We start from the raw sequence: 72,089 nt of genomic DNA on the forward strand, positions 1-72,089 counted from the left end.
AGATGGATCTTGACTGCCACATAAAACCATGGGTGTTCTCTGAAGGAAGGTATCTTTCTTGGATATTTCCAATTATTTTTTTTATGTGTTTGGGGAACAAGATTGCTTCACCTTTGTGCAGGTAGTATCCTGTATGCAAGGAGCTGGGTGGAGCAGCAAGAACAAGTTGTGTGACCCTTTCAGGAGGCAGAGATGCAGACAGAGCTCAATGGAGGGATGTGCCTCAGGGTTTCTTAGCAAAGAGACTCCCTGAGGGCCCTCATAGAAGTAACAGGAAAGAGAGGTGTAATTGCATTCTCACTTACCCCTGAAAAAATGGTTTAGCAGTGGAATGTTTTCCTGTTCATGTTCTCTAAAATGCACGTGAAAAAGCCTCACTGGTACATAATATGCTGCTTGAATAACTGCAGGATCGTGTTGCTGAACTTGAAGATGTGCTATATCAGATGTGACAAATGAGCTAGTCTGGTTTTTGTTGGACTTCTGTGAAAGAGAGAAAATCCATATTTTATATCCAATTGGACTATAATGAAAAAAATGTGGTAGTGCCCACACTTGTGTCCAAAAGCATTAAATGCCTGTCTAATCAGAAGGGCTGTGGTTAGAAGGCACTGCTGGAGGTGGTTCAGTCCAACCACCCTGCTTGGAGCAGGTCAGCTGGAGCAGGTGGTTCAGTGCTGTGTCCGGTTGGGATTTGAACGTCTCCAGGGTTTGGGACTTTGTCACTCACATGCTGATGGAGGGGGTTGTTCTTTCTCTGGTGCAGTGCTTTGTATTTCCACATCTCTCAGTTCACAGGGTTCCTGTCTGCCCATTCCTCCAGCCTGCAAAAGTGGCTTTGAAGGGCAGCACAGCCATCAGATCTATCCACTGCTCCTTCTACTCTGGTGTTTCCAGACTGGCTAAGATATTCCTGATCCTACCATCAGGCCTTTGGTAAAGGTGAACCATATTGGCTGCAGAGCAGCCCCCTTGGCTGCTCCACTGACTGACCTTTGTGCAACCCTTTGAATCCAGAAGTTCTGCCAGTTTTCAATCCAACTTACCCACTCTGAACTTCAGCAATTTATTTGTGATCTTTACACATTTTACCTTTTTGTTGTGTAACCTCACAGTCAGCATTAGATTATAGAGGTTGAAATCCATCCCCTACTTTTAGCAAGTCAGGGGTAGGTGCCATTGTATAACAACGTTTCTTCAACCCCTCTGGAAAGGAATTTTAATTAGTGCTTTAGGTGACATTTGAGGAGTGTGAACTTTGGCAACTTCTCGAGTGTTTTCAAGTGGTTTAAACACATCTGTACTGACTTGTGTTTTCAGAACTCACACTTCAAATGTACTAAAATATAACAGTCTGAGAAGTGAAAGTTGAGGATCGATAGTGATGAAATAATTTTAATAGGCAGGAGTATTTATTTAGCAGCAAACCTAGGGGCTGAGCAGTTACACTAATGTATACTGAAAAACCTCAGTTCTTAAAATATCACATGATGTCCAGAAGTTGACTGTCCTGAAATCTTTTCTTAGAGGCAGAAGGGGAGATATCTAATAGACTCTTGTTTATAGAAGATACAGTCTTTAAAATTTAAATTAGTCACATGCTATGTGCTATAGCACTTTGTTTTGTTCATACTTTGCAACAAATAGTTTATCTTGGATGGAATGGCTTTAAAATGCAACTGGAGAGCAAAACACTTGTAGTGAGAAATTAGGAGGCTGGGAAATAGAGGCACAAATTTTCAAGTCTTTAATTTTTTGTTTTGTTTTTGTTGTTGTTGTTGTTTTTTTGGGGGGGTCTTGCTTTTAATGTTTTTTTTAAGCATTGGTCAATAGCTCCATAGCCAGTCTACACACTGAAATGCAGAGTCTTCCCATTGAATGTAGCAGCAATATTTCCTAGGCCGAGAGAAAAGTTAGAGAAAGATGGAGTTTTCTGCCAGAGGGCTGGAGTTGGGCAGGTGAAAGAACAGGTCATTCATGTCTGAGTTGGGAATGAAAAACAGATCGAGGAAGGCTTGCAGTGTATTGAATTTCCATGGAGGAGTGAAGGCTGGAAAGGCCTATAAAACAAGGACAACCAGGCACAGAAGGGAAGGGGATAAAGCAAGGAAATTAAATTGCTGCTCCAGTGTTGGGTGTATTCTGTGTTTGTGCCACGTTACCAGGTGCACAAGTGGGTTTTCTGTTTGCCTTGCTTTGACTGTCTGTGAGCCATCACACTGTGGCTCAGTCACACAGTTGATAAAAGACGTGTCTTTCCTTGTTCCTTCCAAAGAGAACTTGAAGTGTTGCTCTTAAGTGAATGTTGTCACTTACCTATAACTCGTTTTTACATGTTTTTGCTAGCAGTGAAGAGCAAAAATGGCAAACAGAAGGCTGGTGATGTATTTTCAAGATGTTCAAGAGCTCAGTCTGACACAGATTAGCATTACTTTGGTGTCTGTCCTTTTACTTTGGGCTGATGCTTTTGTTTTACTTCTCTTCTGATCGAGCCAGGAGATGCCATCTCTGCTGGTAAACACTTTTCCCTGTCTCCATTAGACATGTGAGGTGATTTCCAAAGTGCAGTGCTGGAAATTTAAAGGCTTTCTAGAGAAAAAGAACCTATCAGCAATCTACATTCCTGAAAAACTGAGGTAAATAAGAAGTGCAGCTTTTGAAGTCTTGCAAATCACAACAATTAGCCAGAAAACAGAACTTCTTTCTTGTTTTTTTGAATACATTCTTATACTGACTAGAATTTAAATCTCCTTCTTATTTGGGCATAGAAAGGCATGGCAGAGATAGTAAACAGCAGCTGGAATAGTGGAGAGAATACATGCAGATTTATTGTTTCTCTAATTAGAGGTTTCTTTATTAAATTAATCCTAAAATATCTGCTTTCCCATTTAAAAAATGTTGTCTGTAAGGTGTTTACTTGTATTTGGTGTCTAATCATGCTATAATTGCTGTTTTACATTAAAACTTTGGAAATGAAGGCTTAAATCTGACCAAATAAAACTCTTTTAGTTGTGCTTATACAACAGTCACCTAATGATGATCTTAACTTCCAAAGATGGGATCATAAGCCTAATGTGTTGCAGTTTGTTTCCTTAAACAGATCTTTGTCTCTTTTTTTTTCTACATAACATGAGGGCACAGGAACAGTCAAAGGCATGGCAATAAATCCATGAAGTTCTGCTTTGCTGAGCACAGTGATATGCTTATTATTCATAAAGTGGAAGGTCAGGGCAGATGTTGATATCTTGTGTCTGGGTTATTTGTACAATAACTAGAATGGCTTTTAGTGAAGTGCCACCATCACAGTTCTGAGAAATCCAGTACTCCAGTGATAAGACATTTATTTGGTCTCTTAATGCCTGAGTTTAAAAACATCCAAATATTTAATGTAACAACTTAATCAAAGATTTATATATAGGAAATTGAAAGCCATTTGCTGTCAGTATAGGTGGGACAAGACACTTTGATGCTTCTTAATTCCAGTATGGTCACAGTTACTTGCAAACCAGGTAGGGAATGTACAGTAACCCCCTTTTTTTAAAATAAGACTGCTAAGTTTAGGTACTGACATATTCTGGGACAGCATCAAGGAAATGATCTTTAAAAGAGCAATCACTGCCAAGCTCCAGGTGAATATTCAGGAAGTCCTATGCTCCTTTTTTTTTTTTGATACTGCATTTAGTAGACACCATGGTCAAAATTCATTCAACTTTTTTCATCTTGTTTGGGAGGTCTTCCAATTCTCTGAACTTCTAGGGAACTAAAATGTCAACTGTGATGGAAGTTACCTACTGAGAGTTGTATAAGAAGCTGGATATTTTGGACCTTGAGTATGAAACTGAAAACTCTGGGCACCTGCCTTCCCCTTTCTTTACTGTTCTTAAAGCTTCTGTGGGATGTTAGTGTAGGAAGGCTGCAGCTGACCTGGATCCACCATGAACTCAGCAAAGAGCTACAATTCCTTCCTCAGCTGCAGCATCAGGGCAGTGTTGCAGGTGAACATCTCTTGGGAGTAACAGGAATAACAAGATGCACATGTTTTATTGGAGAATCCAGGTTACTGGAGAGAGTGGAAGACTAACAAATTATACTAGTTTAAATTTAAACTTTTAGTAGACAAATTCATTAATTTATATCCTATATGAGCTACGAGTTTACTATAAGTCAGCACTGGTGGCTCTGGTCCTCAATGTTCTTGGTCTCCAGAGTCAAGGCAATGAGACTTGGGAGCTCCTTTACAAGGGAAGTTTGAGATAAAACAGTTCTTTTCAGCTTTGTGCATAAAAAGTTTGTAAAGGAGCTCCCAAGTCTCATTGCCTTGACTCTGGAGACCAAGAACATTGAGGACCAGAGTCACGAGTGCTGACTGTACAGAACAGTAACCTAAAAATGCAGGAAAGATCAGTCTCTTTTATACAGCTGGAAAAAAAATGGAATTGAGCAGTTCCAGACTCAGTTCAAAGATGAATGACTCTTGTATATCTTGCTGTCAACTCATTGAAAAAGGCATTTTGTAGCTTGCAGGGAAGATGGACTTGAGGATCTCATAAGGAGCTGACAGGAAATTCATATCTATTGTTTATAGCAACTGCAATCTCTATGCATGTGTGGCCTGGTGTGCTTATTAATGTTGGGGGATGATGCCCTGTGGTTATTCCCTAGTGGATTCTTCTGCTAAGATTAAAGTTGAAAGAGAATATTCCAGCAGTTTGAAGTCCCCTGCCAGCTTGTTAATTTTGGGAGTGAGCTTCCTGAGCTCTCACTGTAGGAGAAGAGTTTGTCCTGTCCCTTCCAAAACACCCCAAATACCCACCTGCCTGTCGGTCTGTTCATACCTTTGGCAGCTCAGTTTTTAAATTGCAGGCATTTGTTCAGATCCCATTTAAGATGCTCATCAAGAGTGAGGTGATCCTGTTTAGTTTAGCTAATTTAGTCATAGAAGTGATGGCAGATGAGGACTGTCCCAGCTCAAGAACAGATAAAAGCTGCTCAGCAGCAAGAAGTAAAAACAAGACTCAGTGTGCTGAAGTCCCTCATATCAGCAGCAGCTGATAAATTATTAAACAATTTACCTTCTGTAATGTCTCTGGAGAGCTGTTTTGTACCCTGACTGACAACTGGGAAGGCCTCTTGGTACAGCATTCAAAGAATGTGCCAGATTATGTATGCCTTCTGTCTCCTGTAAAGAGAAATCTAATAAGAGTAATGATTTATTTATTATAGTGGAAGTGTCATCTTCCCTCTGACCTCAGTTCATTTTGCATTGAACAGAATGATTTTTCTTTCTTTTTTTTTTTTTTGGGAGAGCTGGAGCTGATTGCTTTGTGTGAGGTTTGGAATAAACCTTTGCCAGTACCACGTGATTGCTTGTTACAGCTACATCTGTGCCCTTGGAAAGGAGGGGAAGTGGCTTTGAATGTATGAAATGCATATTTATTGTTTTTTAAGAAAGAGACCAAGTTGTTAGTGAATGACTGTTAAAGCACTTTGACATATGTGATGTGTGGTTTCTCTGATATGCTGTGTTTTCTGTAGCAGAATAACAATAGTCCTAAGTATATTCAATAATACAATTACATTTACTATAGTGAAAACAAAATTTATACTATGACCCTAGAACCAAAAACCAGGCCTGAGCAAGGGTGTTATTCAAAAAAGACTGCTAAACACAAAGATGAGAATAATTAAATATTTAAGTATTAAACGCATAGATACTTAAAGAAATGCATAAGTGCTTTACCTAGAAGGGGGAAAATATCTATGAGGAACTGTAAAATTGAGGTGAAGGCAATAGCTAAAGCAAAAATCCTTCAAAATTTGAAACTAAATTTAGGAAATAGCACAAGTTATGTACACTAAACCGTCAGAGGAAAATTAAAAGGGCATGTATAGCTATGGCTTCAACTTTGATCATGGTTCAACTTTGCTAATTTTATACAGCTCATAAAAGGAGGGGTTGAATTGACAGACTGCAGAAATAGCTGGTGGGATCAGGGTAGACAACAACCAACAGCACCACACAATACTGATACAGCTTTGCAAGAAACACCTGGATTTTCTGTTTAAATCAGTCACAAACTGATTTGTGTGTCACATTCTGTTTTGTGTCAGGAGGTGAAGAATCTGGTTCTGATCCTCTGGACTGATGCTAAATGGATTTTTTTGATTTGTTTTTTCCTAGCTATCAGTGTAAATGTAAAGCTTTTCAATATTTATGAGCCACTTCTGAAGTCTGTGTTACAGAAGATGCTCTAGGAACTCTATTATTGTTTTATCAATTCATTAAACTGTTTGCAGGCGATGGCAAGGATTAACTAAGGATTAACATATCTCTGTCATACAGATACAGCACCTAATATTTACTTGTTTGGGTTTTTTTTTTTTTTAGTCATGAATTGAAATATGGGGGGAGGGAGGAGTAGAAAAGTAATCCCTGCTTGATCCTTTTGCAGTCAGTAATTATATGTTCATTTTTCAGCTCTGACTTCTTTCCCCCACCCCGTTACTCGGTTCCTTGTTTCAGTGTATCCTTATTGCCTTATATTTTCTCCTCAATGCAAACTGACGTGCTGAAATAATAACTAGGCAAGTAGACTACACAGAAAAAAATATTCTCATTACAAGACCTTGGTTAACTCCCAACCACGGTTCACATCGTGGAAACATTGCCAATAACAGGAACTAATTCAGTTGGGCCTCTGGAAAAGAGCATCCTGCAAAAACGCCGGGGGCTTTTCTCAGCCCAGAAAGTAAAGCAGAAAGAATGCCAAGACAGAAACGATTTGTCTGGAGTGTTCAGAGTGATGGAAAGAGTTCAGGCAGGAGAGCTATCAGGTTGTGGTGGGTTTTGAAGTCGATATTCACATTTTTCTCACAACGACAACATGTGGTTTTTATTTTTGTGCACTAAAGGGGGAGAGTTATATTGCCTTTTCAGCTAAATTCTGTCTTTGCAGTGTTATCATTTACTGATGGTTTGTTAGTAAGTGTCCATAAGTATTTGACTGTGCAAGTGGCCCTATCAAAACTGGCAAAAGTAAGTTGGATTTGGACACAAATAGCCTGAGTTTCACTTGGATACTGCCAGTGTGAACATATTTCCCTTGTCCACTCTCTTCCCCTTTAAATGTTGTGTTCAAAACCCTTTATATGTCCATAGACATCAAGGGTTTGTACAGCACCTTTCATCCATCCCACTGTCATTGTGCTTCAATTCCTGTACCAGCACAAGTGCCTAGTGTGGAATAGATATAAATAAATGCATTTTGGTAAGGGTGGGGAGAGAGGCAAGGGAGGAGAAAGAAAAGCTGGAATGCTCCTGGTATTTGTCCTTGATTTGAGGAGGAAATTAGGGAATAACACAATATGGAGCTTTGGACACAAAGTGTTTTGCAGCTCACATGAGAATGACCTCAGGCATTCCAAGCTTTTCACTTTTTCCTGCGGCTGTTTCTGAGCTTGGCTCAGCTAAACTGAAATCAGGGTTGGAAAAAAAAAAACCACAAACCCCCTTCAACCCCCCAAAAAAGCATCTTTTCTCAGCTGAGACCTGGACTGTAAAAATTCCCCGTGAGAATAGCAGGATTTCATTCATTGTCATGCAAACACGTCAGAATTTACAATCCTGCTGCTATAAGAGCAAAGGATGATTCACTTCAACTTTAAAGGATGCACTGCTGTGTGTGTGGGTAGGAAAATAACGTGGACACTTCAGAGGGAAACTTCTCTGAAAACTTGAACCTCTAAGCTTAGAGAATTTTAAGACTTTTTTTTTTTTTTAATGTCAATTCAGTGGAAACACTGAGTTTTGTGGGCTTTGGGGCTTGGAGAGCTGCCTAGTTCACTTAATTTTTTTAAGTTGTATTTGATATTTGTGTAAGGAACTACACTTGTGATGTCAGGAATAAGGCATAGTTTTTCATTATGCATTGGAAATGTTCTCTGAAGTATAAATATCCGTAGTGAAAATTGTTGCTGAAATCAAGAATGAATAAGCAACTTATTGCATCTGTTTGAAATTAATTCTTGCCAGTTGTGATTATGCAGATTAATAGATATGTTTGAGAGCATTATGAGAACATAATGAACCTAAGATCCCAGTAGTAATAAAACAGTAGTTCTGTTTAAGGAATGATTTTATAGTTTATAGAGATGGCCTGTTAATTTGAAAGATTGCATTTAGCTGTGTTCATTTCCCTGCTGGCTGAATCCAAACTGTGAGCATTAATTAGTCACCAATATTTTGAAAGGGAAGAGTAATACTTAGTTTATTACTAAATGCTTTTGAATATGGAATTAAATCCTAGAGCACAGTGCCAAATTTTCAGTCTAATGTGAAATTGGTACTTTGAAAGCCATACTAATAAAGAAGTTTGAGGAGCTTCATTAACTGTCACAGGCTTCACCTGAGCCCCAGGTTTTCCCAGCTGTACTTTACTGCAGGACTGAGGACTAAATCTCTGGGATTTAGAGATCTGATCAATTTTTTTCATGCACATCCTTGAATGGAGTGTCTGTGAACCAGCCTCTTATTGCACTGTTTTGGAGAATTGGAAAACACACATACTAGTAGGGGAAGTATCAGAGATGAGTGAAATTCAATTTAAATGGCTGCACTAACCCCCTCCAAAAAATCCTTTCCCATTAGTAGCCATTTTAATGTTTTTGTTTTTTTTTCTGGCTTTGCACAATGATAAAACATTTTTCATCTTTTTTGCTCATAGATTCTTTTTTTTCATGTCCCTAAGTACCCTGCCCACAAGCATTTAGACTAATATTCAATTATTGCTTCACTTATCTGGTGTTAGAACATTCAGTGTTCTGTAGCCTACAGGAAAATCTCCTGGAGAACTGGAAAAACACAGAATTAACTTGAAAAATAACACAATGATGACTCATTAAATAGATTAGAGCTGTTTATATTCACAATTATGGAGCGAAATAAAGTAGGAATGGTTGAGATAAAACAAAACAGTGTAAAAGGGTCAAATCAAGATGCAATAACTGTTTTTCATTGATTCAGAAGAGTTTTGTAACTGAGAAAATTTGAAGCACTTTAAAAAGCTGTGGTTTCAGCACGCTGAGCAGCAGTTTACAAACACTCAAAAGTTATTTCCAAAGATTTTGCAGTATTCCTTATAAAGCACTGAGGAAAACTTCTGTAGCCTCAGGGCAGGTCTCAGTCTCCTGTGTCCACGTCAGCAGATGTTTTCAGACTCACATAACATGCCACAGTTTCAGGTGCCTTTAAAACAGGCTGGTACCCACCCCGGTGTGCCAGAATGCATTTTAGTCCTTCCTGTTACAGTGGCAGCTTCTCCTCTGCAGCTCAGGAGAAAATGTTGTTGAATGAAAGATATGTTGGTTCTTTCTTTACTTATTAGCACTGAAAGGCACAAGTGCAAAAGTGTGTGTTGATGAAATGGACCTTAGTGTGGATATTGATATACTAGATCCGTGGAATTTTCGTTCAGTTGTTTATCTGTTTCTCCCTTAAAGTCTGTGAAATGACTGTCCTGTGGTAGAACTTTATTTTCCTTTCCTGCATACAAACCTTACCAGAACAAAATTCAACAGATCTGAGCTTTTTTTTTTTTCCATCCAAAACCAGTTGAATGAGACCTTGAAGGTCTCTGTTGGTCCTGTAGTGCTGTTGTGTTTCAGTTGGAAGTGATGATTAACTGGACACACAATCCCTGCTGCTGTGCCAGCCCCTGGGATCTGCTTCTGTGCCTCACATTGAAGGGGACAGAATTAGTTGGGTGTCAGAAGTTTAGTTTGCATTTCTGATAACAGGTTTGGGGGTTTTTTTGAAATTTAGTGAAATCACCTGGACTTGAATTGTATCAGTGATTTTTAGATCTAAGCAGAGATGACTTGTAGCTACTGGGACCAAGTGCAGTCCTTTTCCTGTCTGCAGCAATTTTTCTTTAATTACACTATTTCATACTCTCTGTAAGTAGTATTTCCTTCTAATGTGTGTTTAGTTTTAAGCTTAAATGATCAAAGTTACACACCAAAAAATACTGATGTGAAAATCATAAGGCACAATGAATGCACCCCTTCTTGTACCAAAAAAAGATAGTGTTGTAATATTAAACTCAAGAGTTGATTGGAAGCCTATCTGATAATATACTAGTTTATATTGCATTTATGTGTGTTTTGTGATGACATGCTGAATATGTAACATGTGGGCCTTTTCTAAATGTTTACCCTTTGCAATGACTCTTCAAAACATTATTCCTATTGCAACATCTGATTATTACATACTATTGATGATGAAAAACTATAAGGATCCAAAGGAGAAAATGTAAAAGCTGCACCTGCAAAAAAGGTTTTCTGCATCCGACAGTTAATGTGATTACAGTGTAATACCCAGACTTGTGCTCCACTTGCCACATACAGCTGCCTGCCTTTGAAAAGGAAATGTTCTCTCAGGTTTTCCTTTTATCTTGACTTAAGCTGCTCTGTGATCTTCTGCACAGAACAATTTTCTTATGAACCTCACTGAAAAGTCCAGTAAATCAGAGAGACCTCTAACTGGATACCTTTTTTGCTCTTGTTCTGTTAATCCCCCTGTGAGCCATTACAGGATTCTAAATGGCCGTGGAAAAATTCCTTATTTAATGGGAGCTATCACCCTGTAGCTGGCAGGCTTTTAACTTGAGCTCCCTTTGATGTTTGTGATTGTCCCAGCACAGTGCTGCAGCTCCTGGTGCTGGCAGCCTGGGACCTACAGGTGGTGGCACAAAGGGGGCTTTCCATAGGTGCCAGTGGGAGTGACAGCCAGGTGCTTCCATGAGGAAGAGACAATATTCTGCTTGTGTTGGAATAACTGATCTTTTTCTCTTTTGTAGCTGTTAATCAGTTTTCTGCAACAGAGAGAGAAAAGCAAAGTTTAGTTCCTCTCTTTCTTGATAACCCTCGTGTCACAAGCCATGTCAGGCATTAGATAGAAATACAATAGAATCATATCTTTGCTCTATTTTTAATAGATTTTAATCATGTTAATCTATGTCTTCAACCAGTGTATGCCAGAAACATGTTATCTATGTGATATAATATTTAAAATCAAATATTTAAAACTGTGGTAGTGGCACCAGGGCTCTGAGTCCAGCTCTGATATCGTGCAAAGCACGTGGGGAGGAGCTCCTCTGAGTGCTCTGTCCCTTGTAATCCCAGTAGCATTTTTGAAGAGTCTTTTTTCCCCTTCTGTAACAGGAGATACCTGTGGAGAGTATTTGTAACTGTCTGATTTTAGGTAGCTAAGTGGAATGCTGGAATTTTCTAGCATTGGTGGAAATGTCTACTTCTTTCTTTAACTTTCTTTAACAATATTAGAAATTATATTGGCTTCCAACTTTATTCAGGCTGAATGATGCCTAAATTAACAAAACAGCTTGGGAGCCTGGGAGCACTGGAATGTAGCATGTTAATGGAGTTGCCAATCATTTCCCCCCCTGAAGTCCACTGAAAACATGGCAGAGTCACACTCTGCTTCTGTCAAATGTGTCAGCTCTCAGTTCTCTGGGATAATGGTTCAGAGTATAACCCATGGACTAGAGGAAAAACATGGGTAAGAGATGTGCTATGAGGATGGGTGCAGATATAGGAATGAGTTCTGACGGTTCTCTTTGCAGGAATAAAGCAGTCCAAAGACCAGCACAGTAATTTTTGCATGATGTCACTCCCATTTGTGCATCACCTTGTGGATCTGCCTGTGCATGTTATCCCAGGGGTCTGCTGGTGTAATTTGGAAGGGTTTGTCCTGTTCCTGGAAATAGCCAACTGATAGAGTGACTAAAGAGCTACCAACCTACAAGAACATGTTGCCTGTTGGGGAATGCTTTCTTTGTGTGTCATTTAAACTTAAATACATTTTAGAATATGTTTCTAAATACTTCTAGAGTACATTTTAGTTCTTTGTTTTAGTAACTGAGGTGCTGGAAAAGAGTTTTCAGAGTGAATTGTTTGAAATAAAAAAAAAAGTTGATTTTTTTTTTGTTTGTTTTGTGTAATCTTAATGAATTCAGTGCAGAAAATCCCTGTAAACAGAAGGCTGTGCTGTCACATGCTCTCATCACTCTGTGCCTTTTGCACAGGGGAAGTTGCTCACAGGGTCTCTAATCAGGCAGCAGGGTGGCTTTTCAAGCTAACTCTTTGAAATCAGTCCTGGTCTACAAACCTGCTGGGTTTTGTAGCCTCAGTTACTACTTTTTCCACGGCAATTTAAGTTCTCTGATGGGTTTGGCTCGTACCTCACCACTCACGTCGCTCTGGCTGTACAAATCCAGTGTCACAATGCTGCTGATCTTCTTTCCAATGTGGTGCCACGGTTCCATCCCCAAGCTGTGTGGAGATGATGGATCCAGCTGGCAGAGCTGACTGTCAGCTGTAGTCAGTAGAAGGGTGGGTTAGTTATTCCTGATTAAATTGTATGGAATGCCTCTGCCAGAGTCAGGTGTCAGAGGCAATAACAGTCCCGTGCTGCTGATGCACTGACTTCTCCAGGTTATTTAGTGCTCTGTCAAAAAAAATTATCATACCCTCCTTTGAAAAGCTGAACAGATCGTTCGAGGTGGGGAGCTGTTCACGTCTGGGGGAATAAATGTTCTTTCAACATGACAGTTCCGTGGAAACTAAATATAAACAGGCCTTCTTCCAGCTAGGAGGAATGTCGCTCTCCATTTTCACACAGTGGCTGATCTTAGGTTGGAAAATAGTTCAGTCCTCTAATATTCAAGGAATGCTGGAAATTCAACCAGATTTTTTGATTTCTCTCGTGCTCGTTTTGAGGGTGAATTGGATGTATCCTAAAATTACCTGTTGGTGGTATGTCCAGGCCAAAGTTGGTGTGACTGGACTGGGCATGAGGCTCTGTGTATAGGTTTTGCACATCTTTATATATATATACCTTTTTAAAGAAGGGGAATATCTCTGGGAGTTGTATTTTCTGTAAATTTATGTGTAAATTCAGAAATCAGGGCTTAATTGATTGCCTAGTTAGCAGAGCTCTATGACTTTTGTGGTTTAGACTTGGTCTGCCATTAACCCCAGAGCTGTGTCCTCTGCTTGCTAAAGGTTTGTCACAGCTCTTCATGCTCCTGATGGCCCTCAGGAGATCAGTAATTTTATATTTTCCACACCCTGCTTATCTGTGCTCAGGGAGCTGCATAGTTTGACTGGTTCAACTGTTTTGCAAGAGTTCATTAAAAGTTGTTTTAATTTCCCATCAGGGTTAAATAAAAAATATTGCCTAATGGTACCTCCAAGTTCTTAATGAAAACTAATATTTGTTATTAATATCTAAATGTTAATATTGGTTTTTTGCATATTTGATTTTGTGGATTTTCTATTTTATTTTTTTACTGTCTTCCACCTTCTGACATTACCAAGATAGAATAAATTTCATTCAAAATTTCTTGTCTGAATTCCTGATATATAGATATTACAAAACCATGAAATATTTCCTTAAAAACAGAGCTGATAATTTCCAGTAGCAACATACCATTAGCAACACTTTTGAAGTCTGCTGTCTTTTAATATTTCCAATTATCCTTTTTCTTGCTTTACTTAGATTTGTTTACTGTTACCCATCTTTCAACAACATTCACACACAATGTTTTCCTTATTTTTGATGCCAGTTTTGTGTTTATTAAGTTACATAGTTAAGCTAAGGGAGACAAATAATGCATATGTTCATGGCTGGCTAAGCTTTTGTTGTACATTTGTAACAATGTATTTGTCACAGTTTTTGCATTTAAAATTCTTTCTCTATGGATTTAAATATTCTTTTAATGTGAGTTTAAAGGGACTAAGTAAGTGGACTAAATTGAGATGACTACACAATTTTGATGTTGAAAATAGTCCTTCTCAGTCTAAATAATATCAGTGTGTGATATAAACTATATGGCTTTAGGAAGTTGTAGAAAATAGCAGATAAATAATTCCCTTTAATGATGGAATTCTTGAAAGCAGAATCTCAAATACTACTGAGTGTGTTCTTTCCTGCAGAGTTCTTCACATGAGATAACAGAAATAGACACTAAGAATCCAAGCTTCTGGAATGCAATTCTATTCAGTGTGCATTGAAATATTTCCTCAAGTGAATTTCTGTCGCCTTGTACGTAATTGGGGACATACAAAAAACATTTACACTTGCTAATGGAAGGTTAAAAAAATACAATGTGAAGTTTTTTAGTTACCCATCTCCACATTTGCCTGAGGTGCAGCAATTTGCAGGAGGACAAAGGAAGGGCAGTATTTGTTTGGCACAGGTTTCATCAGAATGATTTGGGGGGGATACCTGCCAACCTTGGGAGATAAATATATAGATATATATAAACAATTTGTTGTACTTAATTTGTTCTGTCAAAGACAAGGATTATCTTCAGTTGAAAAGTTTCAGATCTGAATACCAGTAGCTTTGTAGCTGATCTGATCCCAACCTGATCTCTGGAGAGAAATGCAATCTTTCAAAAGCATTTCTGTGTTTGATTTGGATAGATTGGACACTTGATCTAACAAACAACTGAAGAAAGTCAAAAAGTCTGCACTGCACAAGCCACTGTCCTGTTGAAATGTCAGTTCAGTGGTGAAATGATCACTGAACACAATTGAACAGCACTTCAGTAATACTGAAGGAGCTGCCTGACAAGTGTTTTGAGCAATCTGTGGATATTAGTGGCTTATATCCATTAGATGAGTGGCTGATCCGTTTGGCAGATCAGCCACTGGAAGGTGTGAAAATTGCAAGTTGATGAATGAGGGAAGGGTCTGACAGTTCCTCCTGCAGGAACCAGTGACACATCCATCCTCTGGAGGCAGATCCGTCCTCTGGAGGCAGATCCGTCCTCTGGAGGCAGATCCGTCCTCTGGAGGCAGATCCGTCCTCTGGAGGCAGATCCGTCCTCTGGAGGCAGATCCGTCCTCTGGAGGCAGATCCGTCCTCTGGAGGCAGATCCGTCCTCTGGAGGCAGATCCGTCCTCTGGAGGCAGATCCGTCCTCTGGAGGCAGATCCGTCCTCTGGAGGCAGATCCGTCCTCTGGAGGCAGATCCGTCCTCTGGAGGCAGATCCGTCCTCTGGAGACACATCCTCAAGCAAATATTGCACAATCCATGGAATTCACTAGTGCACTGTGCCTTGAGCTCCAGGATTTCACAGGAGTTCAGAGGACTACCGTGTCTCTTCAGTGTTTGGGTACAGTGTGTCTGATCCTCAGGAAACACATCTGTGCTTTCCCAGCCTCCTCCTTCCCTGAAGGCAAAGGGGAGAGCTCTGAACCCTTCACTTGTAGGAATTTGCTGTGTGTTTGATTTATGGTGGAAGTCACACTTAAAAACGGGGGAGGGGGCTAAGGGAATTGTGATAAGGAATGTTACCTGCCCCTGGGCAAAATTAATTATGTCTAATTCTTGTTAATATTCAGTGACAGTGTTCACCAGTCAAACTTAAACAGGTTGATGATTGCTTAACATACTTTGTGTTGAAAAGCTGTCAGTGGCCACTCCAGGAGATGGAAATTACATGGTCAAGGACTAATAGAGTTGGAAAAAAGCAGGCTTTTCAATTCTTAAATCCTTCAGACTGAGAGGGGTGAGGATGTACTGTGACTAAATTGTGGAGGTGAATTCCTACTCTAATTATCTGATGTCTTCTGATTCTACTGACTGTGTCAGGAACATCTTTTCAAGGGTTTAGAGAGGAAGTTTCTTCTAAGGATATCATGCTCTTCCAGTGTGATGGGTAGAGGTATCACTAGACATGTGACATAGGCATAGATACTATTAATGACAATTGCTGAAAAATTGAACACAGGATATCATACGTGATAGAGTAATTCTGCCAACACAGAGGGAACCAGTGACTTTGCCAGAGAACAAATGTCAGTGCCATGTTCACTTACATGACAAGGGAAGGGGTAAAAGAAATGGGCATGACCCAGAGTGCCCAGAGCCAAGAGAATGTGTGAGCACCAGTCTGGCTCAAATGACTGCTGCCTGACATTCCCCAGGGAGAGTTTTGAGAAGTCATTGCTGGCTTTTTTAGTATATGAATATCTGTGTGTATGTGTCAGATGTGTCAGGTAACATGTGTTTTCACATACACACATAAGTTAAATTTTAACTTTTTTTTACTCCTTAACTTTTCCATACTTTACAGCTATATATAAAATTCCTAATTTTACAGGTTTTGCTATTCCCATTGTACAGTAAGTTTTCTCAGAGCAGAGGCTGCCATGCTGAAGTACCTTTTTTAAGAGATGTTTGTTTGCCAGATATGCTGAGCATCATGGAAGTTTATTCAGAGCCCTCTCAGTCTTACTTCTTGTAGCTGCTGAGCACTTCAAGGTCCTGGAAGGCCTCACTGAAGCTGACAGAAGTAATTTTCATTGTATTCAGTGGATTTTAAATCAGGCTGAAAACGCTGGTTGGTCTCAAAAGGGATTGGTACTTTCAGGGAGCTTCTCTGTGATTGGTGACCAGTGGTAAATCAAAAAGGAACTGAGAGATTTGTGGGCAAAATGCAGTAACACTTCACTTGCTTTTCAAATTCCAGCTCCTTTAAATTTCACATCAGAAGTTTTGAGGTATAAATCCCTACTATCACCTTAAGACTTATTTGCATCGTCATTGCTCAAGACACTGACTGAATGCACATAGTTTAATTTGAAGTTGACTGCATTGAACAATAGAATTTTTAAAAGCCTTTAGTAATGTCATAATGATGGATAGCATTTAATTCAGTCAAGAATGACCCAATACAGTTATCTGTAATTTACATTAGCAACGTTCAACTGACAGTAAATTCAATTAATTCTTCAATTTTATGCTCTTAACATTTAAAAAGCTAAACTCACTTTAAAATCAGTATCTGTTATTTTGAAGACTGGATCTTTAATGTTAAACCCCTATTAAGTCCTCATTTTCTCTCCTGTAAAGTTTCTTTAGGTTGTTTTTTTTTTTTGCAATGTGTTTGTGCAATGTTAATCAATAAGCAGTTTTTGTGGGTGTGTCTGTGACTTAAGGAACTGTCTATTGGATATTGATGCATGTGTTGAATACAACAGTGGAAAAATGTGATTTATAACAAGCAGTCTTACAGTATAGACCAGGAGGCTGGGTTGATATTTCCTCTTCCATGTTCAGTAATACCAAAAATGACCCATGGCTGTAGGCATTAATTCATAGTAATAATATTGTATTGTCTGGTTTAATTACTCTGGGGTTTGGATCTGGGGTTTTTTTTAAGGAATTCTGAGTATAGATTTATCCCATCTTAAAAGAATCATTTATCACAAATGGTTATTTGGATTGGTTAGTGTGGCTCTCCATCACAGTTGGTGGTGGAAAGCTGGGAGAAGAGGCCAAGAATGAAGGTTAAGGGAAGAAAACCAAACAACTAAAGGGTGGTGACTAAGATGAAAGTCCCCTCTGAGTTCTGAGTGCTCCACCACAGGTTTACTGTGATTCATTTGCTCTATCTATATATATATTCCAATGTATTTAAACAAACTCAGACCCTGGAGGGAACACTTCTGATGAGTAATTTCGGGTCTGACCACTCCAAACAGACTGCTGAGAAGGCTAGCCCTGGCTTTTCATTTGGAGAGCCTGATGGCTCAGTTGGAAAGCTCTTTCAGCCAGGCTGATCAGTGCTGCAGCTGCATTTATTTGGTGATGCTGCAGTGCCTGCCACTTGGCAACCCAATTGGAAAAGGAAGAAATGAATGATACAAACAGAAGGTCAGTTCCCAAAGCTGGATGGAACTCTGATGGCTTGAATTTTGGACACTATGCTGCTAAACCTTTCATGGCATCTGTGTCAGCAGAATGTATCAATCAACGGGGACAGTCCATCCGGGTTGATCCAAACATGTTTCTCCTTGGTGTTGTTCCCTATGGTTTTGAGGGATATCTGAAAAGATGGTGTAGGCAGATATTGAAAGTTTTATTTTTTTACCTGTATTTACCCTGCTTGTCCTCTATTTTCCATTTAAAGTCGGATGTCAGATGGAATCTAACTGCAATAGTGGAAAAACCGTGCCTTCAGACCTGAACTGAATCAGCACATGACCCACCCGGAGGAAAATGGGTTGCATCTCATAATGTGTTTGCTTTCACTGTCTCATTACTTGTGACCTTACCAAGGAAATAGTAAGATTTGGATGGTATTTACTCTTTTCTACGTTGGTAATGCTGCATTTTCCTGCTCTTGTCACTCCATTGCACTGCTGGGGCCGAATGTCAGTTCTGTTGGATTGATGCTGGAATGCAGTTAAATCATCAGCAGGATTAGGTTGTTTAATACAAGGCCACACCTCTGTAGTTACACTGCCCTGCAAGGTCCATGGTAAGAATCCTAAATAAATGTATCACTTTCCAACTTCCTTCTCTTTCAAAAGCAGCCAAACAGAAAATGAAACCTAGGTTGGGTTCTAGTCCTCCTGAAGTGTCAAACCCTCTGTAGTGAGCTTAACTCAGCTTTTTACCTATTTATATATCAATTAAATTAACTTGACTTGTTAGTGAGTTCAAATTCAGTGTTTTAAAAATCTAATCACAAGTAAGGAAGGGAAAAAAGCAGTAAATACTGGGCAATTCACAGAGTCTTGGCTGCTGTAATTGTAGCTTCATGGAACTGAGAAGGGGCACTTCCCCACACTGAAGAATTAAGCCATGGAAATGGCATGAAAATGAAAAAGGATTCTAGAATTATCATCTGAGGAAACAACAAAGGAAAATATCTAAAGCTGGGAACTGCTTCTGTGAAAGGAGAAGTTAAATTGTACACTCATGTACACAGTGTTGTGTTTAAGAAAAGTGTCAATATTCAAGTGGAATGATGTCATAGAAAAGTGAGTTTATTTTTGAAGCATGCAACACTTCTGCCAGTTGAAAGGAGATACAAACAGCAAATTCCCATGTCTCCCTTCTTACCTGCTGCTTTATGAAATGGTTAACATGACTCCTGGCATGGCCCATCTGGACTTCTTGTGGCTGTGATGGTAGAAGGGCCACAGCAACCTCATCCAAGTTCATCAGCTGGAGCACCATTTAGCTCTGAACCTACTGAGGGTTTCAGACTGTTGCCTTTATAATCTAATAGATTGTGTAACTCCATGTACAGTGTAATTTACCCAACATAATTACTTTATTAGATGTTTAGACCAATTAATTTGAAGTAGACTCCACTCCTCTGCTAGGGCAGACTGTAATCATCTTGCAAACCATCAGCGTTTGGAGTATTTAAACTACACTGAGCTACAAACTGCTTTGCATTTACCCTTAGAAAAGGGAGGCTGAATACTTTTGTCATGTTAATTTGTCTTAGGAAACGGGCTTGCAAGGTTCTGAATTATAGTCATTATGTAAGAATGTAAAATATTATGGACTACAAGATTCCTCTGACGGAGTGTGGGTGGATTAATGCTTGTGCACAGACCATTGGAGAACCATGACATTTTGGATCCACCTGGAAATAGATTGACTCTAAAGTGGCAGTGGTTTCCATGTCCTAAGTGTTAAGGCTGTGGTCAAAGTAAAAGCAGCAGAATTATTCAATCTTTTTATTTTAACTTCTCATGCAGTTTGTAGCAAGGCTTTCAGTAGCACTTTATTGTGAAAACTCATTTTCCTTTTCATTTGCTCTTCTCATATGCAGTTTATTACTCTATTAAACTAGAAAGATGCATTTGGTTTTTTTAAGGTGCTTTCAATGAAGCAGTTAGAAAACCTTTTCCCAAAACAAAGAAAAATTGGAGGTTGAACATGTGAGGTTGCATTGAGTTTTGGTTTATGTTGCCTTTTTTTAGAAAATAAAAGTAGGAGAAAGCAAGAGTTTATTGCATGATAAGTATCAGCTATTATCATAAAAAAGGATCACAATTATTGAGTTTTACTTTGATTTTGACCAAAACACTTTTAGACAATAAATGTCACAATCAAATATTGTCTTTTATAGGATGCTGTTAAAACAAAGCTAAGTGCTTTCCATTTGTGGATAACAAACTGGTGCACTAAGTTTAAGAATTACTGTGCCTAAAATTTAGGATTTCTTTGATTTCTTTGCAACCTATAAATGGGCTGTTTCTGGTCACTTCTGGAACCTTTGCATTAAGGGGTGGAATGTCAAAAGAATATACGGGTTCTGATTACCAACAGTAGTCTTTGGTCTGGACAGGTTCTGATTCAGATAATGGCAGCAGGTTCCTGCTTGGAAAGCTGCCTTTTGTGGACTGCTTTATGGATATGTTCACCTTTTCCACTGCATGTTTTTAGAGTTTTGTAGATGTGTGTTTACGAAAAACAGCACCCAAATTTAATTGCATCTTGTGTGTACACGAGAACTACTTTGTGGTGTTTTAAACTGCAAAAAGCAGCGATGGTGTTTGTGGAAAGGGACTTTAACTCATTTGTTGGACTGAAAATATATCCCTAAGCAGTTATTTGCAGTATCTTATCAAATTCACGAGCAAGAAATAAAACTTTTTTTTCCAAATGGAATTTTTATGAACTGTTTTAAGGACTGTTTGCTGGAAAGCTGCCTAATCACTGCATTCCCTGGGTGAATGGCAGGGATGTGTGTGAGCTGAATTAGTACAGGAACATGCTGAACTACACAGTCCATGTTACTGCTCCTGCAGGTAAATCACAAATTTGGAATATTAAGCAAACTTTTAAAAATAACCCTGTTTATAATTGCAGCAGCCTGGGTATGTATGTGGTGTAAGTGATGAGGTCAAGCACCCCTATATATATCAAACAGTTCCTGTGCTAGCTGTTCAGCAGAATTATGGGGCTGCTTGGCTTCAGGGAAAAGTGAACTACTTGGGAAGAAAAGCAGAAGTCTGAGACCCTTTGTCCTAACTAATAACCCTCACAAGTTTCTACTTCATTTGAGGAAGATCTTGTTTTAGTTATTGTTAATAAAATAGTTGAAACAATTTCATTTTTTTTTTCTTTAACAGTGGTAGAAGTAATAATTAACCCTTCTGTTAAAAAGATTTGAAAATACATTTAATTTCAAGGAAGATAAGGCACATCAGGAGAAAACCCCCCACCATACTGGCATATTTCTGTTTGGGTCATTGCAAAGGAACTAAAATGGCTTAAAATCAAACTAGTTGCTCCATGATGTGGTATATGTGGCTTTCTGGTGGACTTTACCTGTGTGGTGAACGTGTCTCTGAACACAATGAAGCTGCAAGGCTGTACTAAATCTAGTTAAGGATATTTCCACTTTATTCTCTTGGCTGTGGAACAGTCCATGATTATGGACCTGGAATGCAAGATCATCCACAGGTCCCCCCAGTGCAATCCCCAGATTGTGAAGAATCTTGGTTTCATTTTTCATCTTCAGTCTGCTGGTTTAGGTTGAGGTTTCCACATTTTTGTATAAAAGACAGTGAAAAATTGCTTGCCATTTCCCTTCCCTGTGCAGTGCCTGCATTCACAGCTGCCTGATTTTTTACCTTTACTTCAGCCACCTCTTCTGCAAATTGAAGTGCCCTCATCTACTTAACCCTTTCTTTTATGGAAGCTGCTCAATAGCTGGAATCAAACTGCTTAGCTGCCTACTCTGAATTTTATCTTGTTTTAATCCCCTGTTTGAGGATGAGCCCATCACATCTGACTTGTCAGTGTGCACTGAAGGGGAGCACTCCTGTGCTTACTTATGTAGCTCTTGTCAGGTCTGAGAGGGACAGAGAAATTAAGGAGAAGAGGTTTTGTTAATAAATATTTTTGCATTAATAACAATTAAAATTTCAATCAATGAATGTAATATAGTAGAAAAGAGATACTGCTTTGCAGACTCCTTAGAAAAATTCCTGTGAAATATTGCAGAATAATCTCTCTGGAATGGTTATTCTGTGAGAAGCAATAGTTCCATTTTAAGACTGACGTGGTGCCAGGGGGTCCCTGAGCATGGGCAAGAATGAGAGATCAAAACTTCTGCCACCTCCAAGTACTTGCATTCCATACTCAGTCTTCCTGAAAATATTTGTGTGCCTTCCTTCATTTGGGCCTTGCAAAAGCACAGCTGCTTTGGAACAGGACTTTTCACCCTTCCCTGGTTTTGTGCCCCTGTTTCACATATAAATCCAAGCCAGTTAAAAATTTTTTGTTTCCTCTTGGAATTTAACTGTGGTGTTACCAAGAAGTTCTGAGAAATATTCGACATAAATTCTTTTCTTCAAAGGTGTTTATCAGAGTGTGAAGCAGGTGCAGGAATCCAGGACACAGGGAAGGCAGGTCCCTCTGTGTCTCTGTGCAGTATTAGTGTGTTCCCTGAATCTCTCGTGGAACTACAACACAAAGGCTTTGCTCCACAAAGCAAGAGACAAATTTATCTATCAGCCCTATGACAGCATGTTTTTTTGTTGGCTTTTATACAAAAAAAGCTTTTACCCAGTAAATAAAAGACCTTTTTCACTTTTGAAATGTATGGATACCGATGTGTTGATCACAGCTGAAAGAGGTTTGTAGTTATGCTTGTGAATTCCTTAGCAAACCTACTGTTTTTCTGATAAAGTGTGTCTTTCAAATGTTTAGGAGAAATATTTTTCTGGAAAACATATTTTAAAAGAGATGAAAAATTCTGGCAGATATAGAGATGGAATAAATTCTCTAGGAAGTGATACTGGAGTGATCTGGAGTCTAGAGAAAACCTGAGTGTGGGGAGGAGAGGTCTTTAAAATCTGAGAAGGTTTTGGCTCCCATCAATTGTCTTTTCATGCTGTTTACTTTGGCTAATATATAGTTCATGCTCCACTTTAAGACTTTAAATGCCTTAAGTGTGCTGAATAAAAAGCTGTAGGTGTGTAAAATAGCATTTCTTGGTCTATAGACATGCTGCTTTATCACCTGTGTACAAGGACTTACCATTGCTTAGATTGTATCTCATGGAAACAAGAACTGGAGAGAATTCCATAGTGTTCAGTGAGCTCATTTCTAGCAGTACTCACCAGCAGATTTTTGCCCAGGAGCAGGATAAGCATTTTTGGTACTTTTTAAGGCTTTTCCAGACTTCAGCTATTTTGAAGCAGGGACTCAATGAGTGCCTGTGTATTTATTAACCTTCCTCAGATGCATTTATATCAACTTGTGCAGGTTGCCTTTGGGCTCATGTGAAAAATCAGGTATAGATTATAAAATGTGAGGATACTTTAGCTCTGTGAATGCTTGAGAAATCTCATGCTCTTTGAGCACAATTTCGTACTTCAAGCCTGAGAAGCTCCGGTCCCAGGGAAAATCAGGAGAGCTTTGTCATTACAGCCCTGTCTGTCAATTATAGTTGGATTCATATGGCCATGTAAGATTATAAATTTGTACCAACCCCTTGGTCACAGATGTTCCAGCTGTGAAGGCATTTGGTGCTATTTGTGCTGCTCTTTTTTCATAAAGATCACAGGGGAAAAATATTGTCCATACCCAGGGACTTGTAACCCTTCCTCTGAAGTACCTTTCAATCTTTCCCTCCATGCTGAGATGATGGCATTAGGTCTTTTTAGCCCTCACAGATTTGTTTCAAACTCCCACAGCTCTCAGAATTAATTTCTGTAGGAGGCAGTGTTGGGATTGAGGCTGGCTATTTTGACTGAGCTCTTACTTTATCCCCTGTACAAAGCACCTGGCTCACTTTCTATTAATTACCCTCAGCTATAAGGACCTCCTGATGCTTTTCCTTCAGAGCTTTCAGGCCATTAGAGCTCATTCTCAGGTTTGCTGTTTGGAAAAATAGAGATGACAGGAGGGGGAAGGATGTAGAAGAAAGATGCTGGCTTGCTCTGAGGCTTTTAAAGCACATCCCAGCTGCAGGATGGCAAGGAATGGTTGTTGTGTGCACTGTATTTTACTTAAATACAGCACAATATTACTTTTCACAACCCCTTTTTTTTTTTAAATTGCTTTTTAACTAATTATAAGAAATCCAATAACACTAGTAGCTTATTCCTTTCTGAATAAATATAATGAGATTGGAACATTGCTTCATCAGGAGAGTGACCTAATACAATAGTTTATTGAACCATGAAAGATTCATTAAAACTACCTTGTAAGGCTTTTTTTGGGGGCAGTGTTTTATGCAGTACAAGTCTGAAATCTAAAGCAGTTACTGCATGTAGTTGCTATCCATTTTTTAACACCAGGCAACATAACTTGTTCTTAATTAACTGTTGTGTTATGAGGATGGTTACAGAAGAACCATCATAGCTGAGTTGCACCTCATTTGTTGGAGGCTGAGGTTTGTGGCCAGGTGACTTTGCAGAGTAACTGGGTGTGTTACATTGGGGCTGTGCACAAACATTCAGGGCTTGGTGGTAATTTTCAAATTTCCAGAAAATTTCCATTCCCCACTGGGCTAAATGAAAAAGTTGTTCCCTTCCCATGATGTGAGTTTTGCTTTTTCACTGAGACCCAGAGACTGAGACTGTTTCAGAATGTTTTATGAAAGGTGCTAAAAGGTCAGAGTCTGAGTTGTTTAATTTTTCTGATGTGTGGGTCTAATGTTTGGGGTGTCAGAGTGACAGAGAGGGTTCAATTGCATTCTGATCTCTGGTGTGTTTTGCTCAGAATATTACTGAGCTTGGCACTTGGAGAAGGCAAATTTGAAGTGTTTGAAGTGACCTGGACACCTCAGAAGTGCCTGAGTTGTGTTGTGTTGGTGCTGTATGTGCTCATCTCTCCCAGGCAGAGCTGGGGGCTTCCATTCTTACACTCCTGGGAGTCCCAAAAGTTTCATCGGGTGCACAGCTCCTGAGGCAAAGTGAAATCTTTCATCTTTATTTGTTGCACAGAAATATTTGAATCCCTAAACTGACCTTCTTTCTCTCCTCTCAATTTTAGTTTCAAATATCCCAAGGGGCAGTATTTCTGTGCAGCTTTTGCCAGGCAAAGTCACTGTCTTGGATAGGGTTTCAGGCTACTAAACTTGTCAGCTTCCCTCCATCCACTCCCTTTTCAAGTTCCCAAAGCAAAGCTGGTTTTCTGCACTTTGTGAACAATAATATTCTGTTCCCTGCAAACCTTAGTGACAAGGCAAACACTGTTCCTTCCAACACTGTGCTTTGCTTTCCTCATTGTCCAAGCAGCTTTCTTTTCCTGAACATCATAACAAAAGTCAAGGAAGAAAGCAGAAGTAAACCAGGGAGTTTAGTTTCCTTTCTCTTGCATAACAAACATAGCAGGGGAGGGGAGAATTCTCTTGACTCAGGGGAAATTCTCCTCTTTAAGCAGCTCTTAGTATTTAAGGCAGAGCTTTTAAGCCAGCATTCAGAGCTGACACACTGACTCCTTAGCAAGGAGGATTCCAAGCCTGATGGAGTGATGCCTCCACTAATGCCTGTGTAAATTCCATGTGTTTTTAGGGCAGTGGAATGTTTTCTCAGGAGGGAAGAGCATTTCCCTCTCACCTTTGAGCACAGCCTGGATTTGTGCACGTTCCTAGGACTGGTCAAACCTGCGCACAGGTTTTAGTGCCTGCTGCTCAAACATGTGCTCCAGATGTTTCCCAGCTGGCAGCAGGAAGGATGACATGGACTGTTACACCAATCCAACTGAATTCTTAAATTTTGTATCTGGTTGTTCAGTCGTAAGTCAATTTTTTTATGCACTTGCAAATCAAAATCTTACATTGTTCAAGACTCTGTGCACCTTTCCTTACTGTTACTGGGATATTGTATCACTGTATGTATTTTTTTAGGGTAGCTCAAAAAAATTTCATCAGCTTGAGATTTGCTTATGCTTTAAATACAGAGGTTACAAATTAATCCTATTTTTTTCCTGACAAACAGATGACTTATTTATATACACCAAGCTTAGTATAATAAAATCTTACCGTTTCAGTACCCCAAAATTATGATGGATGCAAAATTAAGTTTTCAAGCTTCAAGAAGAACTTTACCTATTGGTTTAGCTGCTTTTTTTTCTGATTCAAACCAAGCAAAGAAAAAGTGCTGGTTTACTTGATTGGAACAAAAATTGCGAAGTTGCTACTTGTTTATGCCATCAAAGATGGAAAAACCTGTTTCAAATTGTAAATTCATTCAATTTGAAATGTATCAATTTAGTTGAAGTCTAATGGATACAAAGCTGGTGGGTAGATGGACATTATGTACCCTTCAGGATCATAATTGCTTTTGAAAGGAAATTTATTTAGAATTGTTTAAAAAACAAACAGAAAAGTTCCAGTGTACTAGTAAGTATATTCATATTATTTACACTATTAGAAAATGACCTAATTTTGTTGAGCCAGCAGCATCTCTCTGCTGATAATCCTTGGCAGGGGTACAGACTTGATTTAATGTAGTACTTTTGCTATACAATTTCTATATAATATAGTGCTGGACAGATGTGATGTCCCATGTTTTTATGTTGAGATGTTTAATCAACATTTTCATTGGAGGGTCTCTCTAGCTCCCTCAGCTAGATTGACAGCAGTAATGGAAAAGCTGAATGTCTGAACATGTTAGATTAAGAAAAAAAAGAAATAAAACTGAGTTTATTTACTCTCATGTTTCCATTTGTTGCCAGTGACTAAACACCAGTGGAGATTGGACAATCCCATGGCAACAAACACTGCCCAAACAAGTATCTCACCAAAATTAAAAGCCATTCCTCTTGCTTTTTTTATTTAGAGCAGTGACTTTCTGTGTGCTGTGTCAGAGTCCTGAAAAGGGGCTGTGGGCTGGAAGCAGTGCCCATATCTGCTCTTGGAATACATCCACCCCTGCCCACATCAGTTTGCCTGGATTCACTGCTTTCCCCAATTTACTTGCATCCTTTGTGCAGCCTCTACAAGTATTAGGAGGAAAATATCTGGTTTGGATAAGCAATTATTCTGCAGCCACAGATAAGATGCTTTGGTACAGTGCTTTATTTTAATAATCACTTCAGCCAGTATTGTGTTTTACAGCTCAGTCCTGCTAGCTGATTTTTTTTTTTTTTTTTGGTTTGCAAATGCTCTTTAAGCCAGAGGTCTAATTTAAAATGCTTTCAACTGAGATAGTCATAATAAAAAAAAAAAACCCTTTTGTTGTTTTTGACACCGTTTTTGCTGTTTCCATGGTCAAAATTATTGGAAACAGCCCCCAGAAGGTAAAACTTACTTGAATGACATTTCAAGATGAGGTTGAACACAGTTTTGTACATTGTGGCCAGTACTTGGGTGTGACCTCAGTCTTCTGAACTGACTTCATTGAAAAAAGCTTAGAAAAACTCCAAATAAACACCCTGATCCCAAACAAAAAAAAAAAAACAAAAAAACATCCAACAGGAAAACCTCTCCTTGGAATCTGCTGACATTGTGTTGGGTTTGTTCTTCGTCTTCTCTGAAGCCTGAACATCTTTCAGAATAATTAAGTTTTCAAGCTTCAAGAAGAACTTTACCTATTAGTTTAGCTGCCTTTTTTTTTTCTGATTCAAACCAAGCAAAGAAAAAATGCTGATTTACTTGATTTGAACAAAAATTGCTAAGTAGCTACTTGTTTATGCCATCAAAGGTGGAAACACCTGTTTTAAATTGTAAATTCACTGAATTCTTACAGTCTTTATGCATTTCACATTCCACTGCTGATTACTTTGCCTGACAAATAGAATTCTAAATCTGCTTTCTTTGTTACTTGAAGCACAGAGACATTATTTAATTTTCCTTCAATTTTATGGCACTCTGAGTTGTGGTACATAGGAATTCTTTGTTAAATATCCTGGCCAGCCTAGTGTAAAATAGATTGGGGTTTTTTTGTGTGTTATTTTATTTTTAATTGTTCCAAGTTATATTGCAGCACTTATTGTTATATCTGTCTTATAAGTGTGACGTTTGTCCAAAATTTTAACATTTCTGGAAGAAAAGCTCAGTAACTTTGGCAAAATGACCATGGGATGGTGGGATTTTTTTCTTAAGCTTGAGATCTCCTTGAGTTGCCCGTCTAACTAGGTCAGATTAATCTAACAACTATGTTAGCAATGCTCTACCTTGCAAGTAATCCTGGTGAAAAGACAGCTGGAACCACGAGAAACACTCAAAAGACAAACCCCAGGCTGATCTAGGGAAGTACAAACCTTTCTGAAAAAATTGTGCTGTCTTTATCAACAGCAATGTGTCCATTTTTCTACCATTTCTGTTTCTCCTCTGATGATTAGAGGCTTTTTGCTCCATCTGTATTCAGAATTATGAATTATACTTTGTGCATGGCACTAACATGAAGTTCCAAACAGCAACTTCTGCTTCTACCTGGAACTATCCACTAGATTATGAAAATAACTATTTAGAACTGAAAGACAATAGGGGAATTTTTCTCACCAATAATTTCACAAAATCCAGAAGAAAACCCAGAATCACAGTGTTCCTAAAATACAGAGCAGACATATATGTGTATATCTCTCTATAAAATACATGTGTGACCAGTGATAAAGAAATATATATATATATTATGGTGACAAGAGATAAAGAAATACATCTTATATTTCATATACATATATATATATATATGTTTAGTGACAAGGGATAAAGAAAAACCTTGACAGTTAGAGAACTTGAAAAGCTTTTCATTGATTTGGAAATGACATTGAATTGTGTGCTCTTTTTGACTTCTGACATTGCTGGCAATTTATTTCCATCCGTGCCAAAAATCAGACCATGTCCATGACATCGTATTAAAAAGAAATTTCATCACCTCCTTAAAAAAAATCCTGCTGAATATAAGCACACACACAGGTCTTGCAGTGTTTTACAGGGTCCTGCTGTGCAGTGGTCCAGATTCAATCTCTTTTGTTTGCTGCCTGAGCAGGCGAAGGCAGAAAGTCAGGACTGTGATAATCACAACTCGGTTGTTGCCAAATGTACTTCCTGCAACTACCCCACTAACCCTTGGTGGATTAAATAAATGAGCAAAATCCATCAAAGGAAAATCTAATAGCTGTCTTCAGTGTGTGCCTGGCTTAGGGAAGAAAAGTGTTTCTCCTGCTTAGATTGGAAAAAGGGTATTTTCTTCCAACAGTTGTGGAAACAATCCCCAATATAAATGGGATGGGGTGGAATTAAATATAAAAGTGTGGTGGTTTTCCTCTCATGGCATTTTTCATCATCAGAGATGTCTACCTTGTAAAAGAGTAAAGTAATTAAAACCCTTTCTTCCACCTTGGCTTTTCTACTTATAAGAGACTCTATTAGCTTCTGACATTGCTTTTGAGCTTTCTCTATTGAAGTCTCATTAGACAGTCACTCTCACTGCCAGGCAGTTATTTTCACAAATTTAGTGTTGCTTGCATAGATTTATTATGAAGTTACTGCTAATTAATTTGAACAAATCAGAAAACTGGTATTTTCTTGCTCAGAACTGGAATCTCAATGCAGGCTCCAGTGGCCTCTCGTTGTGAATTCTTCAGTACTTAAATTTAGTAGTTGTGTCCTTAAGTTAATAAAACAGCCTGAAAAGTTGAATTGCTGTTTAATACGAAATTACATGAGATCAGTTGAAAGTCTAATACAGTATTTTATGGGAACTGTTTGAATTCTCTGGGTTTTCACAGGGTGTATGGGTGAAGCAACAGCTTGATTCAAGCTGTGAGGAATCTTGCAACTATTCAGTATAGGAATCATGGCCCTTTGACAGGGACTTGCCTGGCATGTCACCTGCAGGGCCATCTGTAGGTCTCTCACATTCTTTCTGCATAACCACCTCTATACCCTACCCTGACCCCTCAGTTCATACAATTGATACTCTCGGCCAGAATCCCGATATTTCATAACTCCATCCTTCTTCATTCACACTTTCCTGCCCATTTCTGGCAGGGTTGCTGCTGCAAGGGTGACTTTCCAAACAAGTCATTTTATCTACATCATCTGCTATTCAGCCTCCTGGCTTTTGGCTCCCAAACCTTCCTGGCTTTTGGCTCCCAAACCTTCCTGGCTTTTGGCTCCCAAACCTTCCTGGCTTTTGGCTTCCAAACCTTCCTGGCTTTTGGCTTCCAAACCTTCCTGGCTTTTGGCTTCCAGACCTTCCTGGCTTTTGGCTTCCAGACCTTCCTGGCTTTTGGCTCCCAAGCCTTCCTGGTTTCTATTATACAAGCCCTTAATTGCTGTTATGAGGTGTCTTTACATACCTCAGAGGTCTTTGTTCCTCTCAAATTTACGAGTGATGTCACCTCCCTGTCTCAGAAAGGTGGAGGAGCTTTGAATAATATCTTCAGAGCTAATCTTTTATTTTTGGCCAAGAAGGCCAGTGGATCCTGGCCTGGCTCAGGAACAGGGTGGCCAACAGGTCCAGGGAAGTGATTCTTGCCCTGGACTCAGCACTGGTGAGGCCACCCCTGGAGTGCTGTGTCCAGTTCTGGGCCCTCAGCTCAGGAAGGACATGGAGGGGCTGGAGCAGGTCCAAAGGAGAGCATGGACATTTACCTGGTGTGCTGATGCTGTCAAGTAGGCCAAGTGATCTTTGCTTTTTTCTATTCCTCTGTTGGTCTGGTTATGATGTCTGAAGTGTTTGGTCTTCCATAAAACATTATGTGACCACAGGTAGGGACTTACACGTGCCACAACAACTCTCCTTTTATTTTGCTTTTCTGCATTTCTCACTTAGTGGGGGTCAAACTCTTCAGCAGTGACCAGAATTCAACACCTGTGCATTTGCAAAAGCATCTTGAGATGCTTATGGGTGAAAGACAGTCCTGATCCTGAAGATCTACCTGTGACTGAACCCCTGAGTTTTGTTCACAGCATTGTGTAAAAACAAAAATTCTTTTTATGATTATTTTATAAGTGTTCCTCGTGATTTCCCAATAACAGGTTGAACTCTCTATGCTATTAAATATTACTATTGGATCCTTTAGGAGGCAGCCAGTTTTCTTAGATTTCCTTGGCCCATGAGCTCAGTCTTCTAAGGAGGGCTTTGTGGCCAAGTATAATTCCTTTTTTTGGTTACATACATTCTTGAAGAGCAGTGAATGAACACTGATGACTTAGAGGATCTTATTCAGAGTACAAAAAGCACTGAACCTTCTTATCCTCGTGGAATAAACCAGGGAAACTGGGTTTATTTGGTGTAGGAAATATCATATTTTGTTAATCACTTAAGAGCCTGGTAACTCTAGTGCTGATTTGCTGTAGCTTTGCAAATCTCTTTGCCTAAAATTTCCACTTAAGCAGTCTGGTCTTGATGAGTTTACTCAGATGACTGATGAGAAAAAATTGAGTGGTTTTTTTTAAATTTGTTCTTTCAAAAGAAGAAAACCACTAGAGGATTTTACATGTGGTTTTTCTTAGCAGCTAAGAAAGGCATCAGACACTTTTTTGATGTTAATATCACGTTGTTTTGACAGGAAAAAGACAAAGATCTGAGAGTTTTGTCTCCTTATATCATGACACACAGCTTAGATGGGGAAACTTCATGCTCTGTTATGTGGCTTAGATGCAAATATAAAGTGTATTGCAACAGATGTTACCAACTCCCTGTAAATAGGCACAAAATTAAAACTACACTTGCCTAGGCCTAGTGCTAATTGGGATTTACTCTTTCAAAATAAGGTTTTTAGAAATAATTACAGAGAACAATTTTTCTGAAGAGTGCTCTCATATGGTTTACTTCAAACTTTTTCCAAAGTAGAAAATTACTGAGGTAATTAGGATTAAGTTAACATCATTAATGTGTGTCCATTAGATTACTGGAAAACCAGTTTGCTTGACTTTTTTTTTTTTCCTCCCTAATCCACCACTTTTGTTTAATCTAAATTAAATTTTGCAGCCACGTGGAGTCTTGATATATTTTGTAGAAATAGAAAATTCTGTAGTTGATTTATAAAGTGAAAAGACTGGCATTTCAAGGAAAATGGACTTGTACTGATGGATTTTCTAGTATTAGCAGAACATGTTTAACACTGTCACTTTTCTGTCCTTTTCAAGCCAGATGTCACAGGCTTGATCAACACACTTTTTTTTTTTTTGCTGGAGCTCAAACACTCAAAACGTTTAACTGTACTTAAGGAAATAGGGCCAAACCTTTTGTTGATATAAATTCCACCCAATTACTGCACTGTTGTTAAGCATCAGTTTGTGACAGCTGGAACACCCTGCAGTTTCCAAGACAAAAAAGCTCACTGCTGGTTTTAAGGGCAAACACGATGAAAGGACGATTTTCTAAGTCTGTAGGTGGTGCTCTTGTCACTAGAGAAAGAATTCAGCCACGGAAAGCTGCAACTGTAATGCCGGTTTTATACTGTTAATATTTTTGAGCCAATCAGTCTCGTTGTCAAGATTAGATTACGTTGCTTCTCATCTGTGTTTTTTTTGGTTTTTTTTCCTTGTGAGGAGAACGAGACAATATATTCACTGCAGCTCTGAAATAGGTTGCTTGGCTGCAGCATATTTTCCTATATACTTCAGCAAGTCTTATTTTGGTACAGAATTTAAGTATTCAGATTTCAAGTGATGTACATTGCATATAACAGACACATAAACATCTAGGCTGGTGCTTTTGTAAGGATTCAGGATTACCATGGCAATTTTTAGGCAGCCAGTGCTGAACTAGGGGTAAAGATTGCTCCTGTACTGCATATTTGCAGATCACTAGGAAGTGCAGGGATTCAGATGAGCACAGATAGATCCATTTCAAGTGTTGCTATTTATTTTTGCTATTTTGCACACTTAATACTTCATTGGACTACAGTGTATGGAGAAGATTTTACAGTGATCATGGAAATGAATTGGAAATTTATATGTATATATACATAAGCAGTATATGCATACACAAGCAAAAATGTATGAAAAAGACATTAGAAAGGAAATATTTGGCTGTTATTCCTTCTATCAGTTCTTATCCCAAGGCTTTTGGAGGAGATAAGGTGAAGATGAGAAAGAGGTGGTGAATATTATAAGTACAGGCTCTTTTGCTGCTTTGTGGATTTTAATCTACTGAATAGACAGATTCTGTGTTTCTGTGTCCCAAGAGTCAATGTGGGGTTTGGTGGTTTCTTTTGCTTTTCTTTCTGTAAAAAATTTTATGGCTCTTACAATGACTATACCAAAAAAAAAAACAAACAACCCATATTTGAAACATCTGATTTCTAGACAAGTATTAGAAAACCAATTTCTGTGACTAAGAAATTATTTTTGTGCTTGGATTGCAGTAGTTTCTGTTGCTTTATTTGGAACCACTACACGAGTGTCTGCAACTACACAATTAATGAGCAATTATAGAAAACTGGTGGTGACCTGAAGTTGTGCTGGGTGGTGGTTTTTAGGGTATTCTGTATGTTCTCAGGGATTGTACACAAGGATGTTGCCTATGAACAGAGCAATGCGGTGTGAGATCCCTTGCATGGCAATTTTGTGCAGTGACTCAGGATATTATTTTGGCTGTAAAACTTGCACAAGAAGGAAGTGTTATACTCGTTCTGTGGGGGTAAAAGAGAAATCTTCCATTCCCAGGCTGGTTTTGAATCCGGTATTTCTTCAATACTAAACTCTCTAAATAGCAAATAGAGATTATTTGTCCACCATTCAGAAACTGGAGCCAACACTGATTTTTCTGAAGCTTCTCAAGATCCAAGATGGGTTGAAGCATGATGTACTGGATCCTTAAATAATATTAAAACTGGTTATCTTTAAGAAAGGCTACTAAGTAACTATACCCATTAGCTATTGCTTTACTGAATGAAAGGAAAACAAATATTCAAAGTGATATCAATCTTTTTTGACAGTTCTGCAACCTAAATGTGGATTATTAGATTTATTAGTCTATATCAGCTTCTACAAACACATGAGGAATCTAACCTTTGGTCCACTGATGGTTTTTAACCACTGGAAGTTTAACAGGAAAGTAGGATTTAGGATTGTTCCTGCTGTTGATTTAACAGGATTTTAGACAAGACTGTTTCAGAACAGAGAGAATTCCTGTCCAATTCCTGTTTTTTAATGAGGAAATGGGCACAATTTTTTCTCCTGCCTCATTAAGGTAATTCCTGATTTGCAGAATCATTGAGCTTGGAAAGATGCTCCTGGGATAATCTGGTTCAACCCCTAGGCCCCAGCAGGGTCAGCTAGAGCTGAATTCCAGGACTGACCCTATCTGGGTGTTGAATATCTGCACAGATCTTACAAACCTCTCTGAGCAAACCTGTCCTGGTCTTTGGCTAACACTCGTTCTGTGGCTGGTGTGCACACGGGCTCGTGTGTATACAAACTATAAAGCATGTAAAACTCATCTGACCACTTTTTAGGCATCTTCTAAAATGGTTTTAGACAGCATTCTCCCAAGGAGAAGAGCGAGGAACAGCAGTGTGGCCAAGGATCACCTCGGTCTAAACTCCTTAAACTTGTGAAAACAGGACCAAAATTTTACTATGGATTTATGACTCCCTATTTTTCTTAGTCACTAGATAATTGTAATAAAAAAAAGTTTAAATCCAACTGAGGGTTAACTGGGAGAGATAATGAGAAATTCCATTTAAGACTAGTTTAATATTATAAAGGAATCTTGATAACACTGGTAACTTGAACTGCTCCTTCAATACTCTCTTGGATACCTTCTCTAATTTCACACTGGTATCTCTGAGAAATGTTGTTAGGACTGTGCACTGATACAGTTTTAAAAGGGTTTTGGAATGAAATCAATACAGATGAAAATAGTGGTATCTGCAGAAAGGCTTCTCCATCAGTGGAATGAGTCCTTGGTTCTTGTTAGGGGAGGGATAATTTGTTTTGTGACTTCACTGATGCAAAGACAAAACGAAAAAAGGAACCCAAAGATGAAAATCCTAAACTGTTCAAAGTTTTGATATGTGAGAGTAACTGGCACTTAGTAATAAGCAGAAATTGGTAAAGAAAAGAGAAACACTGTACCAATATTATTTCTTTCTTTATTTTTATTCCTCAGTCAGGAGCATTCTGGAAGCACTTTGACGTGTCTCTGTCTTGCAGTTGCATTTATTTTCATTTTGGTAAACCCTAAGGTCTTTTATTTTTTGCTTATCTCTAAATCCTTTATTACTACTCTCTTTGAAAAACTGTCTGAGCAGAAGATGCTTTGAGTTACATGAGCAGTAGTGACTTTGATAACAAGATTTGCAGTATTTTCAGTAATATAGGAGGTTTTCCTTAGGCTTTTTAATACTTTACTTGCTGTTTTCATTAGTTAGGTAGTGAAAAGATTTCCTCGTGGAAATTTCCCAATGAAAAACGAGCCTTTTTCTCACATTTTCTGATGATTAAATTGGCATAGCAAAGTACATATATGTGTAACCTAATCACCCTTGCCTTTTCTGTACCCGTGTGCAGTCCAGCTCTGTATTGCATCCCTCTGAATTGGCACAAACTTGGTTCTTAATCTGCTTAAAAAAACTGTGTGTGCTCATAACCCACTTAGGAAATGCTTTTTCCAAACCGTTGTTCCTTTTAAATGCCAAAACCTTAGTGCCAAATTTTTGGCAATGACCAAACAGTGACCACTGATCCCCACTTGGTGTTTGGTGCAGCTGGCTGGAGATCACAGTTGGTGAGGCATTGCTGGAGTGGTTTCTAGGCCAGATGAAGTGTTCCTGTACAGCAGTAATATCTAATTCTTAGAGAATTTTTAGTGATACATTTGTAAGGTAACTTTTTCGTGAGAAGTTTGTGTTGTCTACTGCATAGGTACTGACAACCATGTGAATCTTCATCCCCCCAAAAAAACCCCAGGGGGGATGTGATGGGGAGGAGGACACACAGCTCTTCTGCCAGATTCAGAAACTACCTAAACCTCCAAAATATCCCAGATTAAATATCCCCAGGACTGAAACAGGCTTCTTTCTAAGCTGAGCTTTCAAATGGAAGTAAATCTCCAGTGGTGTCTCCAAAATTCATGGCTCTAAAAGGTTCAAGCCAATCAGCCTCCTCTAAGGCAGTCTCACAGCTTTTAACCCACACCGTGCTCTCTCTTCAATAATGCATTGCCCTGAGGTAAAAGTGGATTGTTTCAGACGTGGATAAGCAGCCAGAGAAGAGAAGTTAAACATCCCTGCAGAGCAGAGTTAGTTTGCTTTGGTTTTCCTTTTTCTCTGGGAAGAATTACAAATTTTCTGTATGAATAATATCCATTACCTATTTAACCCTTTTGCCAGGCAGGCATGTGGGGCTGTGCAGAGCCCAGCACACCAATCCATCACACTCACCAGAGAAGGGAAAATTTATAGAAAAGCCAGTGACTTCAGGGACTTGTAATGGGTTTCAAAGTTGGTTTGGCTGCCTGTGTGTGTCGAGCTATTTGTAATCCAACAGCCTGAACCACTAAACACATAAAGGGGACACGTGCTGAACTGATGCTTCTTTTTGCTCTTTGTGTCTTTTTCTTAGACTATTCTGCCTATAGAGCTCATGGAAAAATTTACAGGGCAAGGTTTAATTCACAATGTTTAGCAGCTGGCACCTACACAGACAGAGTTTGTGTACAGCCAGAGGAGAAGAGTGCAAAGCAGAAGCTTCAAAAAAATACATCATGGGCCTGCTCACCACCCACAGTTTTACTCAGCAAAGCTCAGCTGCTGCTCCCCATGGCTTGTTAATGAAGACACAGCTGGTAAAACATTCCACCTAAGCAGGAAATGGGAGCTCTTAAAACAAGTTAATGAGAACAACGTGAAAGACTAACTCACAGACTACACTGGAGGTGGAACAACTAGAAAACCAAACAATACCTGTGAAGTTTCAGGAAAGCAAGAGGATCAACAATTGATTTTTGGCAGTTCCATGCAGTGGAAACACAGTACACCTCTACTTAGCTCAAAGATTAGAATAATCCACTTAACTGGCGCAAACCTGAGAAACATCCCTCCATGAGCCACTTATTTTTGTCTAGCCAAATTTGTCTTACAAAGGTTACAAAAATTATGCTCAGATACCCTAAAATCAGTTGGGTTCTTATTCTGTTCTGTCAGGGAGACTGGTGATTATTTGTATGCTCTTCTGACAGTGACCTCTGCGAAGAAGCTGACTGTATGACCAGCAAATCTTGGTAATTTGGGGGGAATAAATGAGACTTCCAGATCCAAGTAACTTTAGAAGCAAAAGTGAAGGTATTTGGTGTCTGGAGCTCAGCTGACCAATGGCTGGTGGTGCAACCTGCAGTGGATTTTCATCCATTCATCATCAGCATATCAGGGACACGTTTGTAGGGTCGGGAGTCTCTACAAAAAAATGTGGAAGAATTTCTTGACCAACTCATAAAAGCACTTTTTTCATCCTGCTCTCTGCTAGGATTGATTTTTCCCTAGCAGATGTCAGTGAAAGGAGTGGGGCAGAAGAGAGGGAGGTGCCTTAATTTGTAGTTTTTGCTTTTGATTGGTGAGTTTTAAATTGGACTTGGCTCACTGTGTTACTGGCATTTTAGCTAGTGCTCAATTCCAGCTTCCATTTCAATTTTCTAAATTTTCTTGGTTAAAATTCTGATATTTTTTTTTTCCCCCAAAGCAAAAGTGCAGAAGAATGGTTCAGTAAATCATTGAAGCACTATATGTTTTATGCTTCAATCTAAACAATAATTGATTCAATGAATTAATTTCTGAAGTATCTCAATGAAACATAAATTGTATTGTTTGAACTGTTAGTCCTGGGGAAGCTATCATATATTTTTTAACTTTATAACTGTTTAAAGAAGCCTAATCTGGAAGGAAAATGCAGGACTGTGTTTCCCTCAGTGATACTTTATACAGTGTGACAAAGAGTCAGCTCAGACAGGCATAAATTTTGTATTTTCATGTTATCAAAAGACCTGACCCAGAGAATAAGCAGGTGTTCTGTACCAAAAAATTACTTTACCATGTCACTATACATCTATCTGTCTATCTATCTACCTGTCTCTCTCTAAGTTATGGAAAAAATACAGAATCATTAGTGCAGAGAAACTACACAAACTGAAAGAGGTTAGAGTGTAAAGACTGAAGGTAGTAAAATATCCAGAGAAGCAAAGCATTGTGCTTAGATATTTTCACTTGGGAATGTGGAAATAGAAAACATAAAACAAACCTTTGCTTCTTCAAGGAGAAGCTGTTGTGTGTTGCCTGGAAGAAGCCACCAAGTGACTGGCTCAGTCAGCAGAAGTCTGTGGTTGTGGAGGAACTGTAGTCACCTGGAAGCAGGTGGTGTGTTCCCTAAACCTTTATTAAGAAATTGAGAAGATGAAGGTCTTGGGAAGGCATCTAATTCCATCACTTGGAACACTAAGTGATGAACTTGGTAGATGTGACACACTTCTATGTCTGTAAAAATGGCCTGAATCAGAGGGTGGTCTCTTCATATCATTGCAAAGAATATTTTTCCCAATTTGCAATGTTTCTTGATTAAACTATCATGGATCGTATCAAATCACTGAAAGTTAAGAGAAAAATTATAATACCTCCAGAAGCTTTTGCCCTTGGTAACCTACTTTCTAATTAAGCTCCAAGTTGAATATAACAAGTCTTTCTGTAAAAGTAGAGGTGCCTCTGATGATTAGGAAAAGAAATTTGATTATTCAAAGGGTTCAGTGTTTGAAATTATTCCCTAACATCTCCTGGGGGACTTCTCATTAGTGTTCTTATTGGTAGCACTAAATTACATAAGTAGTCCCAATATATTTCCAATTCCAAGGAGAAATTTAGAAGTTCAAGAGTTTTCACATTTTTGTATTCTTAATATCAACATTGGTAAAAATAGTTCTCTTGCAGGTGAGATGCTTCTGGGGGTAAAATTGGATGGTCACATACCTAAGTTGTCATTAATTTAGGTCATGGCAATAATGAAAATCTTTTATGAAGTTGCATTAGTTTATTAGAAAAGACAAAATTACCTAAAAGAATCTTAAATTCCTTTGTATAAGGCAGGTTGAGGAAAAACAGTGCTGTACACCGAATTATGTGTTTTGGTTCTGCTTTCCCTTTCCTGGTTTTGTTACTTTATGCACTACAAGTTGTGGAAATCTATGATCCTGATGAATCACAATCTGTTATGTCACTGATGCCTTAATAGCAGATACTTATGGAAGGTTGGATTACACCTTATTCTAAAAGTGCAGCAAATTGTTCATGGGCTGTATTTGCATTTATTGATACTTTTGAAAGAGAGACTGATTATACTTTACAATTCAGACAGACCCAAGAAATGGGGAATTTATGAAAGTAAGATCCAGAGGCTTATTTCGCTTAAACAGGATATATAAACAAATGGTTCCTGGCTAATTAATTGGGTTTTGCTATTTTTTTTTTGTCATAGGCCACTCAACTTTTTTTTTGGCATAGTGTATTAGCAGCCCTGAGCACACTGGGAATGGAGAGTTGAGTTCTTGTACTTTGAGTTGAACCCACTGAGATGCAGAGCTGTCACCATCCTGTGTCCAGGACAAACATTTCCTTTGGGAGCTCTTTCAGCCTTTGTGCCCTGATCCCCAGACATCTGTAGTAAATAATTTGTCACCGTGGTGCTCGTGAAGGGTTCTTGAGAGAAAACGTGCAGAAGTGAATTCATGCATCTTTTACTGAGTTCTGACATATCTAATTCTAAACTTCAGCTTCACAGGCTTTCATTTCATTATTTCTAATTGCTCAGAATTAATGAATATTTAGAGTCTCATAAGCAAGAGAGAACATTGCTGGTAATTAAGATGCAGCAGGTTATCTGATTTGATTTTACTTCTACATCTACTTGATAACTTGCCCAAAAAAGTAATTGACTTGTATATTTTAGCTGTATTTACAGATTTCAACTTGAAGAGTCAGCTCTGATACACAGCTTGGAAGCAGATTTACATCCAAGCTGCCACTCTTGGTTGGTAGGAATTCACAAGTTCCAAAAATCATGTTTGAAACTGGTACTCTCACACATGTTGTTGTATAGAAAGAAATAATAATTTATTTTTTTTTTTTAAGCAAAGGCAAAAAGAAAGAAAAAAAAACCTCTTACAAAGGAAAAACAATACAAACAAACAGTCCCCTGGAGCTTTAGTGATGTGCTGGGGCCCAGATAAAGGGCTTTAGTAGAAGGCAGATATATCACAGTGAAGCCACTGAGCTTTGAGATGAGACCAAATGCAAAAGCAAACAGAATTTGATGGAGCTGTTTCTTGTCCACAGAACTGATCTATGTGGGCTTTGTTTTCCTTTTAACATGGTGCAGATATTTTAGGGATTTCCACACAGGTGTGTTTTGAGTCTGTGTATTAGGCATGTCCATGTATCAAGAAGGGTGACCAAGAGTGCACTTTGGAGTTTGTGAAGCTTTGTGGTATTTTTGAAACCTTTCTAAAGCTTTTGAACTAATGTGTTGTTACTAATGGATTTTCACAGTGCCAAGTCCAGAATGATCCCTCTTTGCACTGGGTGCTTTCTGATCCTACTGGGAAAATACCTTAAAAATTAGCACAAGAAGCAAGTGGGTGAGTGTAGACTCTCACACCATCCATTTATATATATATATTTGTGTGTGTATATATATATTTGTGTGTATATATAAAATATATTTGTATATGTACAAATATATATTTGTGTATACACACACATTTGTGTATACACACACATATATATTTGTATATACACACACACAGATATATATTTAGGTTCAATAAAAACATAATTGACGAATTTCCAAATTGCTCCTGTGTTTTTTGCTGTACTATATAATTATCAGAAGGAATTCATGCTTGCAGTCTCTTTTTTTTGTACATATCATCCTCGAACACTGATATGTTTGAGAACAGAGTTTAAATCTGGGGTGGGGTAGGGGAATGACAACATATAACCCCTTCAGCAAAAGGTAGTCTGTCTTCTGTCAAGAAGTTTTAGTTCTTGGAAAAGTTCATTTTTTTCTTCCTCCTCAGACAACAAGTTCCATGTTTCAGAGTAAAGATGCAGCACTTGTGCCAGCTGTGAGTGCACTGGGTTCAGCTTGTTTGTCTGAGCCTCTGGAGACATCTTGTCTATACCAGACACGTATAGACATTTAATATGGCTCATTTCACCTCTGAAGCATCAGATTAGAAATTACTGAAGAGAATCAATTTGGAGCAAAGAATGTGAACTGACATTTTTTTTTTAATTTAATGATTTTCTTGGTGTTACATAATATCAGAACAGATCAGAAAATGAATAATGGAATATCAGAAGTTCTCGTTGAAGCCAAACTTTTGTGTGTTTCTAAATGAATAATAAAGTGTTTCATGTAACAGAGCACAGCAGATCTTGACTTGATAGTGAGGAAGGGTGGTGGCATTAGCACTGTGGACACCACCACATCCCACTCCCCCTGGATGTTGTTACATAGAACTTTACTTTTTTTCTGGTCCAGAATGGCAGCAAAGGGGACCCAGAAGCCACATTGCATCTGTGGTTGTGCTCTGAGCAATCCTAGAGAAGGGAATATGACTTGAGGGTGGTTAAATGGGAGAGAAGGATAATTTTACAGTCATTATGACTCCCCATTTCATCAAGCTCTTCTCCCCTTACTTTCCCAGTAGTCTGCATTAATTAACTTATTGAATGGTGTGATTCTAACAAAGCTTTCTTTGTTATAGATCCTTGCAGAGAAATACAGCAGAGACTTCATAGATTTGAGTTTCCTCCCTGTTGGTAGAATGTGGATAACATGTAGAGAAGTGACTCAGATTCATCGTAGGAAAATATCACATGTGATAAGTCTGTACTGCTTAAATGTTTTTAAAGCAACAGTTTGCTAAGAGTCACTGTTGAACTGTGAAAAATGTGTTGAATTTGGGGCATGTAAAAGTAATAGATGAGAGTGGGATCATTAAAATAAATACATGATGTGTGTGCTTTTCATTCCTACACAGTGATCATCTGTATTATTATGTATTAATACACATAATTAACTATACATATAATTAAAATCATTCAGCTACAGCTATTTTCTCAGTCAGTAGAGACCTGTCCCTACTTCATTTCTTGTTTTATGTTTTCAGTGGTTTTTCATGTGAATAGCATTTTATCAAAACTTGGAGAGAATCCATTAACATAAAAGGTTTCTATCAGACAGAATTATATTAACAAAGCTGCCTTTCTCCTTATATTGTCACACAGCAAATGTCCTGAAACTGCAAGATATTATTTACAAATATTTGTGGGTTTTGAATGCAGCTACTTGTTGAACACAAGTGGAGCAGTGAAGTTATGTAGCCACTTAACTTGCTGGCAACTCCCATCAGCCATATCACAAACCAGATTTGGGAGAGGTTGTAGATTAAGATTTTTCATGGAGTAAAATATTTAATATGACTTTCAAAAGCAATCAAATACTGCACATCAAACAAACCAGAAGTATGCAAACTCTTATTCTGCACTGCTAAACTGTGTTGCTGCCTCACTTCAAGCAAAATCCTCTGAAATATCACTTCTTGCACCTTTTTTTTCTCTGCCTTGCGTGGTTCTGTGAGAAATAAAAATATGGGTTTTTACAGGCATATGGTGAAGTTATAAGATATTCAAGTCCCGGATTGGGTATCAGGGACTTTTTTAGCTGGATAAGGGAAACCTAAAAGTTCCTAAAAACTAGAATTTTTTTGGATCATGTGAGAATTTTTGCACACCAGGGTTTCTTCTCTCTCTGGGCTGAGAACAAAGGAAGATCCATCATTTTTGACAGAGGATGCCCAGCAGCCAATCGAAAGAAAGGGAAAGCCCCTTTTCAGAGAAAAGAAACTTTTTTAGGCAAAAATGAATATGTCAAATTTATCTGAAAAGGGTGGGGATTTTGTGAAACTATAAAATGTATGGAATTAAATGTATGTATAGGTGAAACTATTAAATGTATGGAATGCCTTTTCCCTGGAAACTCGGTGCAAGAAAGACCCAATGCGTTGAATAAATTCTTCCTTGTTTCTTTGTTCCCCGAGTTTATGCCATCTTTCTAAATTTAAAAAGAGGGATATTTCCCACAGTTCTTTATATCTTTGCCAAGTTTTTTTTTCTAGTTTGACTTGTCTCTCAGCAGTCAGCATTTCCCCTGACTGTTGATGTTTCTCCCTCGTGCTGAGCCCTGGTGTTCACCATGTGCCATCCCCCCAATCCTTCAGTTCTCTCTGCTTTGGACCCTTGGCTGGAGGCCCTGAGGAAACTGGGAGGGGGGTGATGAACAGCGAGAACAAGTGATGTGTGAGAAATCACCTGCACTTGCCCTTTGAGTCAGCAGCCAGTGTGAGTACTTTGGGGGGAGCTTGGGTGACAAATGAGAAATTTTTCCTCTTCTTTGGAAAACTCAGCAAGCCCATGCTAATGTGCAGCAATATATCGTGAAGGGGAGAGCCAGCCAAGACCTAAAAGGCCTGGTGAAGTGCTTACTGTTAATTTATTTGAGGGGTAAGTAAATATGCATTATGTCTTTGTATATTCAGCAAGTGCTTTGCCAGTGGAAGGACACATACAAATCACAGTAATGTTTTTCTTGATGTGTTGGCCAAACCATTGGCCATGTCTGTGGCTTTTTTTTCCTTCCTAGAGGGTCAATCAATAATCCTAACCTATCATATCATTCTGTTAATCTTAAAAAAAACCAAACAGATGCAAGATAAATGTATAATGTATTTATTACACTATTCTGATTTTGATCTTTTTAGTGCTAGGTGACAGGTAACAGCAGACAGCTTTGAAGGGTCCAAATGCCCTCCAAAACCTCGGTAAGCAATTTATATTTCCCACCTGTTAGACCTTTCCCAAACTGTTCAGTGATAATTGTTTTGAAGGATTAATCAATGGTAAGTCACTGTTGGCTGCTGCACCTGGACCAAAAGGGGGGGAGGAAGTGGTAGGAGCTGAGGTTTCCTTTTTGGGTGTGTTTATTAATTTCTAAGCAGGATGGAATGGATTGGATAAACTTAGCTATTGATCTTGTGGGTTTTAATTGTTAGTCATTAAATTGTTAACTGTTTTTACCTTACATCAGATGTGTCTAAGCAGTAGCTTTTATGGCAACATAGCAGATAAAGGTGAGACAACTTCATTTCTGTTCTTAGTCATCCAGTTGCTGCTCACCATCCTGGTAAGTCACTTCACTGAAACAGGAAGGTTTAGGATTCATCTGGGGGCATTTGTGTTAAGATAAAATTCCTTCCCTGTGGGAGTGCAAATTCAAGCAACCTCCAGTGGTTAAACGGTCTTTTAAATTGGCTTAAAACTAACTTAAACCCAAATTTTAATGGACTGAAACCAAACTTTTTAGCTATCTTTGAGATTGCCTGTGAAAATCTTCTGGAAATTTCTGCAGGTGTTGTATTGAATCCTGTGGGCTTCTCACTAGAAAGCTATAAAGCAATCTCAGAAATTCACAGAAAATATTATGGACTTGACCATGATATAAGTGGACCATAAAATATATTAATCAAATGTCCTCAACTCCTGGTAATTTCCTTTTCTTCCTAATGCATTATTTATTTTTTGTTTTAATATAAAACTGTCAAGTCTGGCTTATTTTCCACAATACCATTTGTTCTCATCTGAATGATTTTGCTGCTGGTAAGGCACTGGCTTATTAAAAAGCACAGGATGCTCTCAGTAAATTGGTATTACTTGACACCACCTGCTGCTTTCCTCCTAAAATGATTTCTTAAAATATGGTATATTCTTTTATTAAGTCAGCTAAGATTCTGCCTGTGCATCACTTCTCTTGATTACACGTTTTGTTTCCCAAATTGTCAAACCTACTTTATCTCCTCTTACAGTATCATATTACATTTCTCCTTTTCATCCATCAAGTTTGATTTTTTGGAGAGAGTTTCTTTGCGTTCCTTGGAAACAATTTAATACTTGGGAGGGAATAAAGCAAAGGCAAGAATAAAACAGTGAGAGCAAAGTAAGGTAGTATCATACCAAGGTACATCAGTAAAGGAAGAAACACCCCAGAGAGGGTGTGGGGTGGGTTGGGTTTGTACCAATATTTTACTCCTGCCTGTTACCCTCATTGCTGATTTTTCTCTTTTTTGATCCTTTTCTGGTGTTCTGTTTCCCAACTCTGGGCCTGATTGCCAGGTTGGTTTGAGCATGAGGGTTGTTTGATACACAATTATCTGAGGACTCTTTGTGAAAGAACTTCAAAAATGTGGGGTTTGAGATACGATTTCTATATATACAAAAGTAGACCTGCCTTTAGCACAGGGAGTTTTATAGTCAGTATTTAAATGTTTCAGAGGGAGTCAGAGGAGTTTGTGTGTATCTTATCTATGTGTTTTGGTACAATGCTCTTGGATTTTGTGTGTCTAAAATTATTAAACAGGAAACTACTAGTAATGTCTGATGTTAGAAAAAACCCCAATCCAAGTTCTGGAGGTTCTGTCAACATAAATTGTGTTGGCAGAGGTCCTTTCCAGCCAGCATTTCTCATTTGCTTTGTGGGTTACTCTCAGGAAACACAGGGCTCGTCGGGCTGCTTTATAATTTTATTTTTTTTACCTATGTTATCCTCTGGACTTAGCTTGTTTATACTCTTCTAAAGGGCTTTACCTTGCTCAGCTCTGTGTAGCTGAGCTGAGTTCAGAGACAGCTCACTGCCTTGCTTTGATTTCTTCTGGGGTTTCGGCGCTCACGCCGATCTCGAGGATTTTCCGTTGGACTACAAAAGTTGGAGTGAACTGGAAGAAAAAAAAAGACAATCTGCCAGCAGTGTTGTGGTTTGCCCACTGTTCTGAATTCAGGAGGAAAGAAATTTATTTTCTTCCTGCCTAAGCTCTGCACTTGTTTGCAGAGATAACAGCAAGAACCTGACACGGAATTTCGCTCCAAATCTATCGATGTAAACACAAAGAGCTCCATCGACTTATGTGGGATTTGGATCAGGTGCTTAATACTGGTGTTATGGAAAAAGAAAAAAAGACAATCACCAGGCATATTGTGAACTTGTAGAAACAGCTGTAGCGAATTTATTTTGCACAGAATTTAGTTACCTGGAGCTGTGGAGCCAGAGATAAGATTATATTCTCCTCTTTGTTGTGCGTCTGAATTATTGCAGTGACACTGGTTCAGGCAAGTTAAGTAAGAAATTAAATGTTCTGTGATTTCACAGGTATTGATCTTCAGAATGCTATTAATGATCTGGATAAATACCTGGGATATAAAACAGCCTCTGCTTGCTCTTGAGGATGCTTCTAAGTCATGAGGGATGGAAACTGAAAAAACATCCTTCCTAGTTGCTCTTGCCAATTATATTCAAGTTTATATGTGTTCATTAATTAGCACCACTTTTTTAAAAAAAAACAAACCTAAACACTGTCTTGAGTTTACTACTCTTTCTTTGGCAATGTTGGTTAAAAGGAGAAAAACTGAATAATCTGTAAGTGCCTGCCACAGACCTGAATACCAAGACTTTGCATCCTTGTCTTTAAGCAAGTTCTTCAAACTCTAACAAAAAATGAAGAGATAAGTTAAAAAAAACCAAAACAAACAAAGCCCAATGAACAAAAGCTCATGAAAAAAGGTTTTGTAACGTACTGCCTATACTTTTGCTGAAATACTTTTTGTTTATATCCAGGAGCTTATTTGGATAGGGACTTTTGATATGCTGTTATGGCTCTTTTGGGTACAATTCAAGTAATAGCTTCTAAATTTTGGTGCATTGAGCTTCTTGGCAGAAAGAACAGACCAAGTTAGGAATTAATTTGTCTGTATTACACAGTGTGGTTATCTAACACTGTTTTTATTATGGAAGTGAAAGGTGCTTCTTTCCAGGGTCTGTTTTAGTTTTATTTCTTAGGTTAATCTGAGAAGTTTGAGCTTCCTGCCCTAAAGGATCTGATCTCTCTGGTACAGGTTGTTGCCAGTTCTTGTGTGTGGGGTGCTCCAGGGCAGCAGGGACAGTCTCAGCCCTCGGGGAGTGCAAGGTTTGCAAGGATGTTTCTGCAACTCACCCCAGGTTATGTGTCAGGATGCTTGGGACAGAAGTGTCTCCATTTCATTCACTGCTCAGATAAGATATGAGCTGTACCTTGGGTGCTCAAGAAGAAGAAAAAACCAAAATCTCTTGCTAAATGTATATGTTACTCTGACACGTGCCAATCTTTAAAAACTCTGCAGTTTGTCTCCTGCCTCCAGCAGATTTCAACAAACCTCCATGCTTGCTGTGGTTTCAGAGGGTGTTTCTGTCTGCAAACTCACTCTGCACCCACTGCCACCTATTATTTTATTCTGAGGTGAGAAATCTGTACCTTCAGTGGTACCACCAGGGGCTCTGGCAGGTGTTGATTTGGCACATTTCTGCCTTACCAGTGAGATGATGGAATGGTAGAAAAGGTGAAGCTGCCTTTTGAAAATAGCCTGTTCACCCCATAAGAGGTTCAACGAAGAGAGTCTTTCCCTTGGAAATTCTACTTTTGTTTGGCTTTTTGGGTGACTTGACCTTTAAATCCAAAAATGAGAGAAAAAAAAAATTACTGTTCTAAGATGAGCCCTGTCCATATCTGTGTGTTTTGGGGGTTGTGCTTCCATTCAGTGCCTAGATGGGAAGGTCCTGAAAGCTCTGTATGAGAAAACAAAGTCCAAACTGCTGTCCAAGTTCTTCCTCCTCTCATATTGTTGCTGATAATGTTCAGGAAGACACATGAAGCTGAAATATTTCCCGAGCAGGATCTCCCTTGTGGCCACACTTACCCAAACCAACAACTCTCTGGGTTTCTGTGTTATCAGTAGGTATTGGCCCTGACCTGGAGAAAGGGAGAAGCAGAATGCTGACTAGGGAAAGAAATGCAGTAATAATGAAGACTTTAATTTTATATTAGATTCATTTGCTCATCAGCCGAGAAAGAGCAAATACACACACAATCAAAATCCATCCCATAAACATGTTTGAATTCATTAATAAGCCCTCAATCTTTTTAGATGATAAAATTTTAATTAAAAATATTAATTCACTTGGCACCATGCTTGGGTGATTTCTCCCCTCCTTGCCTGATAAAATGCTTGTAGGAAGTTAAGCTTTTCAGAATTAAATTGTTAGCTTAAAAAAAAAAAATTCAAATTCCAATTTTTCTAACAAAATGAGATTTTTCTAGGCTTGGATGTTTTTGGATAGAATTTGTATGGATAAGTCATTGCATAATTAAGTAGAAAGAGGAGTGGGGTTTAAATAATATATGCACAAGGAAGATTTAATGAGGAGGCTATTTTTATTAAAATGTTTGTTTGCCAAGAGGTTTAATATTTAAATAAAGCCGGGCAAAAATTAAAGAAGCAAACCCCAGAAATTTATAAACCCTGTCCTCTCCACTGTATTGTACTCTATATTCAGCCCAGATAATATTGATAATCAACATTATCTCCCTAGGGAATATGTACAGCTGAAGTGGGGTAAGTTTCTGGCAGTTTGGTTCTCTCTAGGATTTTTTTGACCCTATTTCTAGACATTTCTGGGGTGGCTGAAGACATGGGCCTACACCTGCCTTTGTTCAGATTTCTAATAAGCAGAGCACTTATCAGTAAATGTAATAATTGCTTCCCTAATTCTAGTACTCTTGTTTGTGAGAAGAGCTTTAGTTTGACTGAAGCTCCCGGGTGTGCCCTGTCTCACTTCCCTGACAAACACACTCTTCTGGAATTCCTGAGTGTTGGTTAGTTAGGGGGTTTTTGGGTTGTGATGTGGGTGTTTTGTTTAGGTTTGGTGGGTTTTTTGTTTTGTTTGCTGTTTGCTGTTTGTTGTTGTTTATGGTTTTTGGTTGCCGTCTTTGGGTTTTAACAATCTGTTAAGGAGCAGAGTACAAAATGAACCAGGAAAAATCAGCAACTGTCGGCAGCAGTAGGAAAAGCAAATTAGGTTCTTGGCTCTGCTTAGGAAAATAAAAGAGGAAACTTGGATTTCCCTTTCCCTTCCTCACTCCAGCCTTGCCAGTCCTCTTATAATTACCATAGATTTTGTCCAAAATATTGTAGAAATGCTTAATTGCCAAAACTCCATCATGCTCTCAGACAAACCCTTCAGGCATTGCTGAGATACCCATCAGGATTAGGACCTTAGTGTTTTAAGGTCCACATCCCAAAATGTTTCTCAGTTGTACATCTGTGCATTTCTGTGTCCCTGCAGAAGCTTTCCCCTTCAGTCTAGGTGTGGGAAATATCCCTCTCTTTAAGTTTAGAAAGATGGCATAAACTCAGGGAACAAAGAAACAAGGAAGAATTTATTCAACACGTTGGGTCTTTCCCACACCGAGTTTCCAGGGAAAAAGACACCTTCAATTTTAATTCCATACATTTTATAGTTTCACAAAATCCCCACCCTTTTCAGATAAGTTTTAATGTATTCATTTTTACCTAAAAAGGTTTCTTTTCTCGGAGAAGGGGCTTTCCCTTTATCCCAACTGGCTGCAAGCCATCCCCTGTCAAAGGTGATGGATCTTCCTTTGTTCTTGGCCCAAAGAGAAGAAGAACCTCGTGTACAAAATGACCTGAAAAGATTTAATTTTAAGAAGTTTCTCATTTCCCTTATCCCACTGAAAGAGACCCTGACACCCAAGTTCAGGTCTTGGAACTTGGATACCTTACAACTTCACGATACACCTATTTATATAAAAAACCATATTTTTATTTCTCATGTAGGGAGAGCTGTGTCTGAGCATCTCCAGGCAGAGTGCCTGTGTTCATTTATTGCTGGAGGTGACAGCCACAGAATATATGAAATGCTTTGGTTTTCTTCCATTTATAAGCATTGTGGCTTATAAGTGTGAGTCTCAGAAGTGGACAAACTGCCATTTCATCATGCTGTTTATTAGCAGCTCAGTAAGAGCAATATATCCTTATTTAATGCCACCACCGTTTTCCTGAGGCGCTTTGGCACTTGGATGATGAAGAAATCTGTCATGTAAACTGTGCACTATTGTCTCCCATTCATTGGGCTATTATTTTAGATTTATACAATTAGGATACACGCTGTCTACTTATTTTACAAATGTACCCTCTGCAAATGAGTTTTCCTCTACTCCCATGGAAGCCAAATCTGTTCATCTGTGCCTGTGCTGCTTCACACCCTCACTGACAGTTTAAATTCGTTAGACAATCCATGAGATGGAAGTTCAGAGGTTATTTTTTTTTATCTTGGCTTCTGAGTAGTGATCTTTTAGCAGATTTTTAGAATCCTGTTAAGTGATTGACTCTGACTTTTACGTGACCATAAATCCGATTGTGATGAATTTTCATCGCAAAAAGGGCGAATCAATGTTAGGTTGATTTAACGGCTGTTGTTCCCAAAGTTGCTTTGTAATCTCTTTCCTTCAGCTGGCTGTGGATGCAAGTTGTTCATTAGAAGTTAGACTGTTATTTTGTAATTTTCTGCCACTTTTTAATGAGGGAAGACATGCCTGTCTTCAGAGGGTAATGAGAAACCACAGCGTATAGAGTGAGGAGCAGAGAGAGCCTCTTGATGAATTCATGGTGTCTCACTGCATCTACCTCGAGGGGAAAATGCTCTTGTCTATATATATAAATTAATTCTAAAAGTTCCAAGTTGCTACTTTCATCAAAGTATATGTAGTAGCCTAGCAAAGAAAAACTGAGCTGCTAATCCATGTTCTGCTTGACCAAGAGGTTATTTTTAGCCAGTGTGTCTCTCTGGGGAATCAAACTGTTTCCTAAAGAGCTGCTTATTTTGCACTGGTTGTGAGAGATCAGAGATCATATTAAAATACAGTTTTGCATGACACTAAGAGGAAAAAAAATTTCTTTAAGATGTCTTTGTTAGTTGTCCATTTATGTTTCGATGACAATTTTCGCTTTTGCTCTATTTGAAATAAATAGATTGGCTTGCCATCAAAGCTTGACTCTGTAAAATGAAATTATGACCTTATGGCTGATGTATCATTACCAGTAGTGAAGATGTTATAGACCAAAAAATACCAGCAGCTTCACTGTTGTATTTGTTTCTAGCCCTCAGGTGGAACTTTGCTCAAGCTGAAGCATGGGATGTGCAAGGTGCCAAACTGCTTTTATTCCTTGCTTCCATGGGTTCATTAAGTGCTGTTTTCACCTCCTTCTCAGCCAAATTAAAGGGTCAATGTAGAGGGAGTCAACACACAGAATTGCTGAGAGTGTGTTTGACGACTAAAACAGGAGAAATTATGACCCTAAGGTTTTTTGGATGTTAAACCCATCTTCTATACTTGTTTTTCAGAGCAGAGTTGAAGGTTCTGATGGAAGCAGGATGAATTCAGATGGCTGGCTATCTATCCATGCACCTCTTCCTCTCTCTGGCACTTCAGTGTTCTGTAGTTTTGTGTGTGCTGATTTTTACCACTTGGTAAAATTATTTTTATAGTTGTGTTCAAGATGGCTTTTTAGAAACACATCAGAGAAAACTCTGTAGAATATAATTTTGACTGAAGTTTCACCATGCCACTGTTTGAATAGACTAGAAAACCATCAGTATTCCCACTGTTCACCTCATTATCCATTAATGTCCTGTCACTGCTTAAGCAAATTCAGCTTCTAGACCTGGATGTATAATCAGTGTGACTCATACCTGACTTTGAAATCCATTTTTGCTGGAAACATGTGCATCCCTTCAGGAAGGAACTGCCAGTGAAATTCTCTGCAGTGCTGTGAATCCAGGGTTTCAAATGCCTGAAAATCCTGGCATCAAGGATCTATCCATTCCACGGAGCCGTGGATACAGAGAGAAGTGGAATGTGCTACTGCTCTTTATCAGAGGGTTCCCTGTGCTCTTGGTGACCACAGAAAAACAGGAAGGAAATCCCCAGGTATGAGTGAGAAAGCAAAATGATTCCAGTAGTTCATCAACTGGGTCTTTTTGAGAGAAACACGCCCCTCGTTTTTGTCAGGGAACACAAGTGTGTTGGCAGCTACAGAGAAGGGACTTTGCTAGACAACACAGCTTTAAACAGATTTAGGTGCATATTATTTCACTGATGTTTCATCCCTGCTCCATTCCTGGAAATGTTAACTACTCTGCTGTGTGCACCATTTCCAAAATGTGACACGTCCCTCTGCAGCTCAGATCTTTCCAAAGGGCTTTGTTTCTCTTGCTTTCCATGTGTCAAAGTTCTCATGCTCCAAACAACTAATATTTTATTTCTCTGTTGGCTGGATTAATTACTTTCAAAATGGACTGTACTCCTCTGATTGCCACAGCATCAGTGAGTTCTTGCCAAATTAATTTTCTGTTTGTAGATGGTCCATTAAGTACAATGGAAAACCTCTGTCCCCCAGGCAGAAATGCAAGCAGCACATCAGCTCCTGTTTTGCTGTGTTGGAACAAGCAAATAGAGAATAAATACATCTGCCATCAGGTTGAATCCAGGCAGTTTTCCAGTTTGTCTTGAAGTGATCAACAGACTGAAAACACTTCACTTGCTTCCGTTGGCCTTTTGAATTCACCTGTTGAAAACAGATAATGGCAAATGCATTTTACATAATGTTGAACAAAACAACATTACTGATGATCCTTGCCCCAAATAAAAAAAAAATCTTTATCCCTAAAAATAAAGGAAACCCAGGTGAAGGGCTATAATAACTTAATAAAGCACTTTCTGTGAAAAAACTGCCACTCCCTGGAGCTGAACTCTCATTATCATACAGCAGAGACAGTGGTGGGTTCTGAAATCATGTGAAGTGTTCTTAAGGCATTAAATAATTTTCTCTTTCAGTGGCAGGTAATTTACATTACTTCCTCAGCTTCTGCCTGCTTAGGGGCCAGCACAATAGCTTGTGCTCTATGCTAATCTATTCAAATGCTGGAATAAATTCAGGAGTGAAAAAAGTAACATAACCTCTTCATCTTTCTAAACCTGTTTTACCATCTACTTTCGTTTCTTTTACAATCTTTAATCTCTGCCAAGGTCAGGCATGGCAGCAGCTCATGCTAGAGCAGCTCAGCAGCTGCTGCAAGTTTTAAGCCTTGCAAGAACGTGTTTCTCAGAGAGGCCAATGCTGCTTTGTTATATATATTACTGCAATTTATTTGGTTTGATCCTGTGAAGAAAGCTGGTCACAAGCAGCATGGAACAGTGCTTTCTTACAGCCCAAACAAACTGGTAACAGTTTCCTAGAAATATTTCTGCTTTGTGACCTGTTTTGAGCTAGAGAGATGAAAACAGAGGAAACTTGTGGCTGGCAACATCTTGATGAAAACTTGGATTATACCTTCTTTTTTTTTTTTTCTCCCCCCAAGACTAAAAACATGTTCATATCTTGCAGAAAAATTCCTCTAATACTGTGTAACGGGACCACGCTAGTTGTGTGGTACCAAGCAAGAGAGGAGATGACAAAATACAACCAGAGCTGTTGCACAGACCTTTTGGAAAGTTGCCCCACTGCTGAGAAGCAGAGATTTGCTGGGCTTTTTTTTTTTTTTTCAGACCATGCATGCACAAAATCCTGGGAAAGGGACAGTGAAATTGCAATTGAGCTTTTCAAATTTTTCCACCTGCAAGATGTAATAGAAATAACACTGAAATCAAAATGTCCTGGGATCTCCTCAGAAATGTGATTTCCTGCAGGCATGTGAAGTGCTGAAATCAGTGAGTGGAACACACTCCCAGCCCAGCAGGTGTCATAAGGACAGGCAGTGTGGGCAAAGCATTTGCCTGTCAAGGTCCTGAACAGAATGAGATGTTCATTCCCCTTGGAGGACATGCCAGACTTGTCCATTTTCAAGTTGGCTTCTCACTTGCCTGTTCCTGCCTGAGCCTACAGCCATGTCCTTGGCCACCCATATGGCCTATTTCTCCTGTTAGATCCTTGCTGGAAACATCACTTTGATAATCCTGTGACTTTGCTTTTATTACTGTTCTTATATTCAAATACTAAATAAACTGAAATTGCTTTCTTGACCCTGGAGAGAAGAAATAAAAAATAATTGAGGTCTCAGTGAGGTAGAGAGGCAAACACTTTTGAGTAGTATGGGTAGTTTCTAAGTGGTTCTGATGCTGGCTCCAAATGTGCTCAAAGTGGGGGATGAATTACCAAACCATAACTTGCTGTGTATTGGCTCCAGAGTGCCTCAGCTGGGCAGGACTGGGGTTGTGTGCACTGATCTGATGGGCTGTGCTTCAGGCACGTTGCATCCTCCTGGCACAGCTGAAGTACATGTGGAACACATCCTGGCCAGCTGTTCCAGCTGTACAGCTTACATGGACTATTCCAGTTGGGGTTCTGGATGTGTGGAAACTCTTTACAAGTGTCTAGAGCGCTCATTTATCCAGGGCAAAGTTTTCAAGGGGAAAAGGATAATATAAGGGTATTTCTTGATATGATTCTTTCCTGCCCACTGTTTCTAGCGTGGATTTTGATTTGGTTGTGGAGTTGTTGGAAAGCACATACTGCCACTGTCCTGGCCCTCTTTGTGACTGGGACTGCAACAGCCTCATTAGTGTTCCTGGGATTGAAAGTCTGGAAAGATGTCAAGGCTGGTGTTGGAAGTGAGTGTGCCTGGCAAGCCCCCTGTGAACAATGTTCCCTTGGCAGCATGGATGTTAATGCTAAAAGTTTGCAAGTGGGACAAGGTGGTAATTTGTCATTTTGCCTCTTTAAGCATCTGCACTTACAGGACAAGTTGCTGAAAAAGCAGAGTTAGTGATAGAATTTGGCTGTAAGATCCCAATTCATTAGTTTTACATTAATGGAACAGTGACTGGTCTAATTGAATTTCTGATGAGTTGTCCCACGAGGAAGTAGAGGTCATTTTTATTTTTGTGTATAATACAGAGGCTCAAGGAGGTGAAATCTCTTAAAAACTCCAATATACATATTAATGTCATTGAGATTTTGAAATTGTTATAATTATCAGTCTAAAGCTCCTATTTTGATGGTGTCTGAGCATGTGTATGGATATTATGTGTGCATGTACACTACTGCCCTTCTCAGGTGTGGTTTTCTCTATATTTAACTTACTATTGGCAAAGGTTTAACTTTAAATGCTCCTTCACCTTTTTTAATTTTAATTAAGAATTTTTACTGTGTTGATATATCCCATGAATGCCATTAATCTGTTTTGGGGTTGGCAATATTTGGTTTGTTGAGTAACACAGCACCTGTATCCAAACAAACCAATTGGTCACCAAGCTTTTTGAGTAAGTTACTTGCTGTTTTGTGGTTACTGGAAGAGTCCATAACCTGAGAAGGAATGAGAACTTAATCCTTCCATTATACCTTAGTTTTTCTAATTTCTAATTTCTCTAATTTCTTCCAACTTTGCAAAAGTTCTTCACTGTTTAGTGAGGAGTGAAATAACCTTTAGCCTGAGTAGTTCAAATGAATGAGACAGTAGAACTGCAATACTTTGATAGTTTTTAGAAATTATAAATAATTGCTGCCTTCAGTTAAGATCAGTTGTGTCCACATGGACTAAGATTTGGGAATCAATTCTATTAATAATTATTATTGGCAATGCAATTTACTGAGAAATTTAATAGCAATGCTCCAAATATCCATAATGTTACCTCTTGATGGTGTGTTCCCTCCCATCAAAAAAATCAACTGTAAATCTTTACTTTCAAAACAACCTGAAAACACTTTTAGCTATTTCAAATATTTAAATTAAATCTGTAAATATTTATAACTTGCTAGTTGACATGGCACATGTTGTATTTTCTAGTGGAAACATAAGGCATGAGATTCCCAGCTAGGAATGTCAGAGTATCTGATGGAAAAATAGTAATACATTCTTGCTTGTCTGTGTTAAAGAATAAATGATGCCAAAAGCAGAAAAAGAAGGGACACAAGTCTGGAACAGCTGAGCTTGTTTGTGAGTCTGCTTCCAGTGCTTGATGGTGCAGTTCCTGCACACATTTGAAGAGGTTATAAATAATCCATGTTTTATCCCGAAGGAAAGAAAACTCTACAGAAAGCAGTGGTGTCATATAACTTTAGTATGAAAAAATTCTGATTAAAAAGAAGTTCAGAATACCAAAAATGATAGATAGACATATGTTCTTTGGATTTATCAATGACCACAGTCACCTTGAGCTTTCAGTTTTGAAATGGTCAAATTACATCATGTTCCTGTTGGAGCTTTTCAGGAAGACTTCCATTGTCTTTTATATGTTGTTGAGAGTTTGGGATTCTTTTGCTTCTCAGTTGTTACAAACCTTTGTGTTTTTCTCATTCATGAGTATCAGTGGCACCATATTATTTAGAGCTAAAGGATATTTGCACTGGTGTAACCCATGAGAAGGTAATCAGTGATTAATGAAGTTTAGCTGTCTTGATTTTGGAGGTGTAACTACAATCTTCTGTATATGTGGTGCATATGTATTTATGGATTATTGTGAAATAATGTGGACTGATAATTTCACATAATAAGAGAGAGATAAAGGGGATGGAGGGAGTATCTTAAAACCAAGTGTTCTCGAGAAAGCCGTAAGGGAATCCTTTTAAGATCAACAATTACATACATCATGGAAAACAGCATATTTACAGACTTGGCAGCTGCCTTAAAAGTACTTTAAAACAAAAAAACAAGAAGAAATGGGACACTTTTTCAATATAAAAATATTGACTTTGCCACAAAGCAAGTGAATATTGTGCTTGATTACTAAGAATATTACTAAAGTAATATTTCCATATTACTAATGGAAATATGAACAAACATAGAAAATATCACCTTTCTAGTGGAAAAAAGCTCAAAGAATTTAGTGCTTCTGTTTTGTGGCAACAGGATAGGTATTGTTCAGAATATACAAAGAAGGTCAAGGAGCAAGTTGTTTTAAGTCTGACTTGGTATCCAGATGAGTGGAGTATAAAAAAACTCACAGTCTATGTTCAAATTTAAATAATCCAGGCAACACAAAGCAAATATGCATAAATATATATATATATGTACACATAAATATATGTAAGATGCTACACCGTAGAGGATGCTGTTGAAAAGGAAGGAGGCTGTTCTGGAGCAGTGGTAGGAAGGTGACAGATCTAAAGGCCCAGATTGCACTGTGGCTCCAAGATTTTGTCCTGCACTGTCAGCTCCAGCCTGGGTTTTGTTCTTAGTGCCTTATTGTTGCAGACCTCTCTCCAGATTTATGGAGCAGTTGCAAACACAGAAACCCCAGCCCCTCCACTCCCCCAAAATCCCAACCCAAACCCCTCCTGTGTTTTGGTGTTTCTGACAGACCATATCCTCACCGTTTTTATTTGCCATGTTCTTAAGGTTTCATAAGTAAAACTTAGGTAAATGTGCTTCTGTTCTGATTTAAAAGAGCCCCTGAGAGCACTGAAAAACTACCACTTGGACAGAAATTCAGTCTTTTGGTTGGCTGCCCATGGGCTTTCAGGAGAACACTGTTGTTGTTCTGGAGGAAGGGTTAGTGTGGCAGTGAAGATTTGTGTAGTACAAAATAATGAAGACTTGTGTAAAACAAAATAGTGAAGTGCATGAAGAGCATGTTAGAGAGTCCTGAAACAGAGCCAAAAAGGGCATTTAAGAGATGGCAAGAATGTTACTGCTGGATCACCTCAGTGAGCTGTTTTAGAGCTAGTCTTATCTGGCTTTCATTGCTGATCTTAGACCATGAAATTAGTCTATGCTAGTCAAAATGTCCTTTTAAAGTCAGGAGGGGATAATCAGTATAGAACAGGATTAGAATATTCCATAGGGAAAACAGAAGGATCTGGAGGGGAGTAGCCATGAGGAGAAGTTCAGTCCTACAGAATGTGAGCTCATAAAACCAATTATGGGTGACAGGGAGCATCTGTGAGTCACTTAGTGATCAGCTGAGGTGGACTGTGTGAGGAAAACTTGTGCAGGAGCTGCAGCAAGGGAAGAAGTTATAGCTGGAGTGTGATGTACAGCTCCATATGTTTTCCAAGAAGGGAATCACAGACTGCAATGAGTACCAAGAAAAACAGATGCAGTTGCCCTGGGACTATAGTGGTCATTAAGAATTAATTTTTAAAGCACAGGAGTATTCTGTGTCACTCTGTGTTTATCAGTAGGTAACAAAGTCAGTGCATCCCATACATTTATATGGTGCTTAAGTTGTTTGCCTTCATTATTTATTAAAACATTTGGGGTTTTCTGAATACATGTTTCCTGCAGTTGTGAAGTAACTGTAATAAATTACTGTTTGAATGAATATTTATAATACAGCACTGCTCTCAGTGCTGCAACACTTTATATTAGCCATGCTGGTTCTTAGAGCTTCCACGTGTATTTTACTAATACACAGTTGTCTTACATTAAACAGCTCACGATAAATTCAACTGTTTATTCTCTGATTTGAAAAGAGTCCTCCTCTTTTGTAATTCAGGGATATTAAGGGTACATCCTTCTAGACCGATGAAGGGAAATAACCCTTTTTTTTCTAGTGTTCTGACACAATAGTCAATACTTTATTTAGTTGTCCAATTTATTATCTCATGTGCTGCTTGCACCGAGATCCAGGGCACGGGAAAGCAAATTCCTCCATTCTGCGACAATATTGTTTTTTGAATCAAAGACATAAATAGGAAGAAGGAGAGAACCTAAAGCACAAACTCTGCTCTGTTTACCTGTGTCATCTATAAGAGTCAAGGGCTGTGAAACAGTTGTGTTCACCACCACTGGTGAATTGCAGGTGAATCATTTTGGACACCAGAGGGGTGATTTCCCAGCTGCTTTATTGCTCACAAAAGATAAGCAGCAAAATCTCTGTGTGGTCTTGGTGATGTGATGTCTGTGGGATTGAAAGCTCACAGTGCTGACTAATATGATTAGAAAAGTACTGCTAGGTCTGCTCTAATACCTTTAATCATCAGGCAGTTGTCTACACATGGAAACAGCAAATTTATAAATAAATAAAAATAAGCACAGCAATGCATAATGCTTAAGGCTCTTCTGTGAAGTTTGAAACTAAAGATAAAACCAGAATAAATACACTGCAGGTGGCTACCTGCCTGTGTGCAAAGGTAAAATATAGGAAAAGAAAAAATACAACAGTTAAATTTCATAAAGGCAGCTGCCTTATGACTAGGGTACAAATGATAATCACGAGTCAGGGAAGATTCAATATTTTGCAGTATTTAGCAAGACCACCTTTGTAATTGGATTCACAGAATGAAGGATACCGTGTAGTGTTGGATCAAAACCATATTCAGATCAGTAAGCTGCCCCTAAAACTTTTGGTTTTTGTTGAGCCCTTGTAAGCCATGAGTTCATGGATAAGAAGTGCAAAGGTATCAGTGTGGGTGCCCAACTGCCTGCGTGTCACCTCATTACTTGGTGATCCCTTGTAGCTGCACTGAATGATGGCTCTAAATGTTCACAATTAGCATCACAGGTGGAAGGAAATCTGCCATAAATAATCTCCTAACAATATCAGAGACTGCAATTTTCCAGCTATGAGCAGAACTGCTCCCATTTGGCATGTGCTGTGATGAAGAGGAGCAGGAGACAGGCATTTACTAGTTCAGATGTTCCCTCCCACTCTCCAAGCACAGTGGGAATGATGGATCACCTCCAGTGCCATTAGCTCTGCCTGAAGGAGCAAGCTAATGCAAGGGAAATTAGGGAGCCTGGGCTGGATCCAGGAACCGACCAAAAGGCATAAGGTAGCACTTAGGAATCTTCACACTGGCTCTGCCAAAGATGATAACACCACAGAAGGTGGGGATGGAGCACCACATCCCCACACACACCCATCAGATGTTTAGTTCTCTTTCTTAACAACCCAGAAATATTCTCATATAATCAACAAAGCACTCAAACGGAGGCGTAATTTCCCAGAGCAGTGAAATCTTTATTTCTTCCTTCATTCATTGTTGCTTCCCAGTGCTCCTGGCATTTCAGAAGCCTTTTAGTCAGCAATCAGTGGGTATTATACCTAAGTGGGATCTTCAAAGTAACCAGCTATTAAGTCTATAATACTTGCCTTTTTTCTCAGCCATTCCTATGGACTTGGCACTACAGACCCCAAATTCTTCCGAGGCATCCTGTAAAATGCCTGACTGTGCAATTGCTCCACTGAAGTTGGGAGCACTGATCATGACTGAAGCCTTTTGCAGTGCTCAGAAGCCTTTAGCATTAAATGTGTGGTGTGTAATCAAACTGTGGACTTGGATCTCCCTTCAGATCCACTTCTGGTAGCCAGTTCAGAAGCACACCCTGGTCTAGATGCATTTAAAACACAAAAAAACCCTTGATTCCTCATGTGAAACTTCCTTAACACAGATGTATTCGTTATGACATCTTTTAACTTATTTTGCTCCTCTGTGGGTTTTTTTTTGGACTGTTTTCATTTTTTTTTGTTGTTGTTTTGTATCTTAGATACTTTTGATTCATTGTGTTTTGTTTCCATTATGTTTAAGCTGAAATGTTTCTACCATAAAGTCTTAACAACTTTTTTTTTTTTTACCAAATTACTGTTACATTTCCCCAGGAAAGAAAGCCTGGAAGCTTTGGCTTCCTGGTGCAGTTGGTGGGCCAGCCTGGGCACTCCACAGGCAGCAAGACCTTCCTGGTGTGGCACCTTTTGTTTGGGAGGAATCTTTGCCCGTATGGAATTTTGGAATTTTTTTTACCAAACTACTGTTATCTTTGTTCTTCTTTCAAGGGTTACTTTACAAGGGTTCTTGTTCCCTGGCTCCTTGCCACTGATCTTTTTAGCCTGCCCTCTTCCTATTCTTTCCCCCCTATTGATTTTCTTCTCTTCCTTCTCCTGTTGTCCTCTGTGCAATGTATCACACACACACCTGTGTATGTCCTCCTCTTGCTTATTCCATTTTATCTTCCAGATCTTCTGAATGGAATTACCAAGATGCCAAAGGGCCTGATAATTTTTGCAGAGCAAAAAACATGAACTGATGTAAGCAAACTATTAAGCAACACCTCTTGCAACAGTTTTTCAGGATAAATAAGATATCTTGGTTTCTTTTGAGCCTAAAATTTCTAAAATTAATGGTATTTGTTAAAGAATAGCATTTGTGGTAGAAAAACTTTTTAAAATGAAACTTGCTTTTCCCCGTAACTTTTGGTTTAGATGTCTGACAAGGAAATAGGGCAATTTCTTTGGAAAAGCATTGCCACCTAATTAATTTTGCTACTTTCCTGTGCTCAGTTTTGTCCTCTTCAGAATGGCATTATCCTTCATAATGCTGCTCTAGGCATTTCTGAAAGATCGAGAAGAGTTATAAATAACAATCCATAAACCTTTCACCAGGCAGTCTTAAGCCTACATCATAAACAACGTGGTAATTCAGCTTTCAGGAATGACACTAAATTGTGTAATCACTATTAAAGACTGTGCACTCAATAGGTAAATGGCTTCAAGTTTATGGGAGGAAATATCTCATGACAATGCAGATAGAGCTCACCTCTGAGTAGGGAACTCGAGCACATGAACAAACCCCATCCTATTTCCCCACCCACCCCCTATATCTTTCATAACCTCATGTCAAATCACAGAGGAATTACTTACTCTAAGAGATTAGCATGAAAATAGGTCACAGCGTGTACTTTTATGTAATTATAACAAGCAGATTCAAAAACAGTTGTAAAATTAATTTTGATGCCATAGCATTCGAGCACAGCAGGAGTTTCATGTACTCGATCATTTCAACGAGTGGATTTTCACTATTTTCAGTAATAAACCTTTTAATGTGTTAGGGTTTTAAAGCTGAGAAGCACATAGATGGAAAATTAATTGATATTAGTATTCCAGGCTCTTCTGAAGCCTGTTTTGGCACACCAAACAACTTCTGTTTGTCCTGTTCTAGCAGTCGTTCTGTGGAATGGGATTCCCAAAGTCTCCTTCAGCTGGTGAGGAGGGGACTGTGTGGATGTACACGCAGTGGGAGGCTGGTGTTCCACACTGCTGCTGCCACCTGTGTACCTGCAGTTGCCTCCTTGGCTTCCCTTGGTTTTCCAGCCCTCGGGCATGTTGCTCTTGTTTTTATGCTGCTGCTTTCTGTGCTTTGTGTTGGCACACATGGGGGGTGTGGGCAAACTTCTGAAGTCCATCAAAGCTGGTATCGAGTTCACTGATATCCACTGGAGCTGATACCAGTGTATACAGAGCTTTCTTTTCATGCTGCTCCATTCAGACTAGCAAACTCACTCTGTGCAAGGGAGAGGAAGGGAAAAATCTTGAGGAAAAAGCAGAAGAGGATTAATTCTGATGAACAGAAGTGACTGTGATATTTCTCACTTAATCAGAGGAAGGAGAGAGAAAAATTGAACGAGTGATACAGAATTTTACATCAATTTATTTAGATTGTGCCATCTCTCCAGGTGTTTATTGTTCATTACTCATTCAAGTGTTTCTGTCTGTTTTGTTCTGATTTTCTTTTTGAATGTTTGTTGTCTGGTTTTGGTTTTTTTTTTAGTACAGTGCTTGTAAAAATATGACTTCCTACTAAGGGAACACATGAGAAGTTAAAAGCTGTAACTTCTTTAGCTGGATGTGAGAGAACAGGTCTCAGAGGCCAAGATGCTTTGGGCCTTTTTCACAACCTTCCCACTTGTATAAAGGCAGGAGCAGTAGCTTGCATGATACAGCCTTTTTCTGCCTGTCTATAATTTCAGTGACCCTCACCTCTGACTACAAACAGCCTGTGCTCTCCCTGCTGACACAGCCAGCCAGCCATAATTCCTATGCCAATAACATGCACTGGGTGGTTTTTTTGTGAATAAATGTGTATTAGAATTAAGGTGATAGAGTCCAACTAATTTTCTTGGTAGTGATGGGCAGGCACGTTCTTTAACATGCTTGACCACCTCAGGAAACAACACTATAACTCATTTCTGGATGTTCTCAAATTTTAGCACTGCTGGACTGAAACAACTGCCAGAGATAAGTGAAATGAGCAGGAGTGTTTTGGGTTGATAAGGACTGAGATACCTTGAAAAATCTGGTAAGAAGTTAAAAACAGTAATGGCAAAGCCAAGACTAAATGGCACCACAGAACAGAGTGAAAATGAACAGCAAAAGAAGAAAGCAAAAAATTAAATGTGTAGAAAATTAGGCTAAAAATGGCAGTATGGCCATAGGCATAAGGCAATCTTCCTTTGAAGATACTGGTGGTGGTGTTCATTATAAAATAGAGATGAAGACTTTGTTTCTTTTCTGATAGGGTGATTTAAAATTATTTCAGTGTGTTCAATATACTGGAAAAGCTCAGACAATTCACCTTCTTTAAGAATATATGAAAATCACTTGTTGTAAACAGTAGGTGTTGATATTTGTTCAATTACCAGTTTTTCTGTCACCTTGTTCACCAGAAATGGTGGTGGGTCTGCCTGTCAGGTGTTGTTGCCAAAGAGTATTTGTGCTCCAGAAGATCCTATACCCAGTCAGATGTCATTCCCAAACTTACTCTAGGTACCTTTTGAAGTGCTCCTGGCTGCCCAGGGGTTAACAGGAGGAGGATGCAACTCTATATGTGGATAAGCAGAATCATACGTCCCTTTTCCCATGTTCCATTTTCCCCTCCCAAATTTCACTCTGTGCATTAAAAAAAGGCGAAATAAAACCGAGTTCCTGAAAGGCCATTAGGTTTCTGTGTGTGTAAGCAACGGAGCATTTGTGTGGATGTTTCCTTTAATAATAATTTTAGAAAGCTACACGTGCCCTGGGCTGTGTTTATGGTGTGTGCCACCTGCTCACTGGCAGAGTTGGTGCCACCAGGCTGGTGTGGCTGCTGGGGCAGGGCAGCATCCAAGCTGTGCAGTCACTGTTTTAACAGGGTACGTTGGGTTAATGTATCCCTGTTAAGGAGAATAAAAAAATTTGCTCTGAACAACCCCAAATTTAATAAAATAACTGTGTATCCCCAGTAAGACTCAAGTCAGACCCCTGCAGAAATAAGGAATTCTATTCTTTGGGGTTGGACTTGTTATCCTATATATTTTGGAAAATGCACTACATAAACCTAATTTTGCAGTATTTAATCATAAACAGTCTTAGGTAACTAATTAATCTCAGCAAGGATGGTTGGGGGAGTCCTGAGAGAGAGAGGTCTTTCCACATGCTGTTGCCTGGAGATACTTTTCAGAGTCTGTCTTGCTGTACAGACACAGATGGGTATTGTGGGGCAGCATTTGGTGACTGCCTTTGAGTTTCAGTAATTATTTATCACTTTAAGTAGAACACTTGTGCAGGAGATATAGGCCTGACTTTTCTGGCTCTAGTTTGTTTTTAAAGAACCAACAACTTGAGGAATATATAAAAGCTGTGCCCTTGTTCAAAAGTTTACAGTGCAAGATAACTCTACATTTCCTGAAGCTGCAGTTGGTGTGTTCTTGTTTCTTTACCAAGATGCTATTAAATTGACACTTAATCATCTATGGATTAAAGACCTAAAGGAGTAAAAGTATATGGGGTGTACTGATTATTTACCTTTGCGATTTATTTCTGAGGTGTTTCTTAAAATCTACGACATAATGGCCCATGACCTTGTCCTGACCATTGAGAAGAGAACCTTCTCTTCTCAAAGTCTGAACCTTTTCATTACTGTGTGACAGGATGTGTGTTCACATCAGAGCTTTCAAATGTCATGATAACTGTAATTATTCTTTGGGACTTTTTCTGTTTTGCTTTGTTTAGGGTTTTGGGTTTTTGTGGTTTTGATTTGGTTTGGGTTTTGGTTTTGAGGGTTTTTTGTTTGGTTGGTTTGGTTTTTTGTTGGTTTTTTTTCATCTGTTTAAGAGGGAGTTAGTTCCACTGTGTTGGATATATAGACTTGTAGCTGAATACTGGGGGGGGGGAAAAATGAAAAACTAATCAAGAAGAACTTATTGCTGTTTGTCATCTTCGTTATGTTTTGGTAACAGGAAGTCTCAGGTTCCAAACTCCGTTAATGTCACAGAAAATTAAAAGGTGGTAAAGGTGCTTGGTCCAAAAGCCACAGAAACGGGTCAGCACTGGATCAAACATAGTATGAAAATCTTATTTTTTCTCTCATGTGAGTAATAATCTTTGCTTGTCTGGATCATGTTTGATGGGTGTTGGGGAAGGGTAAAACCTGGAGCAGTTGTGGGGGACGGGAGAGAAGCTGCCAGAGACTGAACCCCAGCAAATTCATGCTGGTGACAGAGGGCAAGTTTACAGCAAAAAAATGAACTAATAATTGTAATCAGCATGAGAAGTTGCTGTTTGCATTTTGGACTTGAAATAGTGGTTCTGCACCCAACAATCTGCTGGTTTTAGCCACTCTGCTGAGTGTAATGAGTTTTAATGCTGCTTTTAAGCCTCGCATCCTTAAACCTCCCAAGTTAAGCAACTTTAATACTTCTCCATTCCAGGCAGTTTTACATAAAATATTTTGCACTTCCATAAGGCAGAATTAAGGAATGCCTTGCAGCCCAAAGTGTTTGAAGATATGTGGAAAAATATTTTGAAATATAATAAATGCCTCTAATTTCTTGCACTTAGTTACAGTTTGGCACGAGATTACATAGCTGAAAATGGGGGAGAAGTAGAAGGGAAAGGTCATGTTTTTTCCATCACATAAAGCTGGTGGCCGTGCCTTGAGGGAGAAATGTAAAATAACAGAGCTAGATTCCACGCTTGTCTCTTAATATACTATTTTTTAATTATTCAAAGATGGCGAGATGATTCAAATAGTCATTAAAAGACATTCCAAAGGTATGTGAAAGGCAAATGGTCTATGTAAATGTGAATTAATACACAGAATAAAGACTGTGTATAAAAAGAATTCAACTACCTCTTATTCCTTGGAAATTTACTCTATAGCTTATTTGTGGTAGAGTTCTTTTAAATCACTGAATTTTTTAATATACAGTATAATATTTCAATATATTTTTTGCTTATTTTATTAGGTATTGATATGTCACTATTTGTCTTTAGGTATTAAAACCTTGAATAGCTTTCAGAAGAAGCCATAAATAGCTTTATATGTCTTCTCTCTGAAGGTTGACATTTATATTAGTAAGAATATAACCTGCAATTCCATAGGCATTAATAATTGTTATGTTGGAGGACATTTGCCACTCTACAACTACCCTGCCTACCAGGATTTTCTCCACTGTGAATTTACATAATTAGATACATGAAATCTACCCAGTAAGAAGAAATGTGATGAGTTATCAGTCTTATTATCATCTATCACCATTGTTATTGGAGGATATCTCTAGTGTTTTATGCTCTGAATAGATGAGGCCTAAGATAGTTCCTGGAAAAACTGTTGAAACTTAAGAAAAAAAAATCAGCAAAGGTCAATCACTGCTGTGTTATTTTTTTTCCAGACACTTCACTTAATTAACCGGAGTTTATCTCATATATTTGGGGGGTAACTAGTTGGGATGAGAGCTGACAGTCCACTCTAAAGAAATGTGGTGGGATTATGTATGATGAGCCAAGAGGAACAGAAAGCCTGAAGAGGGAAAAAAAGAAAGAAAAAATCTTTCACAGAGGAAGGTTTTCAGCCCAAAGCTGCTGAAACAGAGTCACCCCATGAGTATTTGAAATGGTGTTTGGGGATTTGGGAGACAAGTCTTTCTTCTGCAATAAGAAAAGGCTCGTGGTGAAATGTATCCTCAACTTAAGGCAGGAGAAATGGAAGGAAAACACTCAAGTGTACCACTTCAAATGGGAAAGCAAGGCTGCTGGGAAGAGTGCCAGGAGTCTGAGAGGCAAAGTGCACTAAAAGGGGAACAGTATGCACACTCTTAGAAAATATAAATACCTAGAGAGGGCAGAAATAGGGGCCAGTTTTCCTTCAGGTGGGAGAATGGCTTTATTGGAGATGATCAGTGTTATTGGAGAATATTGATTAACTGATTCAGAAGAGAGTAACCAAATGAACTATTTTCTGAAACCTTAAGGACAGGCATCATGTTTCTCTTTGGAATATAGCACAGTGTGGTTAAAAAAAAGGTAATGGGCAGATTTCAGTTCCTGCGTTGCTGAAAATAATAGAAAAAAGATACAGTTATTTGTACTGGTTTGCCTTCTAAGACACAAGCAAAAATAAGACTGTAAACGAGATGTATCAAATGTTAAAACTGTAGCCACCCCTAGAACTGCAGTATGGAAAATCCAATGCTCAGATGAAATGAACACATAACTTTACACCCAAAACCAAACCAAACCAAATCCTTCTGCTGTACCTGCCGATACATCAGAATCTGCTCTGGTGCATTTAGAGAAATAGAAATATTATATCCTGTAGCACTTTTTTTCAGAAAAAAAGCATCCCTTTCTGTATCTGGTAGAGGAGAAGAAGTACTTGGTAATTGTGCAGTCTCTTGAGAGACTGCTGTCTTGCTTGTATGGGAAGCCTGCTATTATAGATGCACTTCTAAAATGGGAAGGTACCGTGCAGAAAGAGAATTCAAAATGTATGAGGTTAAATTTGTCCTTGTCAAACATCTGGCATGTGAGGAGTAACACGACAAGCAAAAGTACTGATGCTTCTGACTGTCCAGGAACATCCCTTTAGGGCACAAACACAGCTCTGCATCACAGCTGGAGAGAATCCCTCCCAGATCCCTGGAGGGAGAGGGATGGATGGCAGACGGCAGAACTCGACGGCGTGTTTGCTTTCAGCCCTGTGTGTGCCACGTTAAAAGCCCCGGCCCAGAAGGAGGGCCAAGGGGACAACTGCTCGTCTGCCACGCTCTGGCTGTGCCACTTCTGGGCTCCAGCGAGCCTTGGGCAGGGACAGGGGCAGGAGGGTAACCTGGAGAGAGCTGGGCACGGCGGGAAGGCTCGGGGGCTGTCGCTGGCAGCGATGCCAGCCAGCCTCAGAAGTGAAGACACTATGTCCTGTACATCCACAGAAACGACTCTTTGGCCTTTGTTAAGCTCAAATCATGTGAAAGTCGCTGAACTCCACGGGAAAATCAGAGCAGAAGTCTTGCCCTTTATAGATGTAGTGTGTACAAGAGCTTTGTTTTAAAACCATTTTCTGTGTTCCGCTGAGAGAGAGGAGTTTTCCCTGTGTAAGGTTACACCGCTGCAGTTGGGTATTTTTGTGTTCCTGTAGCAACTGCAAGCAGGGATTACCTCAAAGAAACAGCTGGGTGGGGGACAAACCCTTCCACATGAAATGCATGGCTGATTAAGGGCCAGCTACAGGCCTTGATATTTCAAATATTAGCTTTGAAATCAACATGTTTGATCAGTTTGCTTATTGTTGCAGAGTTGCTCAAGTTTCACGTTGTCTCTGGGAAGCCAAAACTTTATGAAATTGTGGCTACAGAGTCACAGCAAATGAAATATTTTAATATATGTATATTTTTCAGTTAGGATCTCAGCAAAGATTCAAAACCTGACAAAAGAAATTAAGACCTTGAGTTCACCAATAACCTTTCTAATATTTGCTGTCTAATTGACTTTGTGAACTGAGATCATCAGAGCCCTCAAAGTTGTCCAAGATGCACTTCTCTTCAGACAGATGATCCTGTTGCTCCTAATCATTAGCAGACAGATGGTAGGTGATCAAGATTTCATTATCAAACAACAGTTTTCTTTTGAGGTGAAAAGATGACCATCTGTTCCTAACTTTGTACCTAGGGGAGCCTACAACTCTGACTTAATTAATTGTAAAATATAGTAAGAACCTTCTCTTAATTAATTTATATATTGCATTTTATATATATTAGAATTCTACTAGCATTTCCAAAGAGTGGAGGAAAATCTAATTGTCAGGTGGATCTTATCTTAAAGGTGATCATTTTGGGATGTCTAAAGAAAATACTGTTGCCTCTGAGTTCTTCCCATTAAGCTTAGATGATTCCTTTTTTCTACAACAGGTGTAGGATACAAAAAATGAAAAGGTTGCTGATTTTTTCACTTATAAGAGTACTGGATATTTCAATTCTGAGTTCTGAAACCTTTCCTTACCTCGGGAGAAACTTGAATTTCATTGATGAAAGGTCTTGTCTGACAGTGAAATCAGTACACCTGACTTAAACATTCAGACTACAGATTTCTACAGTTACAAGTGACTGGTAGAATATGGTCTATGCAAGAAGGGGAAAAAGTAATGCATTTTTTGGTTGATTTCTTTTAAAAGAGCTGACGATTATGTAATCAAATCCCCACATGTTAATTAAGAATTTTAAATTAAGTGCCCACTGTCACCAAAATCAAAATAGGGAGGAAAAAAAATATATTTCTATAGTACTGCATCCGACAACTTTTATGACCTTAAGCAGCTGTGCAGAGGAAATAAGCATTCCCACTGGTGACCAGACAAGCAAGTCTCAGCCATTATAAATTCTCATAAGAAGCAGGTCTGACTCCCAAAATTCCATACGGACCAAGATTCCTCCCAGACCAAAGGTGCCAGGACAGAAAGCTCTTGCTGCCCATGGAGTGCCCAGGCTGGCCCACCAACTGCACCAGAAAGCCAAAGGTTGCAGGCTTTCCTTCCTGGGGATAAGGGCTGTTGTTTGCTTTTTTCCAGCCCTGTGCTGAAACTGCCAGTCCAACTCCCAAAATTCCATACAGACGAAGACTCCTCCCAGTGAAACAGGAGCCAGGCCTAGAAGAGTTAACTGAGATATCTTGGCCTGCTAAGAAAGCCCAATACCTGTTTTCCTAGAAGAACATTTTAGGATCACTGGTTAATATCGTGTTTGGTTCTGCTCACTGGACCAAAGGGCTTAATATAGAAAGAGGAGGAGTAGTATACACATGGTAATAAATTAGGTAAACTAGATGTTTGAACAAGACATAGAAGGCCCAGGGCAAGGATTTTGCAAGCTTGAAGAATTCAGGTCACCTGACTGAAGAGGTCAAATAGAGGAAGACATCCATGGCAACCACCAGAGGAGTGAAGGCTTGAGGAGAAGACCTGTCAGTAGAAGACTGCACGGGTCTGGAAAGACTACATCTAGAGACTGCTCAACTTATTAACATGTAAGTTAGATGATGTAACCAAGTATCTAATGGGTATAAAATGACTTGGTTTTGCACTATCAGGTCAGGGAAGTTTGTCCACTGTGAGCTGGCTTGCTCTCAAAGTTGAATAAACAAATATCTTACTGCTTAAAGATAAAAAAGTCTCTGAGCAGCTCTTCATGAAGAATTTTTTTGGCATCACCAGACAAAAGGTACCACAGCAGAAAGATCTTGCCTCCCATGGACTGCCCAGGCTGGCCCATGATATACACTAGAAAGCCAGAGATTCCAGGCTTTCTTTGCTGGGCAGAAGGGCTGTTGTTTGATTTTTCAGCCCTGGGTTGCAACTGCCAGTCCCACTCCCAAAATTTCATACGGACGACGATTACTCCCAGACAAAAGGTGCCACCACAGAAAGCTCTTGCTGCCCATGGAGTGCCCAGACTGGCCCACCAAGTGCACCAGAAAGCCAGAGGTTGCAGGCTTTCTTTGCTGGTGATAAGGGCTATTGTTGGCTTTTTTTCAGCCTTGTGCTGCTGTAAGTGCAGGAGCCACTTCCAAAATTGCATACGGATGAAGATTCTTCCAAGACAAAAGGTGCCACCACAGAAAGCTCTTGCTGCTCATGGAGTGCCCAGGCTGACCCACCAACTGCACCAGAGAGCCAAAGGTTGCAGGCTTTCTATCCTGGACATAAGGGCTGTTTGCTTTTTTTTGTCTACCCTTCGTTGAAACTGCCAGTCACGCTCCCAAAATTCAATACAAATGAAGATTCCTCCCAGGGAAAAAGTGCCATCACAGAAAGCTCTTGCTGCCTACGAAGTGCCCAGACTGCCCCACCACCTGCACCTGAAAGCCAAAGGCAAAGGGCTGCTGTTGCCTTTTTTCAGCCCTGCGCTGCAATTCCTGGTCCCACCTCCCCAAAACCGATACAAATGAGGATTCCTCCCAGACAAAAGGTGCCACCACAGAAAGCTCTTGCTGCCCACGGAGTGCCCAGGCTGGTCCACCAAGTGCACCAGAGAGCCAAAGGTTGCAGGCTTTCTTGGCTGGGGGGAAGGGCTGCTGTACCCTTTGTTCAGCCCTGTGCTGCAAGTGCCAGTCCAACTCCCAAAATTCCATATGGACGAAGATTCCTCCCAGACCAAAGATGCCAGCACAGAAAGCTGTCTCTGTCAATGGAGTGCCAAGTATGGCCCACACACTGCCCAGGAGAGACAGAGGCTAAGGGCTTTCTTTCCTGGGTGGATACACAGTCCTTTGCTTGTAGCATCTCTGCTCTGGAATTGGCAGTCTGACCAATTCCGGATTCAAAGGCTCCCTTCGAGTTCCATTGCTTTCTCATTCTTTTTTCTTGGTAGTGTTTAGTTAGACACCCACTCCAGCCTTTTATTATTCAGGAGTTTTTAGGAAAGACCTTGAAGTAAATAGAAAAAAACCCTCACTATTTAAATATGCAGCCAGAGGGGGAAGCAGGAGATAACTGTGTACATAGCAGGCCCTGCTATGGTGCCTTTATGGGATGACTCAGTTAAAAAAGGCAATGGCAAAGTAGCAAAGGAAAAGAAAGGAAACAGTCATTTTCCCAAGGAACACTCCTAACAGGACAATTGGCAGCAGGTCCTCTTAGCAGTGAGGATGATTCACCATGGAGCAAACTGCCAAGGGAATCAGGGGATACCCCATCCCTTGCTTCCCTCAAAGCCAGGAGGATGGCTTTGCTGCAAGACATTCAGCAACACAAAACTAGCAGTTGAAATTCTTCAGCTCTGCTAAACACAGCAGATGATATGTTATAACAACCTATAGTGGCTTTACATTCTGTTCAGTACCACTCATCTTTTCTACCGTGAACCAGAAGCTTGTGAAAGCAGGTCTGCCTGTCTATCTGTCACAGCCACCTCAGCTCCAGCTCTTTTCCGCTCATTCCAATTTCTTTTCCTCACCATGAGCTCTTGGTGCTGGGAGGATGGCTTGTTCTCTGCTGAGTGTTGTGCCATGCTTTGCTCCTCATTTTCAGACATCTCTCCTTCCAGCTTCTACTCAAGTCTCTTAATTCCTGCCCCAGATCAGCTTTCCCTTGCCTTGTGATCCTCTGTGGTTTTTTCTCATGGTCCTCTTTGCCTTTCATCTGCAGCCACTGAACCTGGTCCAGTGTCCGGGGTGTCGGAGTCAGGACCGTGTCAGCTCAGCTGTGTGCTGAGGCAGGACTGGGCTTGTGATCCAAGAAGGGGGAAATGGCTGCATCAAACCAGTTCTTGGTTTGGCCCCAGCCCCTTGGTTTTTGCTGCTGGAGGGCTTGGCTTTGAGTGGTGAAGGAAGGTTTCCAGGGCCACAGGAAGGGGTTTGCAGGCTCCGGAGCGTACGAGTCTGTACAT

General features: G+C 39.2%; 1 long non-coding RNA gene across 1 annotated transcript; it reads left to right on the plus strand.

The window, feature by feature from the left end:
• The first annotated feature begins 39,684 nt into the window (after positions 1–39,684).
• LOC108644033 lies at positions 39,685–41,585 on the plus strand. Its single transcript, XR_001923095.1, has 3 exons — positions 39,685–39,767; positions 40,286–40,374; positions 41,509–41,585. It is a non-coding gene; the product is annotated as an uncharacterized LOC108644033 (long non-coding RNA).
• The last annotated feature ends 30,504 nt before the right edge of the window (positions 41,586–72,089 follow it).

Source organism: Manacus vitellinus, unplaced genomic scaffold (genome assembly GCF_001715985.3).
Source record: "Manacus vitellinus isolate BGI_N305 unplaced genomic scaffold, ASM171598v3 scaffold_71_pilon, whole genome shotgun sequence".
Lineage (NCBI taxonomy): Eukaryota > Metazoa > Chordata > Aves > Passeriformes > Pipridae > Manacus > Manacus vitellinus.